Raw genomic sequence first — 62,444 nt, forward strand, 5'->3', positions numbered from 1 at the left:
GAGTTTTAGAATGCTTTGTTTAACAAAAAAAAGGGCATTTTTGTTGTTGTTGTTGTTATGAGAGAAAAAGGAAGGAAAGAAAAAACGGAGGATTAAATAATTACTTAAGGGTTTCTGCATTGTCTGTATACAAGTTTTCCAATCCCAATTGGGTGATAACTTTGGGTCCTATCTATGTTTTCCAGGCTTGTCATGACACCTTTAAAATATGACCAAAACAAAATAGATGCTAATGAACATGTAGAATTCTGTTTTATATTCTCAAAAAGTATTTTCTTCTTTAAAAATTAAGAATTAATTTTATCAAAGTAATGCATGCATCTAATTTTAAAAAATTGAATAGTACTTAAAGGGCTGATAATGAGTAGTAGTAGTCCGCCCAGGAGCTGTATCTCTCAAGTCTTACTCTCTAGAGGCAATCACTGTCTACTCTTTTAGCTATTTCTTCTAGCATTTATTTCCATATTTCTAAATAATATGTGTAGCAAGACATTAAATAGATTTTTGCTTTGGTTTCAGAATTGTAGCTATAGCCTCAAAGCTAAAAATAATAGGTGCTAAGTACTCCCACAGTCTAAAGAGAATTGACAAGATGACAAGACTCATCTCTCAAGATCTTTCTAACGTGTGGCAGAAATAATAAGAACAGATAACACTTATGTAGTGTTTACCACGTCCCAGATCTTACTCTAAACTCCTTAGATTTATTCATTTAACTATTATAATGACCCTTTGAAGTGTTTCTATTTTACAGATGAAGGAACTGAGACTTGGCGAGATTAGTTATTAATAATTCTGCCCAAAAGCAGGAACAGGTTTCTATTTTGGGTAGTCTGGCTCTGGACACTTGCATGATATTGACTCTCATAGCTTTGTTGCCATGACCTACTCCTTCTCCAAACTTAATAAGCAGAACACCCAAAACTCTGGGAAGATCTTGGGAACTATATGCCTAGGGGGAGAAATTGATGTCTCCTTCATTCACTTTTTTTCTTTTTCTTTTTGAGACAGAGCTGGAGTGCAGTGGTGTGATCTCAGCTCACTGCAACCTCTGCCTCCCGGGTTCAACTGATCCTCCCACCTCAGCCTCCCGAGTAGCTGGGATTGCAGGAGCGCACCACCACGCCCGGCTAATTTTATATTTTTGTAGAGACAGGGTTTCATTATGTTGACCAGGCTGGTCTCGAACTTCTGACCTGAAGTGATCCGCCCACTTCAGCCTCCCTAAGTGCTGGATTAGAGGTGTGAACCTACCACGCCCTGCTTCCATTCTATTTCATTTGCATGCTTCCCGTGGCAGCTCCACACCAAGAAATGAGAGAGGGGATTTCAAGAGGAGATTAAGGATACCCCAAAGAAGAAGAGACTGGCACCTCATTCCCCTCTTGGGTGTTTGCTTTGCAACATGCTGACTGATTGCCCTTGATGTCTATTTCAGCAGAGGAGGAAGAGATGGGAGCCAGGTAGGAGGAGCGGCATGGCAAGGATGCAGGGTTGCTTGTGGATCAAAGAGGTCCTGGGGAAGTTGGCCAGCATGGAGCCATCTTTTTGGCACTCTGTTGGACAGAACAGCAGCAGCAAGAGGCCATGTGTCAGGGTGGATGGGGTTGGAAGAGGTAAACCTGATGGTGGAAACTTTCCTGAGCACCCTTCAAAAGATTTCTGCAAGTGTCCTGTGAGCAGATAAACACTGAGGTTCTAGCCGCATGGTCGATGTCTGTGGCCAGTGTTGGCTGGGAGGCTGCGATAACAGTACCAGGTATACATTCAGATGTTTACTCCTTTACCACGGCGTGGTAGCTCACGCCTGTAATCCCAGCACTTTGGGAGGCTGAGGTGGGCGGATCACCTGAGGTCAGGAATTTGAGACTAGCCTGGCCAACACGGTGAAACCCCATGTCTACTAAAAATACAATGATTAGTCAGGCGTGGTGCTGGGTGCCTGTAATCCCAGCTACTCCGGAGGCTGAGGCAGGAGAATTGCATGAACCCTGGAGGTGGAGGTTGCAGTGAACTGAGATTGCACCACTGTACTCCAGCCTGGGTGACAAGAGCAAGACTCCATCTCAAATAATGATAATAATAATAGTAAATAAATAAATAAATAAATAAATAAAAAAGATGTTTACTCCTTTACCGTGACCCCAATTCCTGACCAAGTATACGGGGGTGAAATTGCCAGCACGTCTCCTGCTTTCTCTGGGTTCCTTGCCTGAGGCATGGAAGAGTATTTAGACAGCCATGATAATATAAACTTTTGTGACTGATTTTTCTAAAAACATAGCTGGATAGGTAGGATAAAGGAGGAAAGGTGTGTGTGTGTAGGGGGAAGCATGAATGGATGGGAAGGATGGGAAGGAAGGAGAGTATTCATGGGTTCTAAGATTGAAGTATTTTATTTTATTTTATTTTATTTCATTTTATTTTTAGAAACCTCAGTGTGCTGCCCAGGCCGGAGTGCAGGGGTGCAACCATAGCTCACTGCAGCCTCGAACTCCTGGGTTCAAGCAATCCTTCCAACTCAGCCTCCTGAGTAGCTGGGACTATAGGTGCATGCCACCATGTCCAGTTAATTTTTTAAATTTTTTGTAGTGATGGGGTCTTGCTATGCTGCCCAGGCTGGCCTCAAACTCCTGGCCTCAAGTGTTCCTCCTGCCTTGGCCTCCCAAAGTGCTGAGATTACAGGCCACTGCACCTGGCCTATGACTGAAGTTTTAAAATCAAGGAAGGTGGACTGGACATTTCACACCTTTTGAAAAATGACTCGAGGGCCAGGTGGGTGGCTCATGCCTGTAATCCCAGCACTTTGGGAGGTCGACGTGGGTGGATCACCTGAGGTCAGGAGTTTGAGACCAGCCTGACCAACATGGAGAAACCCTGTCTCTACTAAAAATACAAAATTAGCCGGGCGTAGTGGCGCATGCCTGTAATCCCAGCTACTCAGAAGGCCAAGGCAGGAGAATCGTTTGAACCCGGGAGGCGGAGGTTGCGGTGAGCCAAGATCGCACCACTGCACTCCATCCTGGGCAACAAGAGCAAAATTTCGTCTCAAGGAAAAAAAAAAAGACTAGAGAGCTATGAGATCTGGTCAAGAGGTTATGAAGTAAAGTGAAAATGAAATTCAATATAACACAGTTGAAGGTAGAGGTCAGAGGAGAAAATAAAATAATCTCATGTTTCTACCCTCATTCTTAGACTGAGAATATACTTCTCTCAGTTGCAGACTGCTGCATTAACTGAAAACCTTAAAAATACTGAAAAGCAGTTTTTTACTACTTCTTGTTGATATATCAGTTTAAATATTTTCTATTGTCTTTTTCTGCATGATAAGTGATGAATTAGCTCTTTTTCACGGTTCCCCCTACACACACACACTTTTCCTCCCTTATCCTACCCATCCAGCTATATGTTTAGAAAAATCAATCACAAAAATTTATATTATTATGGCTGTCTAAATATTGTTCACTAGTGGGCCATACTTTTTTATGATTACATTTCCTCTCTGGGAAATGTGGGGGAGTAAATAATTACTTTATCTTTCACTTGCATTGTTTCAATATACATATCATGAAATTTTACCACCAGACCTGTCAGTTTCCTATATGTGGTGATTTTCTCCCCAAAGGCTCACGCACATAAAATCTTCTTTATGTTATTTCCCCTACCCCCAACCTCACCCTAATGCCTAGAGTTATCCCTCCTGAAAGTTTAATCTGCAGTCCTGCTTCTTTGAATCTGCTGCACAGCTGTTATTCTGAAACTTGGCCAATTTCGTGAATTGGATTAGTACTAGTTTTCCTCATCCCCATGTATTTCTCTTTTTCTCTCTCTTCTTTCTCTCTCTCCTTTTTTTTCTTTCTCTTCTTTTTCTCTTTCTTTTCTTTCCTTTCCCTCCCTTCCTCCTTTCTTTCTCTTTCTTTTTTCTTTCTTTTCTTTGTCTTTTTTTCTTTCCCTCCCTCCCTCCTTCCTTCCTTTCTTTTCTTTCTTCCTTCTTCTTTTCTTTCCTTCCTTCCTTCTCTTTTTCTTGTCTTCCTTCCTTCGTTTTTTCTTCCTTTCTCCTTCCTTCCTTCCTCCCTCCCTCCCTCTCTCTCCCTCCCCTTCCTTCCCTCCATCCCTTCTCTTCTCCTACCTTCTATCCTTTCTTCCTTCTTTCCTTCCTTCCTTCCCCTTTCCACCTTCCTCCCTTCCTCTTTCTCTTCCTTCCTTCCCCCTTTCCACCTCCCTCCCACCCTTCCTTCTTTCCTTCCTTTCTTCTTTCCTTCCTTCCTCCCTTCCTGTCTCCCTCCCTCTCTCCCTCCCCTTCCTTTCCTTCCCTCCTTCCTTCCTTGCCTTGCCTTCTCCTTCCTTCCTTCTTCGTTTTCTTCCTACCTTGTATCCTTTTCCTTTCTGTCACTGTGTGTCTGAAAATATCTTTATTATAATTTCATATCTTTTGCCCATACAGTTGGGTAAAATATTTCAGATTTGTCTTAATTTGGACCCCTCTAAAAATGCAGAGAATTAGACAAGAACATGCATTTAAGTAGTTATCGGGAGTGTTCCAGGGGACAGGAATGAGGAACTGGGGTAGTGGAGTAAAGACAGAGTGGGGGAAAAAATACAAAGATGAGCTATGAAGTTGGCCATTGCTACAAGTGATGGTGCTCCATCTCAGCAGAACATTCTGTGGATCTCATGTGGAAGACAAAAGGGGGAAGCATTTAATCATCAGATCCCATCTTCCACTGGTCAAGGTGGTCTCATAGATTCTATTCCTCATTATTTCCTGGTTTCCACATGAGAGTGCCACATTTCTCACAGGCATCCATGCCGTGACATCAGAGAAGCTCCAAGATAGGAAGTAAGAGTTGTGTAGTGTGAACTTGGAGTGAGGTGCTGTCTGGTTGCAGTGGGCAGAACTGGTGGAAGTCTGCTCCTCAGAATTGGTGGCTACAACAGCAGCTGGAGTAAGACACAGGACTGAGGTTAGGCAATGGTGTACAAGAGGTGTCTGAGATAGCTCACCCCTTGCAACATCCAGATTTATTCAAGTCCTTCATGACACCCCATTCATCACAGAGTCTTCTTCAATATGGGAGCCAGACATAAACCTGAAAAAATTGATGCAAGTATACTCTTGGAACAACCTGTAGATCCCACTGCTGTATCTGATCAAAGATCATAGTTGATATTTATTCTATGTATTAATTCTATATTTATTAATGTATTATTCTATATTTAATATTTATTATCTCCCCTCTACTTCATCCATTCTAGATTTCCCTCATCATTCACCAAAATTTTAGTTGTAGAAGTGCTGTGAGTAGGTCATAAGCTAGAGGCTTAGGTGACCAATTCACTTTGCAGACTTTCACTTTATTTCCTGCTTTTACTTTAGCACTTTACCCATGCTCTTCATCCTATCCCATTCCCTGAATTTAGACTTATTCTGGTTTGGTTTCTGTAGAGAATAAACTCCTTATTTTCTGTTGCAAAAAAGCAGTTACTTTTCTGCACGGAGACTGGGGAGGCACCTGCTCTGTGCACTGACTTTCAGTCAACTCACCTGTTATCAACCCCACATCTGAGAGCTGCTTTTTCTTGCACCTGGTGCTATACCCATAGCTGAATAATATCCTATTGTACAGAATACCACAATTTGATTATCCACTTGTTGTCAACCAAAGGATGACGAACGAGCTCATTTTCCCCTTAAAACTGACTAAAACTACACTCATCAAAATATTGTGGTGCTGGCATAATGACAAACATATAGATCAAAGAAATAGAATTGGGAGTTCAGAAATAGACCTGTACATCTCTGGCCAACTGATGTTTGATAAGGGTGCCAAGTACATTCAATGGATAAAGAGTACTTTCTTCTACAAATGATGCTGGGACAACCGGGTATCTATGCGCAGAAGACTGAAGTTGAATTCTTACCCTACATTATAAAAAAAAGTTAACTCGGCCGGACTCGGTGATTCACGCCTGTAATCCCAGGATCCTGGGAGGCCAAGGAGGGCAGATTACCTGAGGTCAGGAGCTGGAGACCAGCCTGGCCAACATGGCTAAACCCCGTCTCTACTAAAAGTACAAAAATTGGCCAGGCATGGTGGCGTGTGCCTATAATCCCAGGTACTCAGGAGGCTGAGGCAGGAAAATTACTTGAACCCGGGAGGCGGAGGTTGCAGTGAGCCGAGATTGTGCCACTGCACTCCAGTCTGGGTGACAAGAGCGAGACTCTGTCAAAAAAAAACAAAAAAGTTAACTCAAAATGGATCAAACCTAAATGTACTTGCTCAAATTATAACGTTCTTAGAAGAAGACATAAAGTTATATCTTTATGTCCTTAACACCAAAAGCACAAGTGGCGAAAAAAAAAAAAGAAAAAAAAAGACTTCATCAACATTTTAAAATTTTATATTTCAAAAGACACTATCAAGAAAATCAAGAAAATAAAAAACCTACAGAAAGGGGGAAATATTTGCAAATCATATATCTGATAAGAGTTTAATATCCAAATATACAAAGAACTTCTATACCTCAATAACAAAAAGACAATTTTACTTTAAAGATAGGCAAATGACTTGATAGACATTTTTTCAAATAAAGCAGACAGATGGCCAATAAGTGCATGAAAAGATGCTCAACATCACTAATCATTAGAGAAATGCAAATAACAGCTGCAATGAGATACCAATTTCTAAGATGTCTGCAACTGAAAATATGTAAGGAAAATAAAAAGTGTTGGCAAGTATGTTAAGAAATTGGAACTGTGTACACTGTTGTTGGGAATGTAAAATTGTGCAACCATTGTGTCAAACTCATGGCCTCAAGTGATCCACCCATCTCAGTCTCCCAAAGTGCTGGGATTACAGGAGTGAGCCACTGCACCTGGCCTGTGCAACCATTATTGAAACAGTTTGGCAGTTCCTTGAAAGAATTACAAAATGACCCAGCAACTCCACTCCTAGATATATACCCAGAAAAGCTGACAACAGGGACTCAAACAACCTGTATGCCAACATTCATTGCAAGATTATTCATAATAACCAAGAGGTAAAAACAAGGAAACAAAAGGTGAAAACCAATGTATAATCAAATTATGATGTATCTATATAATGGAGTATTATTCAGGCATAAAAAAACAAAGTTTGGATGCATGCTACAACGTGGATGAACCTTGAAAATATGCTGAGTGAAAGGCAAAACACAAAATGGTAAACATTATGTGATTCCACTTATACGAAACATCTGTGATTTAGTTTGGTTGTGTCCCCACTCAAATCTTATCTTGAATTGTTGCTCCCATAATTCCCACATGTTGTGGGAGGGACCCAAAAGGAGGTAACTGAATCATGGGGGCGGTTCCCCCATACTGTTCTCCTGGTAGTGAATAAGTCTCATGAGATCTGATGGTTTTATAAGGGGAAACCCCTTTCACTTGGTTCTCAATTCTCTCTTGTCTGCTGCCATGTAAGAAGTGCCCTGTCTTGGGAATATCTTTTTTTTTTTTTTTTTTTTGAGACGGAGTCTTGCTCTGTCACCCAGGCTGGAGTGCGGTGGCCTGATCTCAGCTCACTGCAAGCTCCGCCTCCCGGGTTCACGCCATTCTCCTGCCTCAGCCTCCCAAGTAGCTGGGACTATAGGCGCCCGCCACCTCGCCCGGCTAGTTTTTTTTTTTTTTTTTTTTTTTTGAGACTGAGTCTGGCTCTGTCGCCCAGGCTGGAGTGCAGTGGCCGGATCTCAGCTCACTGCAAGCTCCGCCTCCCGGGTTTATGCCATTCTCCTGCCTCAGCCTCCTGAGTAGCTTGGACCACAGGCGCCCGCCACTTCGCCCGGCTAGTTTTTTGTATTTTTTAGTAGAGATGGGGTTTCACCGTGTTAGCCAGGATGGTCTCGATCTCCTGACCTCGTGATCCGCCCGTCTCGGCCTCCCAAAGTGCTGGGATTACAGGCGTGAGCCACCGCGCCCGGCCTGGGTATATCTTTATTCAGCAGTGTGAAAACTGACTAATACAATCTGGAGTGAACAAATTCACAGAGACAAATATATCAAAATCAGCAAATTCATCGGAGTTATTGCTGAATGGTAAGAATTTTTGTTTGGGAGTGATGAAAAATTTTGGAAATAGATGAAGATTGTGCATTATTGTGAATGCAATTAATGATGTTGAAATGTACCATTTTAAAGGAAATGTTTCATCCTCTTCAATTTTTAGAAGAATTTGACAAGGATTGATGTGAATTCTGTTTCCTCTTCCTTTTTCTTTTTCTTCTTTTTTTTTTTTTTGAGATGGGGTGTCACTCTGTCACCCAATCTCGGCTCACTGCAACCTCTGCCTCCAGGGTTCAAGTGATTCTCATGCCTCAGCTTCTCAAGTAGCTGGGACTACAGGCAGGTACCACCAAGCCCCGCTAATTTTTGTGTTATTAATAGAGATGAGGTTTCACCATGTTGGCCAGGCTGGTCTCGAACTCCTGACCTTGTGATCTGCCTGCCTCGGACTCCCAAAGTGCTGGGATTACACTTTGTAATTCCAGCAGGATTGACGCTAATTCTTTAAACGTTAGAATTCACTGTTGAAGGCATCGGGTTGTAAACTTTTCCTTCTTGGGGGATTTTGATTATTCAATCCCTTTAACGTTATGGATCTATTGAGAGTCTCTATTTGTCAAGACTTGAGTCAGTTTAGATAATTTGTGTATTTCTAGAAACTTCATTATTTCACTTATGTTATCTAATTTTTTGGTTTGCAATTCTTAGTATTCCTTTACAATTCTTATTTACGTAAGATCTGTAGTGATATATCTTCTTTTTCATTTCTGATTTAAGTTGCTTATCTTTTCTCTCTTTTTTGTCAGTCTAGCTAAAGGTTTGCCAATTTTGAAAGAAATAAATTTTAGTTTATTGATTTTCTCTACTGTTTTTTATTTTCTCTACTGTTTTTTATATTCTCTATTTTATTTTTCTCTGTGCTAATCTTTATGATTTCCTTCATTCTGCTAGCTTTGTGTTTAATTTTTTCTGCTTTTCCTAGTTGCTTATGTTGGAGAGTTAGCTTATTTATTTGAGATCTTCCTTCATTTTTAATGTAACATTTACAATTAAACATTTCCTTCTGCACACTGCCTTTGCTGTATACCATACGTTTTGATATGTTGTGTTTTTTGGTTTTTTGTTTTGTTTTGTTTTGAGACAGAATCTCACTCTGTCGCCCAAGCTAGAGCGCAGCAGCTCGTTCTCAGCTCACTGCAACCTCTGCCTCCCGGGTTCAAGCGATTCTCCTGCCTTAGCCTCCGGAGCAGCTGAGATTACAGGTACCCACCACCATGGCCAGCTAATTTTTGTATTTTTAGTACAGACAGGATTTAACCATGTTGGTCAGGCTCATCTTGAATTCCTGACCTCAGGTGATCCCTCCTCCTTGGCCTCCCAAAGTGCTAGGATTACAGGCTTGAGTCACAGCAACCAGCCGGTATGTTGTGTCTTTTTAAAAAATTTTTATTTCGCCCCCTCTGGGAAATGAGGAGCGCTTCTGCCCTGCAGCCAACCGTCTGGGAAGTAAGGACCGCCTCTGCCCGCCCGCCGCCCAGTCTGGGAAGTAAGGAGCGCCTCTGCCCAGCTGCCCACTGTCTGGGAAGTAAGGAGCACCTCTGCCTGGCCGCCAACTGTCTGGGAAGTGAGACGCGCTTCTGCAGCCCGGGAAGTGAGAGACGCTTCTGCCTGGCCGCCAACCATCCCGGAAGTGAGGAGCGCCTCTGCCCGCCGCCCACCGTCCCGGAAGTGAGGAGCGCCTCTGTCCGGCCGCCCACCGTCCCGGAAGTGAAGAGCGCCTCTGCCTGGCTGCCCACTGTTAGAGAAGTGAGGAGCGCCTCTGCCCGGCCGCCCACCGTCAGGGAAATGAGGAGCGCCTCTGCCCAGCTGCCCACTGTTAGAGAAGTGAGGAGCGCCTCTGCCCGGCCGCCCACTGTCGGGGAAATGAGGAGCACAGTGAGGAGGCCTCTGCCCAACCACCAACCTTCTGGGAAGTGAGGAGCGCCTCTGCCCGGCCGCCAACCTTCCGGGAAGTGAGGAGAGCCTCTGTCCGGCCGCCAACCGTCCCGGAAATGAGGAGCTCCTCTGCCCGGCCGCCCACCGTCCCGTAAGTGAGGAGCGCCTGTTCCCGGCCGCCCACCGTCAGGGAAGTGAGGAGCGCCTCTGCCAGGCCACCCACCGTCCGGAAAATGAGGAGCACAGTGAGGAGGCCTCTGCCCAGTCACCAACCTTCTGGGAAGTGAGGAGCGCCTCTGCCCCGCTGCCAACCGTCCGGGAAGTGAAGAACTCCTCTGCCCGGCCGCCAGCCGTCCCGGAAGTGAGGAGCGCCTCTGCCCGGCTGTCCACCGTCCGGGAAGTGAGGAGCACAGTGAGGAGGCCTCTGCCCAGCCACCAACCTTCTGGGAAGTGAGGAGGCGTCTCTGCCCAGCTGCCAACCTTCCAGGAAGTGAGGAGCTCCTCTGCCCGGCCGCCAACCCGTCCGGGAAGTGAGGAGCGCCTCTCCCTGGCCGCCCAACTGACTGGGAAGTGAGGAGAGACTCTGCCCGGCTGCCAACCATCTGGGAAGCGATGAGGGCCTCTGCCCGGCGGCTGCCCAGTCTGGGAAGCGATGAGGGCCTCTGCCCAGCTGCCCATCGTCTGGGAAGTGAGGAGCCCCTCTGCCCGGCTCCCACCCGGTCCGGGAAGTGAGGAGCACGTCTGTCCGGCTGCCACCCCGTCAGGGAAGTGAAGAGTGCCTCTGCCCAGCTGCCTACAGTTCGGGAAGTGAGGAGCGTTTCTGCCCAGCTACCAATCGTCTGGGAAGAGAGGAGCGCCTCTGCCCAGCTGCCAACCGTCCAGGAAGTGAGGAGCGCTTCTGCCCAGCTTTCAACCGTTCGGGAACAGAGGAGCGCCTCTGCCCAGCTGCCAACCATCCGGGAAGCGAGGAGCGCCTCTGCCCAGCTGCCCACAGTCCGGGAAGCGAGGAGCGCCTCTGCCCAGCTGCCAACCCATCTGGGAAATGATGAGCGCCTCTGCCCAGCCGCCGCCCTGTCTAGGAAGTGAGGAGCGCCTTTGCCCAGTTGCTGACAGTCCGGGAAGTGAGGAGCGCCTCTGCCCAGCTGCCCACAGTCCAGAAAGTGAGGAGCGCCTCTGCCCAGCTGCCAATCATCTGGGAAGTAAGGAGCGCCTCTGCCCGGCCGCCGCCCTGTCTGGGAAGCGAGGAGCGCCTCTGCCCAGCTGCCAGCCGTCTGGGAAGGGATGAGCACCTCTGCCCAGCTGCCAACGGTCTGGGAAGTGAGGAGTGCCTCTCCCCGGCCGCCCAACTGACTGGGAAGTGAGGAGTGCCCCTGCCTGGCCGCCAACTGTCTGTCTGGGAAGCAAGGAGCACCTCTGCCCAGCCGCCGCCCTGTCTGGGAAGTGAGGAGCACCTCTGCCCAGCCACTGCCCTGTCTGGGAAGCGAGGAGTGCCTCTGCCCAGATGCCCACAGTCCGGGAAGTGAGGAGCTCCTCTGCCCGGCCACCAACTCGTCCAGGAAGTGAGGAGCACCTCTGTCCGGCCACCAACCATCCCGGAAGTGAGGAGCACCTCTGCCCTGCTGCCAACCTTCCGGGAAGTGAGGAGCACAGTGAGGAGTACTTCTGCCCAGTCACCAACTTTCTGGGAAGTGAGGAGCGCCTCTGCCCAGCCAACACTTTTGGGAAGTGAGGAGCACCTCTGCCCAGCTGCCAACCATCTGGGAAATGAGGAGGCAGTGAGGAGCGCCTCTGCCCAGCTGCCAACCCTCCAGGAAGTTAGGAGCGCCTCTGCCCAGCTGCCAACTGTCCGAGACGTGAGGAGTCCCTCTGCCTACCTGCCCACAGTCCCGTAAGTGAGGAGCGCCTCTCCCTGGCCGCCCAACTGACTGGGAAGTGAGGAGGCCCCTGCCTGGCCTCCAACCTTCTGGGAAGTGAGGAGCGACTCTGCCCGGCTGCCAACCATCTGGGAAGCGAGGAGCGCCTCTGCCTGGCTGCCAACCCGTCTGGGAAGTGAGGAGCACCTTTGCCCAGCCGCCGCCCCGTCTGGGATGTGAGGAGCGCCTCTGCCCAGCTGCCCAACTGACTGGGAAGTGAGGAGCGCCTCTGCTCGGCCGCCAACCGTCTGGGAAGTGATGAGGGCCTCTGCCCAGCCACTGCCCTGTCTGGGAAGTGAGGAGCACCTCTGCCTAGCCGCCGCCCTGTCTGGGAAGTGAGGAGCACCTCTGCCTAGCCGCCGCCCTGTCTGGGAAGTGAGGAGCGCCTCTGCCCAGCTGCCCACAGTCCGAGAAGTGAGGAGGGCCTCTGTCCAGCTTCCAACTGTCCGCAAAGTGCGGAGCGCCTCTGTCCAGCTGCCCACAGTCCGGGAAGTGAGGAGCACATCTGCCCAGCTGCCAACCCAACCATCCGGAAAGCGAGGAGCGCCTCTGCCCAGCTGCCCATCGTCCGGGAAGTGAGGAGCGCCTCTGACCAGCTGCCCACAGTCCAGAAAGTGAGGAATGCCTCTGCCCAGCTGCCCGTCATCCGGTAAGTGAGGAGCACCTCTGCCCAGCTGCCCATCGTCCGGGAAGTGAGGAGCGCCTCTGCCTGGCCTCCCACTGTGGGAAGTGAGGAGCGCCTCTGCCTGGCCTCCCACTGTGGGAAGTGAGGAGCGCCTCTGCCTGGCCCTGGCCGCCGCCCCATCCGGGAAGTGAGGAGCACCTCTGCTTGGTCACCACCCCATCTGGGAAATGAGGAGCGCCTCTGCCCAGCTGCCAACCATCTGGGAAGTGAGGAGCGCCTCTGCCCAGCTACCAACCTTCCGGGAAATGAGGAGGCCTCTGCCCAGCAGCCCACCGTCTGGGAAGTGAGGAGCGCCTCTGCCCAGCTGCGAACCGTCTGGGAAGTGAGGAGCGCCTCTGCCTGTCTGCCATCCCATCTGGGAAGTGAGGAGCGCCTCTGCCTGTCTGCCATCCCATCTGGGAAGTGAGGAGCACCTCTGCCCGGCCGCCCACCGTCTGGGAAGTGAGGAGCACCTCTGCCCGGCCGCCCACCGTCTGGGAAGTGAGGAGCACCTCTGCTTGGTCGCCAACCCTCTGGGATGTGAGGAGCGCCTCTGCCCAGCTGCGCGTCGTCTGGGAAGTGAGGAGCACCTCTACTCGGGTCGCCGCCCCGTCGGAGAAGTGAGGAGCGCCTTTACCCAGCGGCTGCCCGGTCCGGGAAGTGAGGAGCACCTCTGCCCAGCTGCCCACCGTCTGGGAAGTGAGGAGTGCCTCTGCCTGGCTACTGTGCAGCCTTCCAAGTGTGAGGTGATAGCCTTGCCTGTGATCTTTTCTGTCGTCCTCAAGTTTGCATTTTCAACATTAAAGTTTACTTTTTAATTGAAAGTTAAAAAAATGTTTTATTCATCTCTGATATTTTCTAATTTCCCTTGTGATTTCTTCTTTGACCCATTGATTAAGAGTGTGTTGGTTAATTTTCATGTATTTGTGAATTTTCATTTTCGTCTTGGTCTAGATTTCTGATTTTATTCATTGTGATTAGAGCAGATAACTTTGTATGACTTCTACCTTTTTAAATTTTTTTTTCAGATGGAATTTTGCTTTTGTTGCTCGGGCTGGAGTGCAATGGTGCAATCTCAGCTCACGGCAACCTCTGCCTCCCGGATTCAAGTGATTCTGTCTCAGCCTCCTGAGTAGCTGGGATTACAGGCACGCGCCACCATGCCAGGTTAATTTTTTTGTTTTTTGTTTGTCTGTTTGTTTTTGTACAGACAGGTTTCCTCCCTGTTGGTTAGGCTGGTCTTGAACTCCCGACCTCAGGTGATCCACCCGCCTTGGCCTCCCAAAGTGCTGGGATTACAGGCATAAGCCACCGTGCCCGGTCTACCTTAAGTTTATTAAGACTTATTTTGTGGACTAATGTATGGTCCATCCTGGAGAATGTTCCATGTGCAGTTGAGAAGAATCTGTATCTCGTTGTTGGTGGATGGATGTTTTGTAGATATTTGTTAGATCTAGTTGGTTTAAGGCATTGTTGATCTTCTTTTGTCTAGATGGTCTATTCATTATTGAAAGTGGAGTATTAAAGTCCCCTAGAATTATTATAGTATCCTTTGGTTTTATAACTTTGATTTCCTTTATTTTGAGAAGAATTAGAAAAAAATATCCAGGTCAATCAATTGGGTTTAATCAGAACTCTTATAATATTTTATTCTAGGAAAATTGAAGGAAATTAATATTTGTAACTATCTACCATATGGAAGCAACTGTATTCATTTCCTTTACTATTATTTCATTCAAATCTCTACAATAGTAAAAAGTATTGTGGCCAGATGTAGTACCTCATGTTTGTAGTCCCAGCACGTTGGGAGGCCAAGGCAAGAGGATCACTTGTGGCCAGGAATTTGAGACCAGCCTGGGAAACAGAGTGAGACCTTGTCTCTACAAAAACTAAAAATGTTAGCCAGGCATGATGGTGCACACCTGCAGTCCCAGCTACTCTGGGGGTTGAGGTGGGAGAATTGCTTGAGCCTGTGAGGTCCAGCCTGCAGTGAATGGTGACTGCCTCACTGCGCTCCAGCCTGGGCAACAGAGCGAGATTCTGTCTCAAAAATAAGAAGAAGAAGAAAAAAGTATTGTGTCCACTGTGTTACAAATGAAAAAACTCAAAGTCAAGTTGCTTAAGAAACATGCCCAAGATTACACGATTAGTAAATGGTGGAACCACAGTTAAACCCTCCCCCATCTCATTCTAAAGCAATGCTCTTTGTGTAGCATCATGTTACCTGGAAAGTGCTTTAGCTTCTGCTTTATCCCATGGGAACCTGAAACATCCTTTAAGTTGCATGAGACAAGAGGAAGCTGAGGCTGAAAAAGTTAAATAACATTCTCAACGTATGAAGTAGTTAATTGACAAAATCAGAGGGTCTGCTGAACTTCCGCTGTCTAAATTCCACTGTTTATCTCTGACAGTACTGTAATGATAGGTTTCAGGGCAGCCAAAGTAGTGATGTCATCCAATTTTTAAAAAATTGTGTGAAAATTCAAAACAGACTTACTTATTCCAAATAAACAGCCAAATGTAAATACAGATGGAATGGAATGATAATAGAAAGTATGTTTTCTTTTAAAAAATGAGTATGTATTAGGCCAGTTGAGGTGGTGCACACCTGCACTTTGGAAGGCCAAGGTGGGAGGATTGCTTGAGCCCAGGAGTTCAAGACCAGCCTGGGCGACATAGAGAGACCCGGTCTCTACCAAACAAACAAAAATTAGGCAGGCATGGAGGTGCATGCCTGTGGTCCCAGCTACTCAGAAGGCTGAGGAGGGAGGATCGTTTGAGTTTGGGAGGTTGAGGCTGCTGTGAACTGAGATTACGACACTGCACTCCAGCCCCTGGGTGACAGAGCAAGAGCTTGTCTAAAAAAAAAGGAAAGAAAAGAAAAATAAAAGAGTATGCGTTTAGAAAGAGGATTTATGCAGTGGAAGGCACTGGAGAGCTGTGGAGCCTTAACATGTTAACAACAGTCCCTACTTCCTACCCACCAACCCCAGTCACCAATCAGTAGTTTCAGATCTAACAGAGCATCTCTTTTTCTTTTCTTTTCTTTTCTTTTTTTTTTTTGAGACGGAGTTTCACTCCTGTCACCCAGGCTGGAGTGCAGTGGCACAATCTCGGCTCACTGCAACCTCTGCCTCCCAGGTTCAAGCGATTCTCCTGCCTCAGCCTCCCAAGTACCTGGGATTACAGGCACCCACCACCACTGGCTAATATTTTGTATTTTTAGTAGAGATGGGGTTTCACTATGTTGGCCAGGCTGGTCTCAAACTCCTGACCTCAAGTGATCCACCTGCCTCAGCCTCCCAAAGTGCTGGGATTACAGGCGTGAGCCACTGCACTCAGCCTCTTTTTCTTTTTTTAAGAGATAGTGTCTTGCTCTGTTGCCCAGGCTGCAGGGCAGTGGCATGATCATATCTCACTTCCCCTGTAGTCCTGTCTCAGCCTCCTGAGTAGCTGAGACTATAGGTGCACGCCACCATGCTCGGCTAACTTTTAAAATTTGTTGTAGGCATGGAAATCTCACTGTGTTTCCCAGGCTGGTCTCGAACTCCTGGACTCAAGTGATTCTCATGCCTTAGGCTTCCAAAGTGCTGGGATTACAGGCATGAGCCACTGCTCCCAGCCTTTAACAGAGCGTCTTGAAGCTTCCCTGGTAGATCTCTAAACTGGCTGTAAGTGGTTTAAGCTGACTTTGGGTGGAGTTATGGTTAGCAAGCAGGGAAGCCTCCCTGCCCTTCTCACTGTTTATATTGTCACTCCTAATAGGGAAATGATCAGCCCCTGCCTTCCCTAGTCTCTTCTGATTAGAATCACTGGTACCCTTCATTACAGCTGTCAGATTCAGTGTGTTCCTGAGCCAGACCTGCCCTGGGCAGAAGTTGATCAGCAGTCTTTGCCCTGCCAGGAGGAGAGAAGCCTGGAACTTCTCTTCCTCCCTACTGTTACCTACTGTTACCTGTCCTCCTGGTGCCACCTGTTGCTAATCTGGCTCTGTTGTTCTCTCCAGAAATAAGTGAGGGTTCTAGTCTGGACACAGTGGTTCATGCCTGTAATCCTAGCACTTTGGGAGGCCAAGGTGGGAGGATCACCTGAGGTCAGGAGTTCGAGACCAGCCTGGCCAATAAGGCAAAACCTCGTCTCTACTAAAAATTCAAAAGTTAGTCAGGCGTGGTGGTGGGTGCCTGTAATCCCAGCTGCTCAGGAGGCTGAGGGAGGAGAATCGCTTGACCTGGGAGGCAGAGGCTGCAGTGAGCCGAGATTGCGCCACTGCACTCCAGTCTGGGTGACAGAGTGAGACTCCATCTCAAAATAAAAAAAAAAGAAGTGTCAGCCTGGGGGCTGAGAGGCACCATAATGCCACAAGCACAGAACCTAGAGATACCCCAAGAACTCTCAACTCTAACTTGGCTTGTTGGGTTATTATGAAAATCTATTTGTCGAGGATGATGGATAGATCATATTGGATTGATCAGTCTGGTGACTTGACTTACAACTTGTCAATATTTTGGGGTGTGCTGTGCAGGCCTCCATTCATACCCTTACCCCAGACACCACAGAATTTAGAGTTAGGCTTGGGCTAGTTCTTGACTCATCGGCCCCTGATTTCTTCATTCCTGCTTGCTCATGTTCTTGAGATGCCATATGTCTCATACCATGGTTGAGCCAAAGCGTGATATAAATAGCACTTCAGGAGGGAGAGAAGCCAAGTATATTCAGAGAAATTAGAATATTCTAATAAAAATAATAGGGACTTGGGCCGGACGTGGTATAATCTTGGGCCTGTAATCCCAGAACTTTGGGAGGCCAAGGTGGGTGGATCACTTGAGGTTAGGAGTTTGAGACCAGCCTGGCTAATATGGTGAAACCCCATCTCTACTAAAAGTACAAAAATTAGCCATGTGTCATGACACATGCCTGTAATCCCAGCTACCCAGGAGGCTGAGGCAGGAAAATTGCTTGAGGCTCGGAGGCGGTGGTTGCAATGAGCTGAGATCGCACCACTGCACTCCAGTCTGGATGACAAAGCAAGACTCTGTCTCAAACCAACCAACCAACCAACCAGGGGCTTTGGAAACCAATATACCTATATTCAAATCTCAGCACAGCTAGCAAGTAATTTGACTTCTCCAGGTTCTAATTTCTTAATTTCTATGTATCTAATTTGATAGGTCAGGGAAATAATCTCCACCTTAAAACTGGAAAGCATTCACAAAATGTGTGAGTCAAGGGCCTTGCAACAGTGCCTGGCTCACCACATCCACTCTCAGTAAACAAGCCTGTCTTGGTTATGATGGAAGGCTGCATTCTCCTAGGACAGAATCTATGACCTTAAACTTGTGCTTTTTTTTTTTTTTTTTTTTTTTTTTTTTGAGACAGAGTCTTGCTCTGTTGCCAGGCTGGAGTGCAGTGGCGCAATCTCGGCTCACTGCAACCTCCGCCTTCTGGGTTCCAGCGGCTTTCCCCCATCAGCCTCCCAAGTAGCTGAGACTACAGGCATGTGCTACCACGCCCAGCTAATTTTTGTATTTTTAGTAGAGATGGGGTTTCACCATATTGGTCAGGCTGGTCTTGAACTCCTGACCTTGGGTGATCCGCCCACCTCAGCCTCGCAAAGTGCTGGGATTACCGGTGTGAGCCACCGTGTCCGGCCTCTTGTGCCCTCTTCCAATGCATTGCATGGGAAAGACATTTGCAACTGGAAACTGACATCCATGCCAAGAGCAAGCCTTTCCCCAGCCTGTCCTTTATTCTCTGACACCTTCCTTCACTCACCGCCTTCACTCACACTTCTCAGCCTCAGTTTTCTTTTTTTTTCTTCCTTTTTTTATTTCCATACATTGTTGGAGAACAGGTGGTGTTTGGTTACATGAGTAAGTTCTTTAGTGGTGATTTGTGAGATTTGGTGTACCTGTCACCCGAGGAGTATACACTGCACTCAATTTGTAGTCTTTTATCCCTCATCCCCTTCCCTTCCTGTCCCCTAGTCCCCAAAGTCCATTGTATCATTCTTATGCATTTGCATCCTCATAGCTCGGTTCCCACTTATGAGTAAGAACACAAGATGTTTGGTTTTCCATTCCTGAGTTGTTTCACTTAGAATAATAGTCTCCAATCTCATCCAGGTCACTGCAAATGCTATTAATTCATTCCTTTTTATGGCAGAGTAATGTTCCATTGTATCTATACATACCACATTTTTTTATTCACTCATTGATTGATGGGCATTTGGGTTGGTTCCATATTTTTGCAATTGCAAATTGTCCAGCCTCAGTTTTCTGACTAGCATTGAGATCTTGCTTTTCCAGCCTCGCAGTGGGGGCTGGGCAGGGGTGGGGTGGTGCTTCTGTCTCATGTCACCATTGTTTGGAATGATTATCTAGAATTTTGTCTTTGTGGTTTGGCCCCTGTCCCCTGTCCCTTTTTGACCTGAGTCTTCCCCATAAGTGGTTTTGGACTGTATATTCTTATGTATCCAGACTGACTTTTCTCCATCCCAGACTCTGGCTGTCGCAACAGGTCTCAATGCAAGCACTATCTGTGGCTCAAGCAGGGCTATGAATGAAAAAGATGTCCTCCATCTCCTTAGGAAATAGCATGCAGATGATGGGGTAATTGCTAAGGCCAGGAAAGGACAGAGGAAGTCCTCTGTAGCACTGAGAACAGGAAGTAAGAAACTCCATGCCTTGCAAATTGCCAGGCAAACTAGTGTGTCACCCCTCCAAGTGTTTTTTTTTTTTTCTTTTTTTTTGAGACAGAGTCTTGCTCTGTTGCCCAGGCTGGAGTACAGTGGCATGATCTCAGCTCACTACAACCTCTACCTCCTGGATTTATGTGTTTCTCTTGTCTCAGCCTGCCTAGTAGCTGGGACTACAGGTGCGCACCACCATGCCCGGCTAATTTTTGTATTTTTAGAGTGACAGGGTTTCATCGTGTTGTCCAGGCTGGTCTCAAACTTCTGACCTCAAGCTATCCACCCGCCTCGGCCTCCCAAAGTGCTAGGATTACAGGCGTGAGCCACCACATCTTTAGCATAATTTGGTTTTCTTCAGATTTCTTGGCAAAATTGAATTTTAAAAATTCTACCTTGTGTTAGTTCAACCAAAAAAGAATGCCTTTTAGAGACATGTAGAGTTCTAGACCCAAAGTATCAGATGGAACCTGGCTGAACATGTGTAGAAGAGGTCAGCATTTGGTAGGGAGAGAAGCTAGGATGACTGGAATTACTATGATCTTTCCACTAGCAAATATTCTCAGAGACTGTGGTCTAACCAACAGCACCCAAGGGAGAAGCTTGGACCTAGCCTTGCCTTTGTTTTTTCCCATGCCTTCCCACAGCCATTAAATCCTATACTTCCACATTAAATCTTACACATCCCTTGATTTTCTCAGCTCCATCCACCTCTCTTCATCTCCCCTGCTATATGGTCTTTTGTCAGGTCCACAGTTTCCTAACTGCTTCTGATGCCTCCAATCTAGAGAGATCCTCTCTTGTTCCAAGGTACAAAGAAACCATATGCATGGAGGTCTCCAGGGGCCTGTTCAGAAGGATGGATCTAAGGGCTGGAGAGAAGACAGAAAGGGATGGAGAAGCCATTCCCAGAGCACAGTGGTCAGAGAATGGCCAGACATCCTAGGTGCTCTCAACAGCATGGAGGAAGAGAGAGATGGGCTTTGAGTGTGAATTAGAAGGAACGAATTGGCTCTGAAATGGCTGGACCTTCCAGAAGTCCTGAAATTGTACTTGAGAAAGAATCCCTTTTAGTTTAGGTAGCCAGGCACCTGGGAAGCAGGTATTGAGACAGAGGCTGGAGGAGTGCAGGGAGTTTATCTGCAAAATGGTGGCAGGGAATTAGAGTGAGGGACCAGAGGAGAAGGATGGAAAACCAACTCAAAGATAAGTCACAGAGGCCAGGCATGGTGGCTCACACCTGTAATCCCAGCACTTTGGGAGGCTGAGGCTGGCAGATCATGAGGTCAGGAGTTCGAGACCAGCCTGACCACAATGGTGAAACCCTGTGTCTACTAAAAATACAGAGGGCGTGGTGGCGCTTGCCTGTAATCCCAGCTACCCAGGAGGCTAAGCCAGGAGAATTACTTGAACCCCGGAGGTGGAGGTTGCAGTGGGCCAAGATTGCACCACTACACTCCTGCCTGCGTGACAGAGCGAAACTCCATCTCATGAAAAAAAAAAAAAAAAAAAGATAAGTGACAAGAGTCATCTACCACTGTGGAAGACTGGAGCTTTCTCCCTGGGCCTAGAACCAATAACAACTTGTACCGTGTAAATAAACCTTGTATGTAATTCTCAAATACCCCAGGTTTAGTTTTTCATCTGTTTGCAGCCAGGATCCTGGGTATGATTCAGTGGATTGGGCAGGAAATTTAGCATCCTAAGAGTCTGAAATCTAGAGCAGGGAGTTAAATCCAGGTCAGTGAGAGATTCTGGAAACAATATCACCTGCTCAGGCAAAGGGATTATAGGAACTAGGTGAAAATTAATGGGTTCAGGTCCCAGAGTGTTAAAGTCAAAAAGCAGAATTCAGACCTTTTGAATGTAGACTGTGGAATGATACAAAATGGAGACTTAGAAGCATGAGAGTGGGTAAGAGGGAGGTGGATAATAAAATTTACCTAATGAGTACAACATACGTTATTTGAGTGATGGATACTCTAAAAGCCCGGATTCACCATTATACAATCTATCCATAAATTACACTTGTACCCCAGACAATTTTTTTTTTTTTTTGAGACAGGGTCTTACTCTGTAGCCCAGGTTGGAGTGCAGTGGCATGATCGTAGCTCACTGTAGCCTCAAACTCCTGGGCTGAAGCAATTCTCCTGTCTCAGCCTCTGGAGTAGTGGGGAATACAAGCACAGGTCACCTTGCTCTGCTAATTTTTTTATTTATATTTTTATTGGAAGAGATGAGGTCTCACTCTGTTGCCCAGGCTGGTCTCAAACTCTTGGTCTCAAGCAACCCTCCAGCCTCAGCCTCCCAACATGTTGGGATTATAGGCATGAGCCACCGTGCCTGGCCACTTTATACAGATTTTAAAAAATAAAATAAAAAAAAATTCAGACCTTTGTTTTTTCTGAGATGGAGTTTTGCTCTTATTGCCCAGGCTGGAGTGCAATGGCATGATCTCGGCTCACCGCAACGCCTGCTTTCTGAGTTCTAGCGATTCTTCTTCCTCAGCCTCCTGATTAGCTGGGATTACAGGCATGCGCCACCACGCCCGGCTAATTTTGTATTTTTAGTAGAGACGGGGTTTCTCCATGTTGGTCACGCTGATCTCGAACTCCCGACCTCAGGTGATCCACCTGCCTATGCCTCCCAAAGTGCTGGGATTACAAGCGTGAGCCGCTGTGCCCGGCCGAATTCAGACCTTTTAAGGCAGCTTATGAAATACACTTCTGAACTACTGATGGGGGTCCCTGGCTCCTGGCGCCTGTGAGTCAAGTGTAGCCCCACACCATGAACTCCCCACACTTCAGGTTGTGTATGGATAAAAGATGAGGAGATTTCTGTAGGAATCTCTGCTGTGTCCTTGGACTGGTCTAGGGCAAAGAGTTGCCGTGTCACCCACTTAAAGCTGGAGGAAGCCTGCTTAAAATAGCTCACCAGAGGCTGGGTGCGATGGGTCATGCCTGTAATCCCAGCACATTGGGAGGCTGAGGCAGGCAGATCACGAGGTCAGGAGTTTGAGACCAGCCTGGCCAAGATGGTAAAACCCCGTCTCTACTAAAAATACAAAAATAAGCCAGGCGAGGTGGCGGGCACCTGTAATCCCAGCTACTCAGGAGGCTGAGGCAGGAGAATTGCTTGAACCCAGGAGGTGGAGATTGTGGTGAGCTGAGATGCAGTGAGCCACTGCACTTTAACCTGTGTAACAGAGCAAGACTCTGTCTCAAAAAAAAAAAAAAAAAAAAAAAGATTAGCCACTGGAGTCAGAGATGGAGCTGAAAAAACTTGCACCTAAGATTGGTCCAGTGTTTTCAAGGAGTCCTGAGAGTCTCATGTTCTGTGAGGCCAGTCAGTTTCATTTCATTGCCACCTAGTTCCAGTTCAACAGTACCACCAGGGCTGGTGTGGGGCTGAGTATTTGTTGCTGTATATTGACTCCTTCCCTATTCTCTGTTCTCTGTCTGTGCCCCAGAAGAGTGACCTGGGCTCGGGCCACAGCAATGGGCTTCTTCATTCTCCAGCTTCTGATTTGGACACAGGCCATGGGAGAAGGCAGAGCGAAGTCAGGGGCTTTATCCTCCAGTCTCCACTCCTGCAAGACTGCCATGGCCTGGCTGCATCCCTCCATGAAACGCTACAGCTAAGTAAACCCTTCCTTTCTGAGCTCCGCTAAGCCCTCCCTCCTTTGTGTCCCTGAAGGCCACAGCTGTGTCTATGGCTCCTCTTATTCAACTTTCCTGCAATGACCCAGTTGGAACGTGCCCTCTAGATCCAGGGCCTCTGTGGGATGGACTAGGTTTCTCAATCAGGATCAATTCTGGGGGAGAGTTGAGGTGGGATCCAAGATGCAGCAGTGCACTTGGGGGAACCAGCCAGCCTGAGGGGCCGTCCTCAGCAGGGGGAGATAAGGAGGTTGCAACCTGATGTCAGAGAAGCATTGGAGGCTTCGTTTCCTCCAGAAATTTATTTATTTATTTATTTATTTATTTATTTATTTATTTATTTAAGTCAGAGTCTCTCTCTGTTGCCCAGGCTAGATGCAGTGGTGTGATCTCAGCTCACTGCAACCTCCACCTCCCGGGTTCCAGCAATTCTTGTGCCTCAAACTCCCAAATAGTTGGGATTACAGGGATGCACCACCACACCTGGATAATTTTTATGTTTTCAGTAAAGATGGAATTTCACTACTTTGACCAGGCTGGTCTCAAACTCCTGACCTCAAGCAATCCACCCACCTCGGCCTCCCAAAGTGCTGGGATTACAGGCATGAGTCACTGCACCTGGCCCCTCCAGAAATTTAGACCTGGGCTGAGAAGCAGCACACCACGTCTAGACTCCCCTCCTCCTTTTCTAGAGAGGCAGGCACTCCGACCTACTGGAGAGGGCTGCAGGAGCAGATACACAGCCAGGAGTTCTCATCGTTACAACCAGGTGCCCAGGATTTTGCCATAGAGCACAGGAAAACCCCAAAGTGGAACACAGGCACATGTGCATTGAACATGCATCTATATGTGACAGGTGCTTTACCCGTGTTCCCGTTTATTCTTCATAACTACCCTTAAGGCTGCTTTTTCCATCCCTGTTTTATGAATAAGAGACACGAGGCTTATGACAGGTCGCGAAATATCCCCAGATCACACGAACAGGAACTTGTTCCTTGTGCAGAATGATTCTCACTCATGTGCTGTTTCCACTGGACTAAGCTAGTCCTTGAAAGCACACCAGGGCATCCTTTGCTAGAGTTTTAGGGTAAGGACATCTGTTAGGTGGGTATTGGCTTGTCCTGCGGTGTGGTAGCATGTTATAGGTGACATATACACCAATTCACTCCTTCCTGAGCTAGGAGGGCCTCGCTTACTGCAGGCTGTGCAGATAAACCTGTTGAATGTTTCTCCCCCAGTCGTCCTCACACCCCCCTTCCAGCCAAGTCTCCACTAACGTTGATCTGAAGGGTAATTTTCTTGTCAACTGTATAATTAATGGGCCGCACGCTACCGTGGCCCTCTGTTATTCTGCTTCTCGAAGATATATTTCAAAATGAATAGCTGTTTAACCAATCACTCGGCAGACATCTTACCCTTAGGTGTTTCTGTCTGTCAGCATTTTCACACATTGAGACTGAAGTAGGCAGAATCAATTTGGATATCGGCTCTGGGAAAGTGAAAGCAGCCACGAATTAGAATTTCTTGGAATATCAGAACTTGTCGCCTATTAGTGCTGAACAGCATGTGGATTGCCCTTGCAAGCTCCTTGGCCCTGCGCTCCAGCACTCCGGCATTGCCTGCCAATTTTAATAAAACTAGAAGAGGTCTTTTGTGGTGGCTTTAAGATAATGTCTTGTACGGCATGCATGTCTGATCTTTTGCAGTAATCAGAGCATTTATTTTGCTGTTCCCTGCACAAAGGCTCAAAGCAGTAGTTTTACAAGAGAATTTCAAAACTACTGACAACTCTGGGAATGTGAAAATGAAAAATGCATGCATTTATTCAGAAAGAAAATTCTGACACATCAGAGGGGTGCTTTGGAGGTGCCTTTTATGGGAAGGGAGTTTTGCCAGAAGCTTGCTAATGTAGAGGATGACAAAAAGGATTTGGGAGATATGTTCAGTTATTGGAACCAATGTCTCCAATTGACCTGGCCTCTTGCCCTGCCCAATACTGGTTGAAGAGGCAGAAGTAATTGTAGGAACCTTATTGGTGCCCAGTTCTTGTGCCCATGGCCTACCATGGAAGTCACCTGCAGAAGTTCTGTATTAGTCCATTTCACACTGCTGATAAACACATACCCGAGACTGGGTAATTTAGAAAGAAAAAGAGGTTTAATGGACTCACAGTTCCATGTGGCTGGGGAGGCCTCACAATCGTGGCAGAAGGCGAAAGGCATGTCTTACATGGTGGCAGGCAAGAGAGAGAATGAGAACCAAGTGAAAGGGGTTTCCTCTTATCAAACCATCAGATCTCATGAGACTTATTCACTACCAAGAGAACAGTATGGAGGAAACTGCCCCCATGATTCAATTACCTCCCACCAGGTCCCTCCCACAATACGTGGGAATTATGGGAGCTGCAATTCAAGATGAGATTTGGGTGAGACACAGTTAAACCCTGTCAAGTTCCATACCTGTTGGTGGTCTCCTAAGTCTCCAATGGGGTTCTTTAGTCAAAGAATTGTGCTCGCCTCTTGAGTTGGGCACAAGTTGGATGTGCCTGGATTTAACTCCACAGGAGTGACCTTCCACCTATGAGTGACAGAAGCTGGTGAGTAAACACTCCAGTGTCTTCACTTCTCTGATGAGCCTTGCCTTAGTCTGCACCATGAATTGCTCTCATTCTGTCTTAGAGTTTCTGAGAGTCTACAGAGTGGGAACCCCTAGCATCTAACATGCCCAGATCCCAAAGGTGGGGAAATGATTGCCCCTTGGCCCAAGCTTTAGAGGTAAATGTTACCCTTTTCTGCACTACCGTGGACATTCTACCTGCCTATATTCATCAGGCTTCTCTAGAGGGACAGAACCAATAGGCTATACATATATGTAAAAGGGAGTTTAGATCAGGCACAGTGGCTCACACCTGTAATCCCAGAATTTTGGGAGACTGAGGCGGGTGGATCACCTAAGGTCAGGAGTTTGAGACCAGCCTGACCAATAAGGTGAAACCTCGTCTCTACCAAAAATACAAAAAAATTAGCTAGGTGTGGTGGCACATGCCTGTAATCCCAGCTACTCGGGAGGCTGAGGCAGGAGAATTGCTTGAATCCAGGAGGCAGAGGTTGTGGTGAGCCAAGTTCACTCCATTGCACCATTGCACTCCAGCCTGGGCAACAAGAGCGAAACTCCATCTCAAAAAAAAAAAAAAGGAGTTTATTAGGGAGAATTGGCTTACATGATTACAGGGCAAAGTCTCACAATGGGTCTTGTGCAAGCTGGGGAAAGAGAGAAGCCAGTAGCATGGCTCAGTCCAAGCCTGAAAGCCGCAAAACCAAGGAAGCTGACAGGGCAACCCCCAGTGTGAGGCTGAAGGCCTGAGAACCCCCGGGAGACTGCTGGTGCTAGTCCTAGAGCCCAAAGGCCAAAGAACCTGGAGTCTGATGTCCAAGGGCAAGAGGAAAGGAAGCAAAGTGTCTGGAAGGGGAAGAGAGAGAGAGAGAGCAAGAGACTTCCTGAGCCGCTCAGCTTCTTCTGCATACTTTGTTCTAGCCTCTCCAGCAGCCAATTGGATGGTCCCTACCCACATTGTGGATGAGTCTTCCTCTTCCATTCCGCCTACTCAAATGTCAATCTCCACTGGAAACACTCCTACAGACACATCCAGAAACAATGCTTCACCAGCCATCTAGATATCCCTCAGTTCCATCAAGTTGTCACCTTTTATTAACCATTACACTGACTAAGAGGATCTCAGAGGGACCAAGACTCAGGTGCCTGCTGAAGGGAGGACCAGCCCACAGGCATACTTCTATGTCTGCCTTTGCTCCTTATTTATTTATTTATTTATTTATTTATTTATTTATTTATTTATTATCTCTTCAGACAGAGTCTTGCTCTGTCACCCAGGCCGGAATGCAGTGGCATGATCATAGCTCATGGCAGCCTTGACTTCCGGGACTCAAGTGATCCTAATGCCTCAGTCTCCTGAGTATCTGATCCTATAGGCATGCACCACCAAACCCAGCTAATTTATAAAAAAATGTAGAAAGAGGGTCTTATGTTGTCCAGGCTGGTCTCAAACTCCTGGGCTCAAGTGATTCTCCCACCTCAGCCTCCCAACGCACTGGGCTTACAGGTGTGAGCATCACACCTGGCTTTTCCCCCCTTTCTGGATACACTTTTCCCGGACCTCTACTCCTCATCCCCTTAAACAAAAAACAAAACAACAATGAAAAACTACCTGGGCACAGTCTTTCTCTTAGGTTGTGCTCTCCGGAGGAATGTCGGCTACAATAGAAGAGTCTCTAGAAAGCAGATCTTCAGGATGGGGTTCAGAGACCTGATCCCTCACTCCTCAATTAGGTGCAACCTGGACCCCGTTGACTGGGAAAGTGGGGTAGTGATAACCTCTGGCCTGCAGAAGGCTCATAGTAACTAAGCCTCTCATAGATGGTGGATCAAGCTGAGATTTGAATAGAAGGCAAAGGTTCGGCTTACTTCAAGCATGCACATTTGATGAGTATGAGGTTGCCGGTCATGATAACGCTTCTGGAGTTGGCTGGCTTCTGTCAACAGCTTTGGAAGAGTTGAAGAAATAAAATGAAAAGACTCAGGTTAGTCAGTCATCAACTCAGAAAGTCTTCATGGACACATTTACGGAGACTTTCATCTCTCTTAGCTGTAGGACAAACCATGCTGAAAATTTGGCACAGCAGTTTATGGTAAGAACAGAAAAAGAACACTAATTGCATAGCCTTGATAGGTATCCTTTGTCAAAAGATTGAGACCCTGAGACAGAGATGAGGATATTTGTTGGATAACCTGAGAATACTGAAACCTGGATTCTCCTGAATCCTTCAGTCCAGCAGAAGCAGTGCTCTCCCTTGGTAGAGAAGAGCAGCTTCTCTTTGTCTGGAAGTCTGCAGAAAGCTCACATGAAGACACCCTGGAAGATAACATTTGCTCACCGTATCACCCATTCCTCTGTCTTCACATGGCCAGGCTATAGCCAAGCCCAGCCACTTTGGGCTTTGGAAGAAAATAATGTACTCACCTAAAGAATTGCAAGACTTGGCCAGGGGTGGTGCCTCAAGCCTGTAATCCCAGCACTTTGGGAGGCCGAGGTGGGCAGGTCACCTGACGTCAGGAGTTCGAGACCAGCCTGGTTAACATGGCAAAACCCTGTCTCTATTAAAAACACAAAAAATTAGCCAGGTGTGGTGGTGGGCACCTGTAGTCCCAGCTACTCGGCTGAGGCAGAAGAATCGCTTGAACCAAGGAGGTGGAGGCTGCAGTGAGCTGAGATCATGCCACTGTGCTTTGACTTGGATGACAGAGTGAAACTCCATCTCAAAAAAAAAAAAAAAAAAAAGAACAAAGGAAAAAGAATTGCAAGACTCAGCAAATACACGTTTAGAGGACTTATGGAGAGAAACTTGTAGTGTTAGGCCAAGAGTGCTTCTGCTAGTGGTGGGACAGAATATACAGGTAAATAAGGAAAATTTATTAATACAAGCACACTTTTCCATAACTTAGGGGTTAATATCTTGGCAAGGTCACGTGGAGCCAGTCCTCCTATCCTGCTGGATGGGCTCCTTGAAGCTTACACATGATGGTTCTTAGTAAATGGATTAGTCTGTTCTCATGCTGCTAATAAAGACATACCCAAGACTGGAAAGAGGTTTTACTGACTCACAGTTCCACAAGGCTGGGGAAGCCTAACAATCATGGTGGAAGAAGGAACAGCAAAGGGACATGTTACATGGCAGCAGGCAAGAAAGAGCGTGTGCAGGGGAACTCCCATTTATAAAACCGACAGATCTCATGAGACTTACTCACTCTCATGAAAACAGCATGGGAAAGACCTAAACTCGTGATTTAATTACTTCACACCGGGTCCCTCCCATGACATGTGAGGATTATGAGAGCTACAATTCAAGATGAGATTTGGGTGGGGACACAGCCAAACCATAGAAGTAAATAAGGTGGCTTTGCCAACTTTGTGTTGGCCGACTATTGAGTGAGCAGTCAAAAGACTGAGAGAGGTGAGAATGTTAGAAAGATTCATTATGTGAAACCAGAAAATCCATCCTTTTACTAAAAACTCTCTCTTACCTCACTGTCTTCACCAAGACAGTAAAGAAATATGCTGGTAAAGGAAGCACAGACTTCCTTGAGAGGCTCAGTGCTAGCTGTTTTCTATTGGCTTGGGTTGGTACTAGAAGATGCTACTGTGAAGCTGAGCTTCCTAGTATGAGCAAGGGTAATAGAATCTCAGAACTGCAAAGGCCTGATGGTGGCATTTAACTGACAGGGCAAGGCAGAGATAATTAATATAGTGGGCAATAAAGCTGGCATGGCAGCCAGTGTACCCTGACCCACAGGGATCCATCACAATGACCGTGGCATTCCTAGAGACAAGATAGAAAGTTGTCTAGGGTGTTATGTGATGTGGGTAACCAGGAAAAAAATTGGTAGCTGGTGAACCAGAAAGCTGATGCCAGCTGCTATGATGGAAGTCATGATGATTAAATTTTCAGAACAAAGCTAGATGCTCTATTAAAGAGGAAGACAAGAGGATTTTGCAACCCCATCACAAGTATGTAGAGTATGTGAGCTCCCAAAGGAAACTTCAGTCAGAGTAATTGTACACTGGAAGTAGCTAGACCTTTCAAGAGCTATGGGATGTAGTGTGAAGTGTGAAGTGACACTGATAGCAGGGGACCTGAAGCATTCGCAAGATCCCTTGTTTAGTACCGTGGCTTATGGAAACCGAGTGACAGAGCTTTGACCCAAGTCTGTGTCACAGAGGGTTCAAAGGATTGACAGAACTACCCTGTAGGTATCCTCCTAGTCTCCAAGTGCATCATCTAATGGATACATGGAATACTCACATTGGTTTTCTGCCCCATATGATAAGGCCCTCTATTTTAAAAAGACCTAGTATTGGGAGGCTGAGGTGGGTGGATCAAGAGGTCGAGAGTACGAGACCATCCTGGCTAACACAGTGAAACTCCATCTCTGCTAAAAATTCAAAAAATTAACTGGGCTTGGTGGCAGGTGCCTGTAGTGCCAGCTACTCGGGAGCCTGAGGCAGGAGAATCACTTGAACCCCAGAGGCAGAGGTTGCAGTGAGCAGAGATCATACCACTGCACTCCAACTTGGGCAACAGTGCGAGACTCCATCTCAAAAAAAAAAAAAAAAAAGAAAAAAAAAAAAAGAAGTAAAAGGCTATTCTGTGTGGGAGACACATAAGGGGAAAGGAAAAGGCACGCACAATACTTTTAAGGGTAATCAACCTTTATCCCACGTAATGGGAATGCAGATACAATAAGTGAATGATATAGTAAGGAAATTGCAATGGGAAAAGGAGAAGGGATATATATATGTGTGTGTGTGTGTATGTGTGTGTGTGTGTATTTACATATATATATATATATATAAACACTCACTAGACTATGGAGGATTCATCACCAGACTGGGAAGCAACAGCCTGGGCTCCAGAGTTGGCCACCCATCCATGCACAGATGAGGAGAGGTCTCATGAAGCTTTGGTGCGGTCTGGGGCCCTAGCTTTTTTTGTAACGAGTTGTTTGGCATGAGGCCCAGTCACAAGGGCCCTTCACAGCTGGGCTCAAGGAACACAAGAAGGTCAACTTGTTTTTTGTGATTGTCTGTTGTTTTTCAAGAACTAATGTGTGGGAATAGATTGAAATACAAATTTCTCCAAAACAGTGCTGGATGAACACCTCAAGGGGGTCATGCAACCTGTTCTGGGACTTGGTGACCATTGTTTGTGTCCACGTTCAATTGAGTTCAAATTTAATGTTTAACTTTTCCTCCACAAAGCCCAAGGCAATAGTGTATTCCAAGAGGAACTAAAACAATAAATGCCACTTTCAAGAAGTTAAATGACGCAAGTGTGGTGATCCCTGCCGGATCCCATCAGCTCATCAACAAGGATCATCTGGATTATGACAGATGACAACGGGCTGTTTTATCACTTTCACCAGGTAATAGCCCCAATTACAACTGTGATCCCAGATGTGATATATTTACTAGAACAGATAACACAGCATCTGACACTTGATATGTGATACTCAATATGGCAAATACATTCTTTTCAATCCCTATCATTAAGGAAGGCCAAAGGCAGTTAACTTTTACACAGCAAGGACAGTAATACACATACCACTTGCCCTATGTTAACTTACCTACTCTTTGTGATAACGTTTTCCATAGGGACCCTGGTCCTTTTGACATTCCACAGAACATTACAGTGGTCCACTATATCACTGACATCGTGATCACTGGATTTGTTGAGCAGGAAATGTCAAGTACTCTGGGTTCAGTAATATGATACATGTTGCCAAAAGACAGAAGATAAGTTCTATGACATTCAGAGTTCTGCCATATTAGTAAAGCATTTATGGATACAATCAGGGGTCTGGAGCATAAAGGGTGAAGTTAGCGAGCAACGTAGCTCCTACCATTAAGAAAGAGGCACTGTGCTTAGTTCGTCCACAGACTGCGGAGGCAGCATGTACTACATGGGAACGCACTGCCGTGACACATTTATAGGATAATTCATAAGGCTGAAAGTTTGGGTGGGGCCAAGAGGAAGCAGGAGCTCTGCAGCAGACAGAAGCTATGATGAAAGACATCCTGCTGTGAAGGCCATATGCCCCAGCAGATGCCGTAGTATTAGAGGTACCCCACAGATCCCCATGGGAGAGTCACAGTGTAGACCCTTAGGATCCTGAAGCATTCTGGAGCAAGGTCATGCACTCTGTGGCAGAGAACTGCTTGCTGTTTGAAAAATCACCTCCAGCCATGTTATTGTGCCTTAGTAGAGACTGAACAACCACAGGACCTCAGAAAAATGTTGCCCATCATTAGCTAAAAATTATGAAACACATTGGAGTCATAAGCTTGGGTAGGCACAGCAAAAATTTATTGTATGATGGAAATGGTCCATTTAGAGTTGGATCTGAACAAGGCCAGAAAGCACACGTAGGAAGCATGAACTGATGGCCTAGACTTCCATGCTAAGTACCTCTCCTTGAGCTTATGCTTATGGCATTGTGGATATTCCATCCCATCAGCTGACAGAGGAGACATTCAGACATGGCTCACAGATAAGTTCATATACTCAGTATTATTTAATATTAGGCAGCATATAGGGCAGGGGAAAATACCACTCTGATCCATTTATAGAATAAGTCATAAGGCTGCCAGTTTGAATGGGACCAAGAGGAAGGGGGAACTGTGAAGCAGTTATATTATGTATCTACTTATATATTATATATTAACATAAACATATATATGTTATAATCATATCACTATATTTATATTAGTATATTTACAATTATGTATTATAATATATTAATTATATTAATTATAATAATGCAATTTATATTGATGTAATTATAAATTATATAAATTAATAATTATAGTTAATATAATAATTATAGTGTAATGTAATATATAGTAACATATGCATATATAATATAATCATATGTTACTATAACATATATAATCATATGTATAATTATGTATTATTATTTTAGTATTATTATTATTTTTTGAGATGGAGTCTCTGTCACTCAGGCTGGAGTACAGTGGCACAATCTCAGCTCAGTGCAACCTCCACCTCCCAAGCTCAAGCAATTCTCCTGCCTCAGCCTCCCAAGAAGCTGGAATTACAGGTGCACGCCACCAGGCCCAGCTAATTTTTGTACTTTTAGTAGAGACAGGGTTTCACCGTGTTGGCTACGCTGGTCTCAAACTCCTGACCTCAAGTGATCCGCCCGCCTCCACCTCTCAAAGTGCTAGGACTGCAGGCATAATTGCACCCAACCTATAATTATATATTATTATTTTATATAATTATGTATTATTAAATAGTAACGTATGCATATATAAATATAATAAATATTGCAATTGATATATAATTTAATTATAATATTAAATATGTTTCCCCTCATGAAAATGGACTGTTGCAGTACTACAGTTCGAGAGCTGAGTTTCCCTGAAGGACAAGGGTGAAGAGGCTACCGCCAGTGGGGAAAACGCTGAACAGTGTACTTTGTAACTGTTCTTGTACTCCTGGCAGTGGTTCATGGTTTATCTGACTGGTTGGAGGCATAAAAAAGCAAGACTGAAAGATCAGAGAAAAGAAAGTGGAAGGCAGAGGTGGGAGGACATGTGTGCTAATCTTTACGCCTTTTTTTTTTTTTTTTTTTTTTTTTTTGAGACGGAGTCTTACTGTGTCGCCCAGGCTAGAGCGCAGTGGCGTGATCTCTGCTCACTGCAACCTCCGCCTCCAGGATTCAAGTAATTCTCCTGTCTCAGCCACCTGAGTAGCTGGGTTTACAGTCATGCGCCACCACACCTGGCTAATTTTTTTGTATTTTTAGTAGAGACAGGGTTTCACCACATTGGCCAGGCTAGTCTCAAACTCCTGACCTTGTGATCTGCCCACCTTGGTCTCCCAAAGTGCTGGGATTACAGGCGTGAGCCACCGTGCCTGGTCGATGCCTCATTTTAATGCTCACCAGAGAACATCTTCCCCACGATGGTTGGTTAGTGACCAGATGGATGGGATGACTCAGTGATGATGGGTGTTAGTCATTCTCTCTCGTAGGCTATGTTCGTGCTTGTACAATTGGCTAAAGAGTTGGTCATGGCGCAGGTTACACATGAGTCCAAGACTGATCTAGTTGTTGCTATTGCTGAATATTTACCTTGCTAGCAGCAGAGATTGGCTCTGAGTATGTATTACAGTGCCATCCATGAGAAACCCCTCTAGGTGATTATTAGGTGGCAAGTTGATTAAACTGATCTTCCTCTACCCTAGAGAACATAGCTTTTTGCATTTACTTGAATTATTACCTATTCCAAATGTGGTCTGTCTTCCCTGCCCTTGGTGCCTCTGCTGACACTGCCATACAAAGGCTAGGGAATGCCTGATTTACTGATGTAGAATTACCAACCACATTGCTTCAAAGCAAGAGACCCATTAGGTTGGAGCAAAGGTAACTGCAGGTTTTGCCATTACTTTTCAAGTATTCCATGTGCCCCACTTTACATTCCCTTATTTTATCTTTTGTCTGATTTGCCAATGTGTAAATTGACAGTACCTTGACTCACGTGCAGTACATGGGTCACTACTTTTTTGTTTTTTATTTTTGTTTTTATTTTTTGAGACAGAGTCTTGCTCTGTCACCCAGGCTGGAGTAAGGTGGCGTGATCTCCGCTCACTGCAACCTCCGCCTCCTGGGTTCAAGCGATTCACCTGCCTCAGCCTCTCGAGTAGTTGGTATTACAGGTGTGCACCACCATGCCTGGATAATTTTTTGTCTTTTTAGTAGAGATGGGGTTTCCCCATGTTGGCCAGGTTGGTCTCGAACTCCTAACCTCATGATCCACCTGCCTCAGCCTCCCGAAGTGCTGGGATTACAGATGTAAGCCACCGCACCTGGCCCAGGTTACTATTTTTAATGGCAAAAACAGCAATTACTTTTGCATCAAGTTAATATTTTTTGGAGTTGTGACAAAGAGTGCATGACCATGGGATCCTGTGCTCCTATCATAAATGACATCACCCTGAAGCAGCCACTCTAATACAATACATAAATGATCTATTAAAGTCTTGGTGAAGGTGCCGGCTCAAGGGAAAAAAATCCCATTGGGTTGGAGACTTGTCCTTCAGAATGCAGAATATGCAGCGAAGCCAATATGTGGTGCTATGTCCCCAAGAAACTCCAATGCCAGAGTTCAGAAACCCAGCAGTAAAGGGCGGTTTGGGACCCAGTGCAGTGGCCTATGCCTGTAATCCCAGCACTTTGGGAAGCCGAGGCAGGCAGATTAAGAGATCAAGACCATCCTGGCCAAAAGGGTGAAACCCTGTCTCTACTAAAAAATACAAAAATTAGCTGGAGGTGGTGGCACGTGCCTGTAGTCCCTGCTACTCGGTAGGCTGAGGCAGGAGAATCACTTGAACCTGGGATGAGGAGGTTGCCGTGAGCCGAGATTGTGCCACTGCACTCCAGCCTGGGCAACAAGAGCAAAATTCTGTCTCAAAAGCAAAGGAAAACAAAACAAAACAAAGTGGGTTTAGATTCTCTCATTATCACTCTTAATGACGCATTTAAAATGTTTATGACTCTTCTTCCTGAAACCTTAGTCCTTGCCGGAATAGAAGTTCCGGTTTCTAAGGAGGAAATTCTTCCACTAGGGGTCACAGTAAGAATTCCACTAATCTTGAAACCACGGCTCTCACCTGGGCATGCTGGGCTCTTCATTTGTGTGGACCAGGAGGCAAAGAAAAAAATCTCGATTTTAGAAGAAATATTGTGTTAATACTTTCCTGATTACCATGAGGAAATGAGGCTATGGCTACACACTAGGGGGGCAGAAAATAAGCAATAAGTTTCCTCTTGGTGCTTCTATGTTCAGAGATAGCTGGAAATGTGCAACTGTAGCAAACCCAGTTCAGGAAGAGCAAAGCAAAGAAGGTCTCAGACCCTTTGTGCAAAAAGATCTTGTAGGCCATCCCATTTAATAAGTATTCAGGACCTACTGAGATGCTGGCCGAAGTGAAGAGGGTCTCAAAGAACGGTCGATTGAAGACATAGATCTATTGCGCTCTCAAGACCAGTTGCAGTCGCAGGAATTGTAGCTTAGTCCATTAACCCATTATTTTAAATGTTTTATACAGATTGCTGCCAGCTGCCTGCCACCCTGAAAAGGTCTGAGACAGACTGAACTTAGTGGTGAGCTTGAGCAGTTCATAGTCACACAACCATACTGGGTATTCCATGTGCCCCACGTTACATCCCCTTAGTTCACTTTTTATTTCATTTGTCAATGTATCAATTGACAGTACTTTGAGTCAAGTGCACTACAGGGGTCTTGATTTTCCATCAAGAGCTTCTTTGATGTTGCAGCATGGGACCCATACAGGAATCCTGTGGACACTTATGCATGCTTATTCTGGACGTTTGAAAACATTAACATCCCATGGGCAATCCTTGACCAACTAAGAAGTGGACCAGTGAATTAATGCTTTTTTCTTTTGACTCTCAGGTGAACAGTCCTAAAGCTCATAGCCCAGCCCCAATTTCCCTTAGCAATGACTAGCTTGATAAATCATCCTTGTATTGATTTTTGCTTCTGTATTAGATAGTTTTTGCTATATAACAAACCATTCCAAATCTTAGTTGCTTAAGATAACAACCATTTATTTGCTCATAAATGTGTGCATCAGATAGATGGGCGTTCTGCTTATCTATTCCAGTCTTAGTTGATCTCAGCTGGGCTGGCTCATGCATTCTGTGGGCAGGCGCTGAGTCAGATGGTTACAGGATAGGCTAGGGCAGCCTCTGCAGGGATGTCATTGTGGTTTCTTGTTCTTCATCAGGGTAGCCTGGGCTTCCTCACATTGAAGGTTGCAGACTCCCAAGAAAACAAAAGGAAGTGTGCAAAGCCTGTGGATGTCTAGGCCGAAACTGGAACAATGTCACTTCTGACACATTCTATTTGTCCCAGAAAATCACAAGTTTAGCCCGGGTTCAAATACACTCTATCTCTGGATGAAAGGAGCCACAAGGCTGCACTGCAGAAAATCTTCTACACAATGAAGGGAATAATGGCAACCGTTTTTGCAAATATTGGGCTACACTTTCTGTGACTGTGAGGTGATGTGTCAACTTGGGTAGGCTATTGTACCCAGCTATTTAATCAAAGAGGAATCTAGGTGTTGCTGTGAAGACATTTTGTAGATGTGGTTAACAGTTGTAACCACTTCACTTTAAGTAAGGGGATTTCCCTTAGTAATGTGACTTTGTCAGAGGTGTGTAAACCAGAGTAACTCCATCTTGAATAGGAGCTGGGTAAAATGAGGCTGAGACCTACTGGGCTGCATTCCCAGACGGTTAAGGCATTCTAAGTCATAGGATGAGATAGGAGGTCAGCACAAGATACAGGTCATAAAGACCTTGCTGAAAAAACAGGTTGCAGTAAAGAAGTCAGCCAAAACCCACCAAAACCAAGATGCAACAAGAGTGACCTCTGGTCGTCCTCACTGCTACACTCCCACCAGCGCCATGACAGTTTACAAATGCCATGGTAACATCAGGAAGTTACCTTATATGGTCTAAAAAGGGGAGGCATGAATAATCCACCCCTTGTTTAGCATATCATCAAGAAATAATCATAAAAATGGACGACCAGTGACCCTTGGGGCTGCTCTGTTTATGGAGTAGTGATTCTTTATTCCTTTACTTTCCTAATAAACTTGCCTTCACTTTACTCTATGGACTCGCCCTGAATTCTTTCTTGCAAAGATCCAAGAACCCTCTCTTGGGGTCTGGAACAGGGTCCCTTTCCTGTAACAGCTGGGCCTCATCCCATCATTTGAAAGACCTTAAGAGTAAGAACTGAGATTTATCAAAGAAGAAGAAATTCTGCCTTGAGGCTACAGTATCAATTCACCCTTGGGTGTCCAGTCTGCTGGCCTGTCCTGTGGATTTCAGACTTGCCAGTTCCTATCATTGCATGAGCCAATCCTTTAAAATAAATCTCTTAATATTTTATAGATAGATGTAAATAGATCTAGTGTTTTATGGATAGTTTGATTGATTGATTGATTGATTGATTTTGTTTTTCTGGAATGCACCAGCTGATATACCTTCCTTCCCCCTTTCCCTTTTCCAAGATCTTTCCTGTTCCCTGGGATGACTTCCCAAAATAAGCTGCCACAATAAACCCTTGTCTGAGGTTCTGCTTTTTTGGGACAACTCAGCCTAAGTTGGTAGGATCACCTCTAATTCTATTCTGGTAACCAGTCACCGTCATTTCTTACCTGGATTGTCACAGCCTCCTAACATCTCTGTGATTCCACCCTCAGTCCCTTCCAGTCTATTCTTACCCCACAGGTCAGGGGAACCCAGGTAAAATGCTAAGTCAGATCACACAATTCCTCGACTCACAATCCCACCAAACTTCCATTGTTCTCTGGGTAAAAACTGACACAGTAGTTTTCAAGGTTCAGTATGATCTGGCCCCCTTTAACTCTCTGGTCTCACGTCCTGTTCTTTCCTTCCCTCACTTCAGCAACCCTGGCCTCACTGCTACTCCCCAAGCACTCTAGACATGTTCATGTCTTAAGACCGTGCTGCCTACTCCTCCCAAAGAGCTCTTCTCTCAGATGTCTACATGGCCTCTACATTCACGTCTCCAAAGGACACCATCTGCATTGTAGCACAGACACACAACATGTTGGAGATTTGTTAGTCAATCCCATAACTTTCTTTTGCTTTTCTTTTATTGAGACAGGGACTCACTGTGTTGCACAGGCTGGAGTGCAGTGACAGAATCATAGCTGACTGCAGCCTCCAACTCCTGGGCTCAAAAGATCCTCCCACCTCAGCCTCCCAAGTAACTGGGACTACAGGTATACACCACCACACCTGACTAATTTTAAAAATTTATTTACAGCGATGGGGTCTCACTGTGTTGCCCAGGCTGATCTCAAACTCCTGGCCTCAAACTCCCAGCCTCAAGTGATCCTCCTTCTTTGGCCTCCTAAAGTACTGGGATTACAGGCATGAGACACCATGCCCACCAGCCTCCCTAACCTTCAAATTGAGGAAAGGGAGGAACAGATAGGTTGAATGACTTCCCCGGGGTCTTGCATCTGATAGGAAAACTGGCAAAAGAAACCCTTTTGCTGTTTCACAGACCCTGTGTTGCAAGAAATGTTTCACAAAATAATTTCGTTTAGAGAAAGAGGGTTTGGCAGCTGATCATCCAGAGAACATTTTCATCCGGGTATCTAGGCATTGCTGGTTCTATTAGAGAATTGTAATGTAGAGAATGATGAATGCATATTTATCCCCACACTGTGTGAGATACAGAGCTGGGAACCTCATCTCCCGTCCCTCAACCCCCATGTCAACCTCTGCAATCACAAGCTCAACAGCACGAATCCCCATGTGAAATGACTAGGGAGAGAAGCCGATCCCAGCCTTGTACTTTGTCTCTGTCTCATATTCAATATTCCTTGGCAGGTGCGGAGAATGACTCATTCCCCCTACTCCTCTGAAAATGTCCCTTTCATGTTTCATAAACAACAGCTTTGCTGTGCCATTGTCTCTGTTAGTTATTTTCATAATTCATAATTATCTTCGTTCTTAAAATGTAGACGTACATTTAAAAGCATGATCCAATCCAGCTTGATTGCCGCCACATTGTGTTCAAAGTAATTACCATTCATTTGGCTTTTGAGGCTGTTGAATGAATTTTCCACATGAGATTCCTTAATTTGTACATATTTTATTGCTATAAAATAGGTATTGGCAAGCTGCCTAAACTGCAGTGAAGGCCTTTAATTCCTATCACTCTGTGATAAAACAAACTGAGAGGCTTAAGATAGAACACTTGAAACGGATTCGACTCCTTTTGCTAAACCAAGTTTCCCCAGGTGTAAGACACAGGTAAGATTAAGGTAGCTTAGTTCAGGCTGAGAGCTCAGAATTGTTTTAGTATTTGTATAAAAGTGATAATGTCCCTCCATGATGGCAAACCTCTCTCTTTCCTTGATCTATTATTCCTCAGAGAAAGGATGTTTGGAGAGAAAATGTTATTAACATTTTTCATGAATACTGAGAGAAATCAAGTAAGGCACAAAACAGAGCCAGGGAATTCTTGGTCACAGCAGGGGGTGGGAGGGGGACAATGTCCTGGAGGGAGCTCTGGAAAGCTGTGTGGCCTTTGGAAAGTCTTCTACCTCTCTGAATCCAATTTGCTCCCTTGTAAAATTAAGGAGAAGTGATTCCTAAATTTAATTTGTAATTTGTTTTTCTGAGGTTATCAGTAACTTGGGTTTACTCAAGATCTTTTGACTAAGGCTTTCTCTAGGTTTTTTGTTTGTTTGTTTGTTTTGTTTTGTTTTTGTATACTTTGAAGGGGCGCAAGTGCAGTTTTGTTGCATGCAATATTGCACATTAATGAAGTCTTGGCTTTTAGTGTGTCCATCGCCTAAGCACCCAAGTAATGTACATCGTACCTGTTAAGCAATTTCTCATCCCCCAGCCCCCATCCGTCCTCCCACCTTTCAGTCTCCAATATCTATCATTCCACACTCCTTTTACATGTATTTAGCTCCCAGTTATAAGTGAGGACATGTGACTTTTGTCTTTCTGTTTCTGAGTTGTTTTGCATGAAATAATGGCCTCTAATTCTACGTTGCTGCAAATACATGATTTTATTTTTTTAATGGATGAATAGTATTCCATATGTTCTTTATCCAATCATCCATTGATGGACACAAAATCACATCTATGTTGTTTCTTATACATAGGAAACAGGAAGTGAGATGGCAGGAGGCTGTTCTGAATCAGGAAGTGAGATGGCGGGAGGCTGTTCTGAAACAGGAAGTGAGATGGTGGGAGGCTGTTCTGAAACAGGAAGTGAGATGGTGGCAGGCTGTTCTGAAACAGGAAGTGAGATGGTGGCAGGCTGTTCTGAAACAGGAAGTGAGATGGTGGGAGGCTGTTCTGAAACAGGAAGTGAGATGGTGGGAGGCTGTTCTGAAACAGGAAGTGAGATGGTGGGAGGCTGTTCTGAAACAGGAAGCGAGATGGTGGGAGGCTGTTCTGAAACAGGAAGTGAGATGGCCAGAGGCTAGGGTGTACAAAGGATTCAAGTGTTGGGCAGATGAACGTCAAGGTTTTTCCTAATCCAGAAATCTTTTGATTCCATGTGTTCAGTGGACATTTTTCCTGACTTCATCAGTGGGATTTTCACCACTTTCCAGTCCAAATCCTTTCCACCATTTCTGGGTTTTCATGGGCATGTGCACATGCTTAGGCATTTATTATCTATGTTAGTCCAGACACAATTTGCATTGCTATAAAGGAATACCTGAGACTGGATAAGTGATCAAGGAGTTCTGCAGGCTGTATAAGCATAGTGCCAACTTCTGCTTGGCTTCTGGTGAGGTTTCAGGAGGCTTTCACTCACAGGGGAAGTTTCGTGAAAGGGGAGCAGGTGTGTCGCATGGCTGAAGAGGAAGCAGGAGAGAGATGGGGGTGGTCCCAAACTCTTTTTAACAATTAGATCTCATGGTAACTTATTACCACAGCGAGGGCACCAAACCATTCATGAAGGATCTGCCTCCTGGACCCAAACACCTCCCACCAAGTCCAACCTCCAACAGTGGGGATCACATTTCAACATGAGATTTGAAGGGTCAAACATCCAAACTATGGCATTGTCTTTGAAATCCATCCCAGCTTTTCTCTGTGTTCCAAGAGCTATTCTTTTTAGCCTCATTTAGGGTAACTGGCATGACATCCATGGAACCATTTCCAGTGAATTTTACCCAGCAGTAAATGTCTCTACAAAGCACTTAGTTCCATTGTAGTCTATCCTGTTTTCTGGTGTTTAATACATATTTCTCTTCTTTGTGCAACTAATTATATATTCTTTAAGAAAAGAGTTGATGTCTTATACTCCTATGCTCATCACAGGTGAAAATCCCACTGATGAAGTCAGGAAAAATGTCCACTGAACACATGGAATCAAAAGATTTCTGGATTAGGAAAATCACAATAGAACCAACCAACATAAGTGTCCATCAGTGGTTGATTGCATAAAGAAAATGTGGTACATATACACTGTGGAATACTATGCAGCCATAAAAATGAAATCATGTCCTTTGAAGGAAAGCGAATGGAGCTAGGGACCATTACCCTAAGTGAACTAACTTGGAAACAAAAACCATACACTGAATGTTTTCACTTATAAATGGGAACTAAACAATGGGTACATATGAATATAAAGTTGGAAATAATAGACTCTGGGGACTCCAAAAGTGGAGAGGGTGGCAGAAGGGCAAGGGCTTAAAAAGTGCCCATTGGGTGCCATGTTCACTTTTAAGTAATGAGTACACTAGAAGGCCAATCCCACCAGTATGCAATCCACCTATGCACATGTACCCCTGAATCTAAAATAAAATAAAATTAAATTAAAAAAGAAAAAAATTGGTGTCATCTTCCTTTTTTGGTTTCACCATAGTGAAAATAGCTGGTATTTAATAGATACTCATTGATTAGTGGATCCAACATGAATTTTTTCATGCATTTATTTATCAGACATTTAATTGGCATATTTATTTACTCTCTCTGGATCCTAGGAATTGACTAGTCTGTTCTCTTCCATTGAGAACACTCATTTTTCGGCCAGGAGCGATGGCTCACGCCTGTAATCCCAACACTTTGGGAGGCCGAGTTAGGCAGATTACCTGAGGTCAGGAGTTCGAGACCAGTCTGACCAACATGGAGAAACCCTGTCTCTACTCAAACTACAAAATTAGCTGGACATGGTGGCGCATGCCTGTAATCCAACTACTCAGGAGGCCGAGGCAGGAGAATCACTTGAACCCCAGAGGCGAGGGTTGTGGTGAGCGGAGATGACGCATTGCACTCCAGCCTGAGTAACAAAAGCGAAACTCCGTCGCAAAAAAAAAAAAAAAAGGAAACACCCATTTTTCCCTTTGACATTCTTTCCCCCAAATCTTCATTAGTGCAGGCCCATCATACCTCTATCGGATTATCTCAAAAATAAGCACATGATGCTTCTTTTTGTTTTTCGTAAGCATGGTCTCACTTTGTTGCTCAGGCTGGAGTGCAGTGGCACATTCATGGCTCACTGAAGCCTCGACCTCTCCCCGCCCCCGACCCTGACCTCAAGTGATCCTCCCACTTCAAGCTCCTGAGTAGGTGGGACAATGGGCCAGGCTAATTTCTTCATTTTTTTTTTTTTTTTTTTTTTTGAGACGGAGTCTCGCTCTGCCGCCCAGGCTGGAGTGCAGTGGCCGGATCTCAGATCACTGCAAGCTCCGCCTCCCGGGTTCACGCCATTCTCCTGCCTCAGCCTCCCCAGTAGCTGGGACTACAGGCGCCCGCCACCTCGCCCGGCTAGTTTTTTGTATTTCTTAGTAGAGACGGGGTTTCACCGTGTCAGCCAGGATGGTCTCGATCTCCTGACCTCGTGATCCGCCCGCCTCGGCCTCCCAAAGTGCTGGGATTACAGGCTTGAGCCACCGCGCCCGGCCTTTTCTTCATTTTTTAATAGAGATAGAGTCTCACTACATTGCTCAGGCTGGTTTCAGACTCCTGGGCTCAAGCCTTCCTTCAGCCTCAGCCTCCCACAGTGCTGGGATTATAGGCCTGAGCCACTGTGCCCAGCCTCAAACCCAAATCTTCATGAACATATCCGCAGGGTTTTTGACAATGAGTAGGAAGAGCTCTAGCCCTCACCCCTATCAACTGCCGATCTTAGCAAAACAAGATGTTGAAAAAGCATTTCCTATGGTACTTAAATGGAATTCAATACTGATACATCAGAGGTTGTAAGTATCTCTGGACTTATCCCAACTATAAATAACTCACTGGTCATTATTTATTTAGTAATTATAAATAGCGTGATAACAGGGGTGTCTGTTGTGCTCACCATTTTACGCTTGTTCTGCAAAATCTCAAACATAGAAACATAGAAATAGAAATCATAGCAATGGACCTTAGGTACCCACCACTCAGCTTTCACAATTCTTTATTTACGGCCAATCTTCTCTTATCTATACTGCCCCAACCCAGATTTCTATAAGTTTTCCAGAATGCATGTCTAAATGATAAGAATTTTTAAATATGCATAATCATAATACTAATATTGCATCCTAAAAAGCTAGCAATAGTTCTTTAATATTATCAAATAGCCATCTGTGCAGTTTGTACATTTCCCCAATTGTCTCATAAATATGTTTTTAAAGAATTCACTTATTAAATAGGATCCACTTAAAGCCCACACATTGCATTTGATTAATGTGTCCCTTAAGTGTTTTTAAATCTAGAGGTTCCATCTTCATCTCTTTTAAAAACATTTTTATTTGCAATTTATTTTTTTTAATAAACCCAGTCATTTATCCTCTATAGCTTTCTACATTCTGAACTTTACTGATTACATCCCAAAGGTCTTGTTAAACCTGGTCCTCTGGACCCTGAATGTCTTGTAAACTGGTAGCTGTGTCTGAGGCTTGATGCAATTCAATTGGAGTTTGGGGCAAGAATAAGTTAGAGGTGATGGTGTTACTATTTCGTCTCTGTCTCATAGCACAAGGCTGACATAGAGAGGGTGATTCGTGAACGTTTGTTAGATGTATGAATGCGTGATCTCTTACCCTGTTATGTTCTAATTGAATTCCTTAACATCTTCCATGCCAAAGTATTGTTCCATTTTCTCATGGCATGATAGTTGGCTTAGCCAATGCAGTCTCAGCCTTGTAGTGGGCAATAAAAGATCTCCCAGAAGGAGCTCACTGCTTGGGGAACAGGGGAGACAGGATGGCAATGTAATTTACAGGATGCCATGAGAATACAGAACAAGGTTGTTAAATCAGTCTCAAGGGGCATACAAAGTCTTACTGGGGAGTGAATGCCTGATATTAAAGGATGACTGGGGAGTAAATGCCTGATATTAAAGGATTACTAGGCCCAGTGGCTCACGCCTGTAATCCCAGCACTTTGGGAGGTCGAGGCGGGCAGATCACCTGAGGTCAGGAGTTCAAGACCAGTCTGGCCAACATGGTGAAACCCCGTCTCTACTAAAAATACAAAAATTAGCCAGGTGTGGTGGTGTGTACCTGCAGTCCCAGCTACTTGGGAGGCTGAAGCAGGAGAATCGCTTGAACCCAGTAGGCGAAGGTTACAGTGAGCCAAGATTGTGCCACTGCATTCCACGCTGGGCAACACAGTGAGACTCAGACAACAACAACAACAACAACAACAACAAAGCCAGGAGTTATTGAGGGCAGAGATCAGGGAGAGTATCCAAAGCAAAGGGCCATAGCACACCAGGTGAATGGTGCATGGGAAGCTGCCAGTGGTTCTGGGGTGTGGACAGCGAAGAGTAATGAGTTCCGAGAGGCAGACCATGGATGACTTGGAATCCCAACTAGGGAATTTTAATTGCATTTTCAAGAGAATGAAAAGCCTTTGAATGAGTTCTCACGCCTGTAATTCCAGCATTTGGGGAAGCTGAGGTGGGTGGATTACTTGAGCCCAGGAGTTTGAGACCAGCCTGGGTAACATGGTGAAACCCTATCGCTACAAAAAATACAAAAATTAGCTGGGCGTGGGGGCTCGCACTGGCAGTTTCAGCTACTCCGCAGGTTGAGGATTGGTTGAGGAGGACTGCATGAACCCAGGAGGCTGAGGCTACAGTAAGCCATGGTTGAGCCACTGTACTCCAGCCTAGGTGGCAGAGGGAGACCCTGTCTCAAAAAAAAAAAAAAAAAAAAAAAAAAAGAAGAGGATAAGACTCGTGTTGGAGTCATAGTTAAGAAAGCAAGAAATGATGAGAGGCCCGAATTTTGGCTGGCGCTATGGGGATCCAGAGATAAACAGGCATTTCAGGCACATTTTATTTATTTATCCATTTTTTGAGATGGAGTCTCGCTTTGTCGCCCAGCCTGGAGTGCAGTGGCCTGTGACGTCAGCTCACTGCAACCTCTGCCTCCTGGGTCCAAGCAATTCTCCCGCTTCAGCCTCCCAAGTAGCTGGGATTACAGGTGTGCGCCACCACACCTGGCTAATTTTTCCATTTTTAGTAGAGACAGCGTTTCACCATGTTGGCCAGGCTGGTCTCGAACTCCTGACCTCAGGTGATCTGCCCTACCTCAGCCTCCCGAATGCTGGGATTACAGGTGTGAGCCGCCGTGCCCAGCTGAGGCACATTTTAAAGTAGAACTACCACTGCACACCTACAGGAATGGCCAAATTCCAAAACATGGACAACACAGAATGCTGACGAGGCTGTGGAGGAACAGGAACGTGCTCATCCACTGCTGGTGAAAATGCAAAACGGTACAGCCACTTTGGAAGACAGTTTTGCAGTTTCTTACAAAACTAAGCATTCTCTTACCTTAGAATCCAGCAATTGGGCTCCTTGGTATTTTACCCAAAGGAACTGAGTACTTATGTTCTTACAGAAACCTGTATGCAGATATTTATAGCAGCTTTAGTCATAATTGCAAAAACTTGGAAGGAAGCGAGAGGTTCTTCAGTAGATGAATGGGTAAACGGGCATATCCTGCCAATGGAATATTATTCAATGCTAAAAAGAAATGAGCTGTCAAGCCATGAAAAGACATAGAGGAAACTTAAATGCATATTACTAAGTGAAAGAAGCCAATCTGGAGAGGCTGCATACTGTATGACTGTAACTATCAGACATTCTGGAAAATGCAGAACTATGGAGACAATAAAAAAATCAGGGTCTGCCAGGGATTGAGGGGAGGGAGAGGTGAACAGGCAGAACACAGATAATGTTTACTGCAGTGAAAATACTTGTGGCCAGGTGGGGTGGCTCACACCTGTAATCCCAGCACTTTGGGAGGCCGAGGCCAGTGGATCACTTGAGGTCAGGAGTTGCAGACCAACCTGGTCAACATGATGAAACCCCATGTCTACTAAAAACACAAAAGTTAGCTGGGCATGGTGGTGGGCACCCGTAATCCCAGCTACTCAGGAGGCTGAGGCAGGAGAATCACTTGAACCCGGGAGGCAGAGGTTGCCGTGAGCTGAGATCGCACCACTGCCCTCCAGCCTTGGAGGCAGAGCAGACTCCATCTCAAACAAAAAAAAAAAAAAAAGAAAAAAAAAGAAAAAAAAAAAAGAAAATACTTAAAATACTTGTATGACACCATAATGATTGCTACATGTCATTATGCATTAATCAAACCCATAGAATGTATACCACCAGAAGTGAACCCTAATGTACACTGTGGGCTTTAGCTGATAATGGTGTGTCAATGCAAGCTCCTCATAAATGTATCACTCTGGAGGGAGATGTTAATAGTAGGGGAGGCTGTGTATGTGTAGGGGCTGGGGATATAAGGGAAGTCTCTGTATATATGTGCTCAATTTGTTCAAATTTGCTGTGAGCCCAAAAGTTTCCTAATAAATACAGCCTTACTTTGAAGAAAGAAGCAGGTCCGACTGGAATCTGTCATGGTTTAGATGTGGGGAAGTGGGGAACAGAGCCTGAGGCGAAGTGGCCCCAAGTTGCGGGTATAGGCATTTATTTTCTGCCACTTGTGACACTATCTTCTGTCTCCACTGTGCAAGCACAGATACTTTTGTAAAAGCCAGAAAATTACTGACAATTATCTTAATATGTGAGCTCCTCCAAAGTACAGGCTAGATTATATAAATCACAGAGAAAATTGAGACAGAAAAACAAACAAACAACCCTTCATTTGTCAGTTCCATGCTGTCACTTTAAACATTAAAAAACTAGGACCCCAACAGGATTTTTCCTGGTTAATACAATTAGTGCCTGGGCTGGGATCAGAAGGTGGAGAAGCCAAGGGCTGTTGATTCATATTTCAACAGAGCTAATACCACTTCCTGGGGCTGGCTGTGCTTGTTTGCGGACTGTCTTCGTGTTAGTAAGTCTGGGTCTGTGGGACTTAAGATGTGTTACTTAACTTTCTTGAAGGGGAAAGAGCACCTGTCAAGTCCATTGTCCCAGGGAGAGTTGCCTTTCTGACCTTGGTCTCTGCACCTATAAAACGACCTTGGCAATATCTACTGTCCCTACTGCAGAGGACTTTGAAGAGAATGAAGTATGACAGTGTGTTGGAAGTCCTGTGAAACTAATCTGGAAGTGAGATTGTGATTGGTTGACTCAGGCTCTGAGAGTCCCAGGGCACTGTTTCTGGTCCAGATTTTGTTACTAAGGAGGAGAGTGCCTGGATAGGTAACTCAAGAGGGAGGCAATTCATGTTTCTGGTCTTTCTCATCTGTCCAGTGAGGTATCTGGAAGAGACAACCCCCTCTGTCCCTTCCTTGTCTAACACTGAATGATGCTATACACCAAAAACTACAAAGGGATTATTGTTTACTTGCAGTACTAAATTCTGTTTTGCCACTCCTTTATTCCCCCCTCTAAGGTAGAAAAGTGCTATAATGTAGGTCCTTGTTGTGCATATTAAATCACAGCTCCAGCCAGATCATGCCTCTGTTAGAGATAATTCTTACACAGAGGTCAGCAATAGCCTTTTTGCAACCAAATTACCATTTGTCCAAGTGGATCAGAATCCTGGAGCTAGGAAAGTGGGAAGAGCAGCTGCAAATGGGTAGGAATCTACACTATTTAAAACAATATCAAGCTTTCTTTTGGAAAGAATTTTAGACACACAGGAAGTTGCAAAGATAGTACAGCAAACTCCCATGTAGGCACCCTCGATGGTTCTATCTTAATAATTATTAAACGATGTTTAATTTTTTTTTTTTTTTTTTTTTTTTGAGATGGAGTCTCGCTCTGTCTTCCAGGCTGGAGTGCAGTGGCCGGATCTCAGCTCACTGCAAGCTCCGCCTCCCGGGTTCACACCATTCTCCTGCCTCAGCCTCCCCAGTATCTGGGACTACAGGCGCCCGCCACCACGCCCGGCTAGTTTTTATGTATTTTTTAGTAGAGACGAGGTTTCACCGTGTTAGCCAGGATGGTCTCAGTCTCCTGACCTCGTGATCTGCCCGTCTCAGCTTCCCAAAGTGCTGGGATTACAGGTTTGAGCCACCGCGCCCGGTAACAATTGTTTAATTTTAAGTAATTGAAATAATTATTGAATAATTAAATAACAATGGGATAATATTAAAACCAAATAGGTGACATTGGTGCAATGTATGAGTATAGTTCCACGTCATTTTTCCCATGTATCTAGATGTGCGTAACCACTACTGCAATCAAGATACATGGAATGTTAATTTTATGTGTCAACTTGGCTGGCCACAGGGTCTGGATATGTGGTCAAATATTATTCTGGATGTTCCTATGAGGTTGTTTTTGAATGAGATTGACATTTAAATTGGTGGACTTTGGGTAAAGCAAATTGGCCCACCTGTGTGGGTAGATCTTATCCAATCAGCAGAAGATGTGACTAGAACTGGGGGCTGATGTCCCCCAAGCAAGAGGACATTCTGACAGCAGATGGCTGGCCTTGACTTACACTGCATCAGCAATTCCCCAGGTCTCGCCTGACAGTCTGAGCTGCAGATTCTAGACTTGTCAGCCTCCATAATGTTATGAGCCTTCTCCTTAACATAAATCAGTCCATCTATCTATCTATGTATCTATGTATCTATCTATGTATCTATGTATCTATCTATGTATTTATGTATCTATTTATCTGTCTCTATCCATCATCATCTATCTCTATGTATCTTTGTATTATCCATCTATGTATCTATCAATCATCTATCTGTATGTATCTATGTATCTATATGTCACCTATCTATGTATCTGTCTATGTATCTATCATCTATCTATCGCTATGTATTTGTGTATCTATTTATCACCTATCTATCTGGATCTATGTATCTATATATCATTTATCTATCTATGCATCTATCTATGTATTTATCTATGTACCTAGCTATGTATCTATCTGTTTATACACAGATCTATGTATGTATGTATGTATCTATCCATCTATCTACCATGTATCCATGTATCTACTTGTCATCTATGTATGTATATATGTAGGTGTCTATCTGTGTATGTATGTATGTATGTATCTATCTGTGTATTTATCTATGTATCTCTCTCTCATTAGTTCTTTTTGTCTGGAGGACTATGACTACTACAGCACAGAATTAAGGAACTTGTCCTTTGACCAGCAGTAGAGGCGATTGTCAGACACTCTGAAGTTTGAGCAGCCCTGTCCCCAATAAACACTACTTCCAGCAGGATGACCAATGAATGAATCGAAAGTTCTGGTGGTCACTGCTACATAACACAGCAGTCCCTTTGGACAGTGGAGAGAGAAGCATGTCCTAATGGCCCCAGATATTAGGAAACTTTCCATCCCCTGCCAGCTTCATTGCTTGGAGTGTAAAGCGTGCTTCTCACACTTTGACAGGGGCAGCGGGGCAGGAACCTGAAAGTTTGCATCTCCATTGAGCTCCTAGGTAAGACCGGTGCTTCCGGCCTGCAGAACACACTTCTTGGCATCAGATGCCCCTGAACTGGACCCCTAGCCCTGATCCCTACTGGTTCTGGGATTCTGGGAACATTGCTCAACTTAGTCGAGCCTCAACTGCACTATTTACAAATTGGGAGTGATGAGGACTGGTTTACACACATGCTGTGAGAGTCAGTGACATCGTGCTGTGGAGTGCCTAGCACAGGTCTGGTACACAGTTATCACTCACTGGGTATTTTTCTTATTCTCTTTCTTCCTATCCCCAAATGGGGATGACCTGCGCATGGGAGAATACCAAAAGGTTAGTTTGAACACACACAAAAAGAACAAGACCTTCAGGACTGCCATCCCAGTTTGGAGTCTGTTTTCTCCCAGTTTTCCCCTTCTTGAATTAAGAGGTTAGACCTTGCCCAGGCTGCATCGATTCTGGTTGGCCCAGTCATTTTTGCTTTGGAAACTGTGTTTTATCATTTTCCATGGGTCCACACTGACCTTTGATATATAACTGCTTGATAAATGAGTGTTCTTAGGGAATCATTCCCTAAAAAAGGGCAGCTTCACCTTATTCCCCATCGTCTTGGAGACTGGGATCCCAGAGCCCATCTCAGAATAATCCTTCTGACCATGCACTTTTCCCCAGGGCAGAAAGGTCTCAAAATGCAATTTATTGCAAAACACACAGTGGTTACAGAGCTACCACAGTCAATGATATTCCTTTTATTACCACTCAGATGAGAACAGAAAATGACATTGGGAAGCAGTGAACTCACCAGAAGGGCAGAGAAAGTCATTAAATTCAACATGCATCATATTTCATAATCAGAACCCCACAGTCAGCGCTGACACCACCGAATGAGTTTGTTGCAGCCATGATAATATAAAACCCACTGCGTCTCCTTCCCCTCGCTCTCGCTTTCTGGACCCCAGCTAGGGCCAGGCCATTAATCACTGTAGGCAGGGGACGGTGCAGACCACTGCACTCTGGATTGCATAAATTGAAAATACATCAGTATTAGTGGAGAACACTGTCTTTAGTTTATCTTTGTTTGGAGCACTGGCTTCTGAAGGGCTGGGATGTTATTACAGCTAAACCATCTAATTAGAGCCCCTCATGGCTTATGTGAGAAGGATTAAGAGGAAGCCCTTTCTTCAGGGAGTGAAGCCTGCAGGAAGAGGTTGTGGGGTTGCTGATGGAGTCTCCTAGTTGATATCTCAAGTGGTATATGGGAGTGAATGGGCACTCCTGTGGGCCCAGAGTGGGCCACCAGAAATACCTGGACAGACATCAGGTTTATCTTAGCGTTTTAGTTTGATTTTGCATTCTATGTTATAGAGTGTATGTTGTTTAATTCATACTTTTCTTTCTTTCTTTCTTTCTTTTTTTTTGAGATGGAGTCTTGCTCTGTCACCCAGGCTGGAGTGCAATGGCTCAGTCTCAGCTCATTGCAACCTCTGCCTCCCAGGTTCAAGCGATTCTTCTGCCTCAGCCTCCTGAGGAGCTGGGATTACAGGTGCCTCCCACCATGCCTGGCTAACTTTTGTATTTTTAGTAAAGACAAAAATGGGTTTCGCCATGTTGGCCAGGCTGGTGTTGAACTCCTGACCTCAGGTCATCCTCCCGCCTCAGCCTCCTAAAGTGCTGGGATTACAGCATGAGCCACCACACCCGACCAACACTTTTAAAATAGTGTTTTGAAGTGAAGCATGGTGGCTCACACCTGTAATTCCTGCATTTTGAGAGGCTGAGGTGGAAGGATTGTTTGAACCCAGGAGTTCATGACCAGCCTGAGCAATACAGTGAGACCCCGTCTCTACAGACAATTTTTAAAAAATTAGATGGGTGTGGTGGCACACACCTGCGGTCTCAGCTACTCAGGACGCTGAGGTAGGAGGATTGCTTGAGCCCAAGAGGTCCAGGCTGCAGTGAGATCGCACCACTGCACTCCAGCCTGGAGACAAAGATCCTGTCTCAAAAAATAATAATAATAAAAATAAAAAATAAAGAAATCCAAGGACATGTGACAAGAATAACCTGAGGTTTCTTGAGTCCAGGGTATGTACTTAATGAGTAACTTTTCTACAGGATAAAATCTTATACTTGATTCGATCATACGAGAACCCGCAGGATCGAACCCTTTTGTTGACTTCTAATCTTAGCACACAAACCCAGCAATTCCTACTTCCATCACACTGAATCTTTAGATCAACCTTGTCCAACCCGCGGCCCACGGGCTGCCTGTGGCCCAAGATAGCTTTGAATGTGGCCCAACGCAAATTCATAAACTTTCTTAAAATATTATGAGATTATTTTTGCAATTTTTTTTTTTAGCTCGTCAGCTATTGTTAGTGTTAGTGTATTTTATGTGTGGCCCAAGACAGACCTTCTTCTTCAAATGTGGCCCAGGGAAGGCAAAAGATTGAACACCCTAGCAGGGTCTTCTCTGTCTCCACTGACCCAAATCTCTCTCGCCTCTTTAAATACACACTGCCGGCTTCTCTCTGCTGTTATGGAACATATCACAATGAATTCAAAGTTCTTGGTGTATCCCTTTCTCTATGATGATAGGGTCACCACAGTTTTTAAATGGAAGGGTTAGGATTTAAAATCAAGTAATCCTCATCCCCCCAAAAGACACCTTACTTATAATTCAAGAGGTGCTTTAAAAGATGTTGCAGTTAATATACAAAGCCAGTCCAGGAAGAGAAATGCAATAACCAAAATCAGATCGTTAGCGAAACAGTAAAAGGCTGAACTGATGTGGCAGAAAATCAAATTAGCCAAATAAAAGTCAGAATCAAGAAAAAGACACTGTATAAAAAATTAATAGAAAAATAATGCAAAGTAATGAACATAGGAGAGAGCATGTGGAACTCTAACCCACCACTGAAGGCAGGATAAAAAGGGGAGAAGATAAAGGAATGGTGCAGAATTAGTAACCAAGGGTATAAGCAAAGAATGATCCATAGCTTAAAAAAAAAAAAGAAAATTTAAAAATGTTTACTCAACTCCAGGTAAAACTAATAAGCAGAGAGCATTACCAAGATACAGTTTTTAACTTTGTTCTTTTAATTCAAAGACATAATTTAAACTAATTGGAGGTTTACTTTAGTGGGGAATAAAGATAAAACTTTGCTGGGCATGGTGGCTCATGCCTGTAATCCCAGCACTTTGGGAGGCAGAGGCGGGAGGATCATTTGAGGTCATGAGTTCAAGACCAGCCTGGCCAACATGGTGAAACCCCATCTCTACTAAAAATACAAAAATTAGCCAGGCATGGTGGCAGGTGCCTGTAATCCCAGCTACTAGGGAGGCTGAGGCAGGAGAATTGCTTGAACCTGGGAGGTGGAGGTTGCAGTGAGCCAAGATTGTGCCACTGCACTCCAGCCTGATTTTATTATTATTTTTTTGAGATCGAGTCTTGCTCTGTCACCCAGGCTGGAATGCAGTGGCATGATCCTAGCTCACTGCAACCCCTGCTTCCCGGGTTCAAGCCATTCTCCTGCCTCAGCCTCCCAAATAGCTGGAATTACAGGTGCCCACCACCACGCCTGGCTAATTTTTGTATTTTTAGTAGAGACGGGGTTTCACCATGTTGGCCAGGCTGGTCTCAAACCCCTGACCTCAGGTGATCCGCCCACCTTGGCCTCCCAAAGTGCTGGGATTACAGGCATGAGCCACCACACCCAGCCTCAGATTTATATATCAAGGTAGCAAAATTCAGTCTATGAGTTTATCATTTCTTTCATCCCCAAATTTAAACTGTTGAAGCCAAAATAAAAATGTAGAGATGAATCTCTAAATTCAACTGTTTTACTTGACAAGCAGGAATTGTCATTTGAGGGATACACACAGACAAGGTGGCCTTTGGTATGTCTGAAGAACAAAGAGGAGATTGGAGATTTTATTTTTAAAAAAAAAAAAAAAGGAAAAACAGGCCGGGCACAGTGACTCACGCTTGTAATCCCAGCACTTTGGGAGGCTGAGGTGGGTGGATCACCTAATCCCATTTCTACTGAAAATACAAAAATTAGTCAGACATGGTGGCGGCAACCTGTAATCCCAGCTAGCAGGAGGCTGAGGCAGGAGAATGACTGGAACCCGGGAGGCAGAGGCTACAGTGAGCCAAGATCGCGCCCCTGCACTCCAGCCTGGGTTACAGAGCGAGAGAGATTGCATCTCAAACAAAACAAAACAACAACGACAACAACGAAAGGAAAATGTTGTGCATTGTCTTTAAAGAAAGTTCCTTGGCACCACTGAGTTTTGGGGAGCTGGCAAGCTCTGATGAGTGAGTGACAGTGGTGGCCGAGACCAGTCGTAGAATCTCAGTGGGCTGTTTCAGTAGCTATTAGATAAATAGGGTTTCAGGTGACAGCAGGCAGTTTCTGCAGCCAGGCTTGCGGAGAATTACATTCTCAGAGCAATGTTACGAACCCCGAGCGCTTTCTACCCTGGTCTCTCTATTCTGTTTTCATTGCGTATGACAAGAATGACCCAATTTGTATGATCACCTTTAACAAAACTAAACGAAAGAGATGTAACGTCATAAATGTTAACCATTTGTGTATTATATGCCTTAGTAACATTTTTTCCCCCAAATTCTGGCTCTTGAGTTTGTATCTTTCCCAGGAATTTCTAATTCTTATATAGGAAAATGTCTCAGTCTTTTCCTTTGTGATATTTGATTTTTGTGCCAGGTTCTAGAAGGTGTTGCCTATACCGAGAATACATAGCAATATTATGTTACCTTTTAAAGTTATTTTTAATACTTAACCTTTAATCTACCCAGAATGGCCAGGTGCAGTGGCTCACACTTGTAATCCCAGCACTTGGGACGCTGAGGAGGACGGATCACTTGAGGTCAGGAGTCCGAGACCAGCCTGGCCAACATGGCAAAACACCGTCTGTAATAAAAATACAAAAAAAATCATCCGGGCATAGTGCCTGTAATCCCAGGCTGAGGCAGGAGAGTCACTTGAACCTGGGAGGCAGAGGTTGTAGTGAGCCGAGATTGTACCACTGCACTGCAACCTGGAGGACAGAGTGAAACTCCATCTCAAAACAAAAAAAAAAAAAAAAAGAAAAAAAAATCTACCCAGAATATATATATACATATTTGTGTGTGTATGTTTGTGTGTGTGTGAGATATATGGGGGAGGTTTAGATAATTTTTAAATGCCCCCAAATTATTTGTTGAGTAATCTTTTCAGTGTATAGGTCTATCTATAAGCTCTCCAGTATAGGCTACTGGTCTGTCGGTTCTTAAGCCACCACTCACCTACTTAATTATTTGTAGCTTTTAGGATAGGTCAATAACTGAAGAGGAATTCCTGATTGATTAGTCTCCATTTTTGAACTTTTCTTCAGTTTTTTAGATTGATTTTCAAACTAACTGACAAAGTTTCCAAAAAGTGTTTTGTTGGAAAGTTCATGGAAATTGCATTGAATATATGGTACCAAATGACACGAACCAGTGATGCTTCCCAGTACTGAAGAAACAAGCTGGGGACCAGGCACGGTGGCTCATGCCTGTCAGCCCAGCACTTTGGGAGACTGAGGTGGGCAGATAACTTGAGGTCAGGAGTTTGAGACCAGCCTGGCCAACATGGTGAAACCCCATCTCCACTGAAAATACAAAAATTAGCTGGGTGTGGTGGCGGGTGCCTGCAATCCCAGCTACTCGGGAGGCAGAGGCACGAGAACTGCTTGAACCCGGGAGGCAGAGGTTGCAGTGAACTGAGATCGCGTCACTGCACTTCAGCCTGGGCGACAGAGCTAAACTCAGTCTCAAAAAAAAAAGCTGGGAAATTTCTAAAATATTGCTTTCTTCCTAGGTAAAGTTAATAAATAAAAAACATCCAACTGTTAAACTTTGGGGAAGAAATTTCCAGAGGGAGGGGGTAGAGAATAAGTGCCCCACTCCACCGTCAATTCCAAAAGTCACTGACTGACATGTTCTCGAGTGATCAGGATATGACCCAGGCTGCTGTATCCAGCCAGGCTGTCATTCATGTAAGAGAACTGCACAAAGACGTCCCTAGATCCAAACACTGACATTTTTCTTTTTTTTTCACTGCAAGCCGTTTCTGCTTAAAGTCCTGGAGGCTATGACTCAGAACACCCTCTACTAGATAGCAGTGAGAATTCTTGAAAAGGAATGTTACTTTTGAAAATGACAAGTGATAGCAAGTAAAACCAAGTAACCATTAGAGAGAGAAGTCACTTGGAATACCAAGGATGTGTTTGTGTGTTGGAGGCCGAAAGAATGATGGTCGCGATCAACTCAGTACACTACTGGAAGCTATATGAGTAAGCAGCAAACTGTTTCTCACGAATGCAGAATGTTGGCAGACCGACAAACTGCGTCTGCCACCCTGAAGGAATGCTGAGGAAAGTCACGCCCCCAAGTGCAGTGTTTCTTGTAGTTAGGCGCATCTGAAGCCTGTTAGTAATAATATGAACTTGTGATCAATTAAGCAGCTGACCAATCGTTACCTCCTCCTCCCTGCTCTTTCTACTCAATAAATACGAAGGGCTGAAGAAGCTCGGGGCTGCTGCCTTTGCTCACTAGAAGCAGGGAGCCCTCTTCTTCCCCTGGCCCCTTCCTTTAAAATAGTTTCTTTGGTCTTAAGTTTTCATTTTACATTTGTCTTTTCGTTCAGTCTCGTAATGACAGTCTCAAGTAGTGACAGTAGTAACTGCCCTAGTGATGGTCTCAAGTAGTAGCTGTGGCAGTCAGCCATATACATCTCTGTGTGTGCATGTGTGTGTGCGTGTGTGTGTGTGTGTGTGTGGTGTCTGAAGAGAGCAGCCTATATATTCAGAAATACATAGCAATATTATGTTACCTTTTTAGGTTATTTTTAATACTTAACCTTTAATCTACCCAAAATGACTGGGTGCGGTGGCTCACACCTGTAATTCTAGCACTTTGGGAGGCTGAGGTGGGCGGATCACTTGAGGTCAGGAGTTTGAGACCAGCCTGGCTAATGTGACAAAACCCCGTCTCTACTAAAAATACAAAAATAATTGTATTAGGAGAGTGGATGCGAAGTATAGTTCCTGCTGTAGTTGTTAGAAAAAAGTTAAAGGCCCAAAGTCTATAAAGTCAATTAACAATTTTTCCCTTTTATTTAGGGAAAAATGCTCTGCTTAGAATGATAATAATGTGAGTTTAACAGTCATATTTCCTCTCTGTCAATTAGTAAGTTGGCATTCTGGTTTCATACCAGAATTGAGGCTTCATACTCAATCTCTGAGTTTGGTTATACACTGACACCCCTTCTTCAAATATAATAATTTCTGTTCAGCTGCAGAGGTTAGGATCTTGTCAATCATGGTTGAAAAATGTGTGATCAAATAAACAGATGTTCTTTTAGAAAAATGAGGGTGTTTGAGACAGAACCTCAATGAACATATGAAAACCTTTATAAATTTTATTTGTGAAAATATAGTAATATTGATCAGTAACTAAGAATAGTATTAATAACATTTTAGCAATATATAGTAACAACTAGATGCCTTTATACATTTTTTCTTTATGAAAGTAAAATAATAAAGATTGATCAGTAACTAGGAAAAATATTGATAACATTTTAATACTATATAGTAACAATGAGATACTGCATTTTTCATTTCTCATCTCTGTAGAAGCCTTTCAGGACATACTCTTTTTTTTTTCTTTGAGACAAGAGTCTCTCTTTGTCACCCACGCTGGAGTGCAGTGGTGCAATCTCTGCTCACTGCAACCTCTGCCTCCTGAGTTAAAGCAATTCTCCTGCCTCAGTCTCCCGAGTAGCTGGAACTGCAGGTGCCCACCACCACGCCCGGCTAATTTTTTGTATTTTTAGTAGAGATGGTATTTTGCCATGTTGGCCAGGCTGGTCTCGATCTACTGACCTTGTGATCCGCCCGCTTTGGCCTCCCAAAGTGCTGAGATTACAGGCGTGGGATTACCGGCCACGACATACTCTTTGTGTCAGTTCATTTCATTTCAAATCATATCAGTTATTTCCTCAAAATTCATTTATTGAGTCTACAAGTGCAAACCAAGCTTTCAAATAATACAATGCAAGGGACATTAGAACAACCATTAGGTGAATTATATTTACATTATTAAATATTTTTCTTTTTGATGACTAAGGGAAAAGGCTGATAATGCTGGACTCCTCATGATGCAAGTCTGTGCAGGCAAGACAGGCCGCCGATAAATGACAACAGTGACAGAAACTTTAACCACAAAATCCATCGCTCTCACATGTGCTGGCTCTGTGCTACTAAGCACTCATGTGCATTATATGCTTTCATCCTCAATAAGACACATTAAAGCTGGTTTTTGTTTGTTTGTTTGTTTTGAGATGGAATCTCGCTCTGTCGCCCAAACTGGAATGCAGTGATGCGATCTCGGCCCACTGCAACCTCCGCCTCCTGGGTTCAAGCAATTCTCCTGCCTCAGCCTCCTGAGTAGCTGGGATTACAGGTGCACTACCAGGCCCAGCTAACTGTTGTATTTTTAGTAGAGATGGAGTTTCACCATATTGGCCAGGCTGGTCTCGAACTCCTGACCTCAGGTGATCCACCTGCCTCGGCCTCTCAATGTGCTGGGATTACAGACATGAGCCACCATGCCCGGCCAAATATATTTTAAGTTGTGCCTAAAGATTTCTTCATACATAGGGAACTATAACTTAACTGTACATGTTACACTGTCACCTACTCCTGTGCCAATCACCAAGTTTCAGCCAATCAAAGGCGGCCAACTCTTCAAACCCTATTCAAATAAGGCAAACGCCAAGTTGTAACAAATCCAGCTGTTTCCGTACCTCACTTCTGGTTTTTTTTTTTTTTAGGTCACATTCCTTTTTTTATTCATAAATCTTTCAGCTAATGACTCTGCCAGAGATTCTCTAAACCTATTGTGGTTCAAGGGCTCCCCAGTTCATGAACTATTCTTTGCTCAATTAAACCCTGTAACATTTGATTTGCCTGAAGTTTTTCTTTCAACAAAATCCAAATAATTATTAAAACATGAACTGAATGCAGGTTGAGCATTCTACTGGAGCATTACAGATTTCCAATTTGGGGGTTTGAGATGCTAAACCAGTAAGTTGAATGCAAATATTTCAAAATCTGAACATATTCGAAATCCAAAATCTTCTGGTTCCAAGAACTTTGGGTAAGAGGTATTTAAATATAGTAATTGCTGTTCAGCTGCAGAGGTTAGAGTCTTGTCAATCATGGTAAAAAAAAAAAATGTGTAATCAAATAAATATGGCCGGGCATGGTGGCTCATTCTTGTAATCCTAGCATTTTGGGAGGCCAAGGCAGGTGGATCACCTGAGGTCAGGAGTTTGAGACCAGCCTGGTCAACACGGTGAAACCCTTTCTCTACTAAAAATAAAAAAAAAAATTAGCTAAGCATAATAGTGCATGCCTGTAATCCCAGCTGCTTGGGAGACTGAGATGGGAGAATTGCTTGAACCTGGGAGGCAGAGGCTGCAGTAAATCGAGATTGTGCCACTGCACTCCAGCCTGAGTGATACAGTGAAATGCCGTCTCAAAAAAATAAAAAATAAAAAACCCCAAAAAGCAAATAAACATATGTCCTGTATTCAACCTGTATTATGTTAGAATATTTCTTCCACCATCCACACCTTATGAGAACTCAAAAAGAAGTCAGTCACTTTTCTCTTTCATGTTCAGAAACAAATTAGCAACAATCAATCTATTTCACAGAATATTTGCAAAGATAGTTTCCTGAACTCATGCATGATACTCAAAAGAAAACACACACACACACACACACACACACACACACACACACACACACACACAGGACTCAAAGCAAAACAAAATAAATAAATAACAGGTGCCGGCCTAATCACAAGCACACTCGATAGGGTAAGTCTCCCATTCTTGAGTACTGGCTCCTACAATTAAAATGCTTGTATTAAGTTGAGCATGGTGGCTCACCCCTGTAATCCCAGTACTTTGGGAGGCCAAGGTGAGTGGATCACCTGAGGTCAGGAGTTTGAGACCAGCCTGGTCAATATGGTGAAACCCCTTCTCTACTAAAAATATAAAAATCCACTGGGTGTTGTGGCTTGCGCCTGTAATCCTAGCTACTTGGGAGGCTGAGGCAGGAGAACTGCTTGAACCTGGGAGGCAGAGGTTGCAGTGAGCTGAGGTCATGCCACTGAACTCCAGCCTGGGTGACAGAGTGAGATTCTGTCTCAAAAATAAATAAATAAATAAAATAAAAAAATAATAAAATGCTAGTATTAGTCCATTCTTGCGTTGCTCTAAAGAAATACCCAAGATTAGGTAATTTATAAAGAGAAGAGGTTTAATTGGCTCATGGTTCTGCAGGCTGTACAGGGAGCATCGCGGCTTCTGCTTCTGGGGAGGCCTCAGGAAGCTTCCAATCATGGCAAAGGCAAAGGAGGAGTAAAGTGTCTTACATGGTGGGAGCGGGAGAGGGAGAGAGAGTGAGGAGGTGCTACACGCTTTTAAATAATCAGATCTCATGAGAATTCACTTACCGTCAGGGATGAGTCACTCACCAAGTGGGATGGGATAAACCATTCACAAAGGACCACCCCCATGATCGAATTGCCTCCCACCAGGGACCCTCCTCCATCATGGAGGATGACAATTCCACATGAGATGTGGTGGGGACACAGATCCAAACCATATCCATGCTCTTAGAAAGAAGCTAACTTGGACTGCAGGCCTGACATTAGACATGTGTGAGTAGAACAGAAAACTAGACAATAGATGCCATATTTTCATGTCAAGAGCAGAACAGCAGGCAGGTGAGCCTTGCCCTTTATTGGATGTATAAGCCTTTTTTTTAAAAAAAAAAAAAAAAAAAAAAAAAAAAAAAAAAAAAAACAAGCTACCTTTTTTTTTGTTTTTGGTTAGACAGAGTCTTACTCGGTTGCCCAGGCAGGAGTGCAGTGGTATAATCTCGGCTCACTGCAACCTCTGCCTCCTGGGTTCAATCGATTCTCCTGCCTCAGCCTCCCGAGTAGCTGGGACTACAGGCGTGTGCCACCACGCCCGGCCAATTTTTTGTATTTTTAGTAAAGATGGGGTTTCACCATGTTAGCCATGATGGTCTCGATCTCCTGACCTCGTGATCCTCCCACATCGGCCTCCCAAAGTGCTGGGATCACAGGTGTGAGCCACCGAGCCCAGTCAGCAAGTTACTTACTTTTAACTATTTGGACCCACTGTTTTTCTCATCTGGAAAACGGAGTGAAATAACCATTTTGCATGGTTACTGTAAGGATCAGAGATGACGGCAGGACTCGTGCGGTTTAGGTGCTCTCCAGTGGAAGCTTTGTTATTCCTGCCCTAAATGGTGGGTGCTCCTGCTGCAGCCCATGGACAGGCCTAGCCCCCTTGGCCCAGAATGGGTGCATCCCCTCCATTCTGCACAGCTGACCCACCAGCCTCTGACGCAGGGCTCAGAGAAGGCTCTGTCAAGGACTAGGAGGTCCATGTCCTGTCTCTCATTGGAGGCTTTGTCAGTATTTCTGCCTTCCATTTTCGTGCTTGTAATCCAGGTACTCACGTGACATTTCTGTTTATTGTTTGTTTTTGTTTTGTTTTGTTTTTTTGAGACGGGCTGTCACCCTGTCGCCCAGGCTGACGTGCAGTGGCACAATCGTGGCTCACTGCGACCTCTGCCTCCCCAGTTCAAGCAATTCTCCTGCCTCAGCCTCCCAAGTAGCTGGGATTATAGGCGCGTGCCACCTTGCCTGGCTAATTTTTGTGTTTTTAGTAGAGAGAGGGTTTTCACCATGTTGGCCAGGCTGGTCTCGATCTCCTGACCTCAGACAATCCGCTCGCCTCAGCCTCACAAAGTGCTGGGATGACAGGTGTGAGCCACTGTGCCCAGCCTTTGTTTATTGTTTAAAGTCTTTCTACCCACTTCCATGAACCTGCTCATGGATGATTTCATGAGCCAATTTCATAGCTTCTCCACTCACTTTCACCTGTTTCAGCCTTACTTTTAGATATCTAAAGAGCCCAGTCTGCCCTAAATAAAAACTTCCATATTTTTTATTCCAAATATTGATGAATTGAAAGTAATTCAATAGCTTTCTTCCTTGCTAGCAGCTCAGGACAGACGGACCATGCTTGGAGCTGCCCATACGTTGCTTCTTCCCTGCTACTTTCTGTCTTTTTTCTCTACTTTTTTTTTTGAGACAGAGTTTCGCTTTTTCACCCAGGTCAAAGTGCAGTGGTGTGATCTTGGCTCATGGCAGCCTCCGCCTCCCAGGCTCAAGTGATTCTCCTGCCTCAGCCTCCCAAGTAGCTGGGATTACAAGTGGTCGTCACCAGGCCTGGCTAATTTTTGTATTTTCAGTTAAGATGGGATTTCACCATGTTTGCCAGGGTGGTCTCAAACTCCTGACCTCAAATGATCTGCTCCCCCTCAGCCTCCCAAAGTGCTGGGATGACAGGTGTGAGCCACCCTGCCTGGCCTGTCTCTGCTTTT

General features: G+C 44.8%; 2 protein-coding genes across 2 annotated transcripts; both read right to left on the bottom strand.

The window, feature by feature from the left end:
- Positions 1–8,423: 8,423 nt before the first annotated feature.
- Positions 8,424–11,644, bottom strand: LOC135970113 (uncharacterized). The gene is made up of 2 exons (XM_065541824.1): positions 11,148–11,644; positions 8,424–11,108 (listed from the first exon to the last, which is right to left on the bottom strand). The coding sequence occupies exon 2, from the start codon at positions 10,930–10,932 to the stop codon at positions 9,433–9,435; it is 1,500 nt and encodes a 499-aa protein (XP_065397896.1). The 5' UTR covers positions 10,933–11,108; positions 11,148–11,644; the 3' UTR covers positions 8,424–9,432.
- Positions 11,644–60,540, bottom strand: LOC135969951 (uncharacterized). The gene is made up of 5 exons (XM_074036520.1): positions 60,478–60,540; positions 52,317–52,437; positions 52,116–52,187; positions 23,766–23,817; positions 11,644–12,714 (listed from the first exon to the last, which is right to left on the bottom strand). Exons 1-5 carry the CDS (start codon positions 60,538–60,540, stop codon positions 11,847–11,849), a joined length of 1,176 nt encoding a protein of 391 aa, XP_073892621.1. The 3' UTR covers positions 11,644–11,846.
- Between the last annotated feature and the right edge of the window lie 1,904 nt (positions 60,541–62,444).

The sequence above is a fragment of the Macaca fascicularis genome, chromosome 3 (genome assembly GCF_037993035.2).
Source record: "Macaca fascicularis isolate 582-1 chromosome 3, T2T-MFA8v1.1".
Lineage (NCBI taxonomy): Eukaryota > Metazoa > Chordata > Mammalia > Primates > Cercopithecidae > Macaca > Macaca fascicularis.

Excerpts from the sequence above, each read along its gene's own strand:
- LOC135970113 (XM_065541824.1), bottom strand. The coding sequence starts at position 10,932 with ATGGTTGGCAGCTGGGCAGAGGCGCTCCTCTGTTCCCGAACGGTTGAA.
- LOC135969951 (XM_074036520.1), bottom strand. The coding sequence starts at position 60,540 with ATGGGGGTGGTCCTTTGTGAATGGTTTATCCCATCCCACTTGGTGAGT. Across the intron at positions 52,438-60,477 it reads TGAGTGACTCATCCCTGACG|CAGAGAGAAGCCGGCAGTGT; the intron begins GTAAGTGAATTC and ends GTTCCATAACAG. Across the intron at positions 52,188-52,316 it reads GGCCACATTTGAAGAAGAAG|CTATCTTGGGCCACAGGCAG; the intron begins GTCTGTCTTGGG and ends CCACATTCAAAG.